Source organism: Musca autumnalis, unplaced genomic scaffold, assembly GCF_047663935.1.
Source record: "Musca autumnalis isolate F117 unplaced genomic scaffold, ASM4766393v1 scaffold_3, whole genome shotgun sequence".
Taxonomy (NCBI): Eukaryota; Metazoa; Arthropoda; class Insecta; order Diptera; family Muscidae; genus Musca; species Musca autumnalis.
In genome coordinates this window covers 93,516,799-93,588,887 of record NW_027411866.1, presented here as the reverse complement: position 1 = coordinate 93,588,887, position 72,089 = coordinate 93,516,799, and the positions used below count along the sequence as shown (strand labels likewise).

Sequence of the window (72,089 nt, the reverse complement as noted above, 5' to 3'; positions counted from 1 at the left end):
AATGCCGAGGTATTTGGCTTCCGAAGAGAGTTGAAGAATAACTCCGTCAAGCACTGGTAGGGTGAATGGTCTGACCTTCCTTTTGTTTGTAAACAGAACTAGCTCAGTCTTTGATGGGTTCACTCCTACGCCATTGTTGAGTGCCCATCTTGATAACTTGACCAGAGCTCCTTGCATAAGTTCTGATAGTGTCTGTGGAAACTTCCCGCTAAACATGATGACAACGTCATCAGCATATGCGATTGTCTTTATACGCAGCCTATCAAAATCCTTGATTATTTCGTTTATCACTAGAAGCAACAGTAGTGGTGATATGACATCACCTTGGGGTGTACCTCTGGTGACATGCTTCCGGATAGAATTTCCACCGATACTTGAATTGATTGTTCGACTGCTAAGCATGCCACCAATCCAATTGCCCAGTGTGGACGGGACACCTAGGTTTATCAGAGACTTGTGTATGGATTCGAGTCTAACGTTATTAAAGGCACCCTCTATGTCAAAGGCACCCTCCACCATATGGAGGGTATAATTAAATTTGTCATTCCGTTTGTAACACATCGAAATATTCGTCGGAGACCCTTTAAAGTATATATATTATTGATCAGCATAAAATTCTATGTCGATTTGACCATGTCCGTCTGTCCGTCCGTCTGTCTGTTGAAATCAAGATACAGCTCGCAATTTTAAAGATAGAGAGTCAAAATTTGGTACAGAAGTTTTTATTACTTGCAGGATGGTTGGTATTGAAAATGGGATATATCGGTCCACGTTTTGATATAGCCCCCATAGTACGGTACCTCCCGATTTTCGGTATTTTGAAGGTTTTAGCTTCATTATCCTACCAAAATGGATGAAATTTGGTACGTAGTCTTCTTTAGGGGTATAAAACTTTCCCCCAGAATTTTGTCGGTATCGGTTCACACCTTCATATAGCCCCCATAGAACGGTACCTCCCGATTTTCGGTATTTTGAACGTTTTAGCTTCATTATCACACCGAAATGGCTGAAATTTGGTACTTAGTCTACGTTGGTGGTATAAAACTTTCCCCCAGAACTTTGTCGGTATCGGTCCATGCCTTCATATAGCCCCCATAGAACGGTACCTCCCGATTTTCGGTATTTTGAACGTTGTGGCCTCAATATTCCACCGAAATGGCTGAAATTTGGTATTTAGACTTCGTCGGGGGTAATCAAACTTTCCCCTTTAAATTTGTCGGTATAGGTCCACGCCTTCATATAGCCCCCATTTTGAAGGTTGTGTCTTCAATATTCCACCAAAATGGCTGAAATTTGGTATTTAGTCTTCAATGTGATATAAAACTGTTCGCCAGAAATATGTCTGTACAAGTCCACGCTTTCATATTGCCACATTTCTGACTAAAATTCGTCGGTATAAGTCCACGTTTCGATATAGCCCCCATAGAACGGTACCTCCCGATTTTCGTAATACCATCCGAAATGGCTGAAATTCGTTATTTCGTCTTCCAAGAGTTATAAAATATCCCAGAAGCGTATTATCAGTATAGGTCCACGTCTTCCTATATCCCCATAGAAGCGTACTTCTTGATTTTCGGTATTTTTTAAGTTTTAGCCACATTCTCTTACCGAAATATAGGAAATTTGGTATTTAGTCTTCTTTGACCCTAAAAACTTTCCGTCAGAAATTTGTCGGTATAGATCGACGTTTTGAAATAGCCCCCATAGAATGGTGCCTCACATTGTTTTACCGAAATTGCTAAAATTAAATTTATTTCGAAAACTAAAGTTCGGGCGTGTTTCATTCGCACACATTCTTCTTTCGACATACAGAAACTGGCTGTTTGAATTGAAAATTCTTGTGTAGGCACTGGAGAATAAACGAAACTTGATTCTCTTGAAAATAATGAATACTTACTTACTTAGCTGGCCCATTACAGAACATTTGTTCCATAGGCCGAACTAAGAAACGATCTCAAATTTTCACTATTTGTTGCTTCGCACTCTGGAATACCGCGCCTTTTCATCTCTTCATCGACTTGTTTGCGCCATCTATTCCTTGGCCTGCCAATTCTGCGTGCACCGCCAAACGGTTCGTATTTATACGCCCTTTTAGCGGGTTCATCTTCGCCCATTCTTATGATATGGCCAACGCAATCGCTGCATCTCGATACGTTTAACTATATTGATGTCGTTGTATAGCAGATACAGCTCGTGGTTAATGCGACGTTGATATTCACCGCCAACACAGATTGGTCCGTAGATCTTTCGAAGAATTTTTCTCTCAAACACACCAAGCACTGCCATGTCTGCTTGCGCAAGTACCCAGGCTTCGGAGCCATACATCAGCACGGATAGTATCAGTGTTTTGTAGAGTGTTATTTTTGTTTGACCAGATGTGGCTTTGTTTTTAAACTGCTTACTTAACCCAAAGTAGCATTTGTTGGCCAATACAATTCTTCTTTTTATTTCACAACTGATGTCGTTTGTTGTGTTTACGGAGGTACCGAGGTAGACGAAGTCTTTTACTATCTCAAAATTATAGGAACCAACTTCCACAGTTTGTCCGAGCTCAATGGACGCATTGCGCGTCGACACCACAGTTTACCGCCAGACCCACTTTAGCAGATTCTCTTTCGACCTTCATAAAGGTATCAGTTACTTCTTTTACTGATCGTCCCATGATGTCTATATCATCAGCACAAGCAAGTAACATGTGGCTATTGGTGTAGATTGTGCCAATTCTTTTGACGTTTGCTTCTCGTATAACATTTTCCAGCAGGATGTTGAAGAGATCACACGAAAGGCTGTCTCATTGTCTGAAACCTCTTTTGGTACAAAACTCTTCGGAGAGGTTCTTTCCTATTTTAACTGAGTATCTCGTGTCAGTTAAAAATCAGTTTACGAAGCCGGATGAGCTTTGCGGGGATACCAAATACAGACATGGCTTGGAATACCTTTGAACGCAGCGGGCTGTCGAAGGCTGCTTTATAATCGACAAAAATGTAGTAGGTGTCGATCTGCATCTCTTGGGTTTTCTCCAGGATGCAGGGTGGACTTGCCAGGTCTAAAGCCGCATTGGTATGGTCCAATTATCTCGTTGACCATAGGCTTTAGCCGTTCGCACAATATTCCTAACACGATATTGTAAGCAATAGGGAGTAGACTTATGCACCTATAGTTAGAGCATACAGTCTTATCTCCTTTCTTGAGGACGGGGCACAGTATACTCAGGTTACAATCGCCGGGTACTCGTTCTTCCTGCCAGATGGTGCTAACTAGCTGATGAATACACCTTATCAGCGTGTCGCCTCCGGTTTTGAACAACTTGGATCCTGCTGCCTTATTATTCTTCAGCCGATTTATTGCTGTCTTTACCTCATATTGGCTGGGCGGTATACATTCAATACCATCTTCTGGGATTGGGTCTGTGGTATCTTCGTCGTCTTCGCTGCTATTGGATACCAACAGTTTAGAAAAATGTTCTTCCATATCCAGAGCACACTATCTGTATCAGTTACCAAATTACCTTGTTGGTCTCTACAGGATGATGTGCCTGTACCAAAACCATCAGTTTGATGCTTGACTCTTTGGTAGAATTTTCGGACTTCATTCTGGTTCCTGTACATCTCGATTTTTTCACACTCCCGCTTTTCCTTCTCCCTCTTTTTCCTGCGGAAAAGACGTTTCTTCTCTCTCCTTTTCTCCCGATATATCTCTCGTGCGCTACGCGTTGCTACGGATTGTAAAGTAGCCCTATATGCCGCATTTTTCTCTTCGGTAGCAGCACGACACTCCAGATCATACCATGGATTCCTGGGTGGAGGTCTCTGGTATCCAAGTATGGATTTTGCGGCTGTTTGCGCTGATATGTTATCGGGATGAGGCTAGTTGTGTGGAATATGCTGTGTCTATCTGTTGTGTTTGCAGCTTACCGTGTTGTGTCTGTTCTTACTTTGTTTGCTACGTTTAACCGGATGCGTACCTTTGCTGCAACAAGTTAGCGGTCCGAGTCTATGTTTGCTCCTCGGAACGAACGCATATCCAACTCGCTCGATGTCTTCCATCTATCACAACGTGATCAATTTGATTTCTTCTTTTCTTATCTGGAGACAGCCAGGTGCCCTTATGGATGTCGAGATGTTGAAATCTGGTGCTGCTAACTACCATGTTTTTTGCCGCTGTGAAGTCTGTCAGCCTCATACCATTGTCAGATGTTTCACTGTGGAGACTGAATTTTCCGACTGTTGGGCCAAAGATATTTTTCTTCCAATTTTGGCATTAAAATCACCAAGAATAAGTTTAATGTCATGGGCATAACAACGGACATATGTCTCTTCTAAGCGCTCATAAAATATATCTTTGGTCAGTTCGTACTTGTCTTCAGTGGGAGCATGAGCGCAAATAAAGCTGATGTTAAAGAACTTTGCTTTTATTCGAATTGTCTTTCATTCACTGGTGTGAAGCTGGTGACCAGGTGTTTTAACCTCCGACCAACTACAAATCCGCAACCAAACTCATGCTTTATGTCATGGCAGCTATAATACAGTGCGCCACGTTTAGGTGTTGTTGTGACGCCTTTCCCATTCCATCGTATTTCCTGTATGGCAGTAATGTCGGCCTTGTACTTTTCAAGTACATCTGCCAGTGCGTAAACTGCACCTTCTTTATAAAGTGTGCGAACATTCCAGGTGCAGATTCGCAGACCATGGTCCTTAAAACTTTTGCGGCGGTCGTCAACTTTTGAGGGATTTTTTTCTTTTCTTTTGTTTTTTCATAGTAGGCTGCTTTTTCTAGGGGAGGGTGACACCACGAGGAGGTCAGTGTCCACTTGAGATGAAAGAGGGACCAAGATAAAACCTGAAATTTACCATGTTAAAACCGATCAGGACCGTTTTGGTCGCGGATTTGGTGTTTTAAATGTGATTTTGTACGCAACGTATTTGTGTAATACGGACGCTCAGAGAGCGTTGTTGTGGTAGAAAGGTGAAATATTTGTGTACGTCCCGTCGTTATTTAGGTTTAGCAGTCAAACCCAACACAATAACAAATGGTCTGTTTCAGTACTGCAAGAATATACTAATTTTTTTTTTTTTTTAGAAAGTAGTAGCTTCTTGCAAGTTGTGGAACAGAGCAAAAGTGTTTGTATTTGTATGAGCAGCCCTACCCTAGGGCCATCCCTATTTATTTTGGTAAGAATCGATTCAGATTTGGATATTGCTCCCATATATACAGTATAATCTCGATAATCCGGACACCACAGGTTTCGGCGGAGTCCGAATTATCAAATTGTCCGGATTAACGAATAGTAAGGCAAATAAATTATTTTCTATGATTAAATCACTCGTGGTAGTGATATAATAATACCTTTTTAAATTGTAATTGCTAATACCGAAGACTTAAATGAAATATAGAAGTAAAAAAGTGCTCTACGTGTAAAAAATAGTGAGATTTTTATTTATTTATATCCTATACAACAAGACTAATGTGTCATAAAAGGTTTATCCTTGTACTCGATAATTTTTACTAAATGTTGCTGAAACTCTTTTTTCAGCAACTTCTCTCTCCATTATACAACTGTCAAATTTCGAAGCATTTGTAATAATTAGTACAAATTATCGAGTACACGAACAGGTATAAATTATGGTATGTTCCAGTGCTGCAAGAATCTACTAATTTTTACTATTATTTTCGATAACATAAAGGAAAAAATGTTATCGTAGTAAAAAGTAGTAGTAGTTATCAAAATTGTTTTCCTGTAGCAGGAATGAATGAACTATATTTTTTAGCATTCCAAATGTTTTTCCAGCAGAAATATGTGTGTGGTTTTGCCATGTTAAAGACAATTCCAAGGTTTTTGACTTCTTTTACCACTACCACGCTATTGTATGGTTTTTCTAAGTAATGTCATTTTGTACTAATCATTGGGTGTTCTTCATTTTGCTTATTATTCATAATGAATGGGTATAATAATCCATTAATCCATATCAATAATCCATTACTTTTCGCCGAGGAGTGAACATTATCCTATTCTGCATTAAGTGGTTTTATGCGTACAATCTAGATCGATATTATAAAACTATCCCCCATTATTATAAGTCTTCTTTTGTTATAGTTTGGATTTACCGAACAGATTTATAGCGTTCCGGTTAACTTAAAGTTAAAAGTGATGATTAAATTTCAAGGAGGAGCTTCTTAACATTAACTTTCAATGTAAAAATTATATTTTTAATGCCTCCAAATTGGTTTATTTTGCGTTTTGAAATCCATCAGATAGTAAAAGAACACATATAATAATGGCCCTATGTATTTTTAGTGCATTAAACTTTTTTTGTCTATATATACTGAATAAAGGACTAAACACTATAAAATATATTCAATTCTAATATGTGGATATTCAAAACCTATACTTCTAATTATAGTTATATTCCAGAACCTGGAACCTTATATGGTACTGCAGTACTGCTTCACATTTTGTGTCATATTTTAAATTATTCCTTATGTTGCGCGGTGGTTAGTATATTGCTTCTTCATTTCACTTGACAAAACCTGAGCATGTGTTGTGTTTGTCGATACTCTAAATATTATACGTGACATTTATATCAAAGTTTTGTAGAAAGTGTATATGAGAATTATTTACAACCAAACCATAATGCCTACTCTTATGCCAGACCATGAAAATATTCATTAACGTGGAAATGAATTTATAGGCAAGAGGTGTGAAGGGGGTGAAATTGTGTACACAAGGTTCTGTAATCTGAAATTATTCTTTGTGTTTAAATTCGTAACTTTCAAACCAATGTAAGGCAATGAAAATATCAAATATCAATGAAATTTTAGAAGAAAAGGACAAAGAGTTTTCAATGAAAATTTTCATAATCTGGCATAAGACTTCGAAAAACAAAACAATCAAGGCCTGGGTACATAAGTTGCCTAGCCTGGTTGCCTTGCTTTCCTGCTTCATTTCTGACATAACAAAAATAAAAGAATAAAGAAGGCCGAGCCAATTTCGAACTAGGTTGCCCTTTTCTTTTTTATTCTTTTATCAGAAGCAAGCAAGCCAAGGCAAGCATACGAGTCAGCTTATGTACCCAGGCTTCAGTGTTTAATCACCTATCTGTTCAAAATATGATCAGAAGATACATAAGTATAATCACTTTTCAAACACCTGAATGACCCTTTTTTGATTAAGCATTTTTCAATCTTCAGATGATCAAAATATGACAATAAATATCGATAAAATAGTCACATTTTAAACGCCTCAATGATTTATTTGTGATTGCTACACATTTGTTGTTGTATTTTAAATTGAACTCTTTTGAATCATTACAGGGAGTCACTTTCGAGTCCCTTTCTGATCATACAAGCGACTCTAAAAAGACTCCGCAATGTGATTTTTGAAAAAAAAAACTTCCAAATTTGTATAGGAAAGCAACTTATGTTGTAATAGGAAGGCTGGGTTATTTGACATTTTCTCACCTTGTGACAACTTATTATGATCTTAGTCCCAATTTACATTAGGCGAGTTTACTTGCGGCAATTGTCAGTTTGTAGGTGAGAGAGGGTGCTGAGAGGCAAAGGGTTACCATATGCCTCACCTCTCTCTCCTACAAAATGACAATTGCCGCAAGTAAACTCGCCCAATGTAAATTGGGACTTATTAGCAGGTCTTATTATTGTTTCCGAACAGTACCTTAACATAAGGTACCGTACATGTTACACAAACACTAAAATATTTATAAAGTTTATGTACACGTACACAAACTTTAAAAATCCATTTTAGCGTTTGTGTACTCGTACCAAATATTTGGTTTTGTTTGCAAGTGAAATTGCTCGAGTTTAGATTGTGCCAAAGAAATTCTCGATCAGAGTGTTTCTTTGCACACGTATCTATTTGAGCGGGCAATTGACACTTGGGTATAAAAAGTCTCTTGTTGAAAAACAAGAAACAAGGGAACTGATGAAGGGAACTGCCTTAGCCCTTGGTAAACATCTCCAATTTTTTTCCACTAATAAATTAAAGTAGTTTTAATAAAACAAAATAGAAGTCGTCATCCCAAATAAAAAACGCCAACCCTTCTTAGTCCCGGTCCACACTAGAGTGATTTCATTGAAAAAATTGCATGTAATTATGCGTCTTTAGATCGACTTCCATAGTAGAGTAAAATCATAAAATTGCTGTAGTGGGGAATTCGATTTAAGAACGCATAATTTCATGACATTTTTTAATGAAATTCACGCTAGTGTGGACCGGGACATGAAACCTTATACACTAGTTTCTTGAAATTATGAATTTTTCCCAAAAAATGCAAAGTTTCATGTCAATATTTCCTTGAAATTACTCTAGTGTGGCCCGGGACAAAGTTCGTCAAACACACATTTTTGGTACGCAATCACCATCGTAATGTAACAACCACGTACTCAACCGAAATGGTTGCGTACAGAAGAAGCGCGTACATTAAAAAACTTTTCTAAGGGATTTTTTGTTCGAGGGTGATTTTTTGGTGATTTTTTTTATAAAATTCGCATATACAGTTTTTGAATTATTTTAATATAAATGTAACATATAATAATTCAGGCTAGTGTTGATAGCTTCAACATATTCGTGCACATTCTTCTACTATTAATCACAAAATGATAACAACAGGGAAAATCATTAGGACGTTTGAAATTAGAATCCATCCATAAAAGTAAATTGTCCCTGAGTGGGGATATTTGTTCTGTGTTGTGTGTCAGTATCAAAGGCGTCAGCGCCCAAGAATTTCTTTCAAGCAAGGTAAGCAGGCGAGGCAGCTTATGTACGCAGGCCTTTTAAAGGGTTGCTATTGGGCTGTAGGTGATGGAGGTGTTTTTTTGTTTGAAGATTTTAACTTTAAGGGTACGAAGAGTATTAAAAATTGTATCATTTGTATTGTGAAAACAGGTGGTTCATTTTCAATATTTATTTTAGCAAAGTCAAGGAAGCGTCGAAGAACAGTTGCAAGTAATTGTTTTGAGTATCAACATTATTTTACACAAATAAATGTAAAACCACAATAAGAATTACTTATGAATTACCGTTGAGATACTCAAGGACTGATAACTAGCGGTGAATGCAACATCCGTTCTTTGGGACTGCTATATTTTTACCCCCAGTTTATGTATTTCGAAACGAAAATGTGTGCGCATAAAAGACACCCAAACTTTAGTTTTTGAAATATTATTTCATTTGCTTTTGCTTCAAAACAAAAAACAAATTTGAAATGCACACTCAAATTTGGTAGTTTTTCTTCCGCATTCGTTTTCTTATCGACGTACATAAACAGGCCCTTGGAGTTTGTTTACATGTAGAATTATCAGAGTTTTTGGTTTTGATAAGTTAGAAAGTCAGAACTAGGCAGAAATATTATTCCTCGCACGCCAAAACTAAAAGTGCCTGTCCATTTTTTCTGACATTATCAGAATTTTGAGTTAAAAAATTTAAACCACAATATTGGTTTTTACCTATCTTGTGTATTGTAATAAATTATTGTATAATTTACGGAAAATTTCGCGAAAACCCTTTGCAGGTAGCTTCATTTTTTAAGACAATTCATTTTTTGCAAACTATATTGCAAAAGTACCCCCGCAAATGCTATTCAGTGCATTTTTAAACGTTGAGTGAAAATAATTATAGAAATGCCAAGGCCAAACACATTGTTCTTCGTGGTATATTCAGTACAAACGAATCAAATCAAACAGTGTGTAATTTACAAAATTGTGTCAACAATGTTTTTAATTGGCATTCCGCAAATTTAGAGCGACATTTGAAAAATGTGCATCCCGATTTGTATGAGAACTATATTGATCAAAAGCGGGAAAACGTAAAAGGAAAAAGTGTCATTAATGTATTATTAAAAAAAGTGTAAATCCAAAAACATTGAAACTGCATATGGCCGAAGATAAAGCCTTTAAAGTTCTTATAGAACCTGTTTTAAGTGTACTCGGGGTAACGGTAAATGAACATAACGTAATGGAATGAATTATCGCTTTCTCAAAAAATATTAAAACGGAAATCTCAAACGATCTTAAAGGGATATTATTTTCCCTTAAGATGGATGTCGCAACAAGGTAAAAATCGTTGTTAAAACGTTGGCTATAAAGGAGCTTAGATTAAGTCACACTTCTGAATATTTAAAAACAGTAATATTGGATGTTCTAAAGGAATATGATGCTGATATACGTAATATTTTAACGATTACAACCGATAACGGATCAAATATGCTCGAAACAGTAAGAATACTGAACTCTGTAGTGGGATTCTGTAACTCATTTTTGCTGTTATCGATAATTGTCGGTAAAATTAAAATGCTTATAATTTCGATAATTAACGAAATTTTTCGGTAAGTTAACGACGAATAAAAAGTAGTCACTAGCCTCTACCGACACAAACAGTCATAATTTTGCAATTTAATTTGACCGATTTTTGTCGGTAACAGCAAATATGAGTTACAGAATCCCACTACTGATATGCAATTGTCGATAAATAATGATGCCGTGGATTTCGAAGAAGATGAAGATGATATCGATTGCCGAATAGCTATTGACACAATTGAATCAATTGATTTTAACATCTCATCGAACACAATTACTAGCATTTGTTGTGGTGCTCACACTCTCCAACTGTGTGTAAACGATGTTCTGAAACAGTCGGCAATAAAAGGCAATGTCGATAAAATACGATTCGTGGTAAAAAAAACTTAGAAGTAAAACAATTTTAAATTTTCTAAGAAGTGAACTCTACAAAAAAAAAAAACTATCATTGTTGTGCAACACGTTGGAATTCAACATATAAAATGATTGAAAGATTCCTAAAAATCAAGGAAATTATAAATAAAACTAAGCAAGGATTATCCTGATTTATTTTTTGAATCTGAAGAATGGTCTTTCGCAACTGAATTCTTGGGACTATCTAAACCTATTTACAATGCTACCATTAAGTTACAAAGCGAACAGTTGTGCTATAGCGAACTATATATTATTGTTATGGATATACCATTTCAAATTGACGCTTTACCGGATAGCAACACGAAAACCCTTCTCAAGGAATCCTTGAAGATAAGAAGGATAAACTTTTAGAAAATGAACTGTTTAACGCAGCTGTGTTCTTGGATCCACGAATCAGAGTATGCTTGACCTGCGAACAAAAACAAAGAGCGAAGAACTACATACTATCTATATATAAACGTTATATCAACAGAAGGTAAGTTTGCATAAGTAAACCAAAACAATGCATTTTTATTTACATATATCAATCATCTTTTATGTTTCAGAACACAATATAAGCCACCCAATATTAGAGGAAATCCCATCACCAAGCAGACCACATGCAGCCAAATCTTATTCCGATTATCTGCAAATTATATATCCTATAATTATAGATCTACAAAATTAAGAAGCTGATTTTGCCATTTATGAGGGACAATCAAGATTGCCACTAAATGAAAATATACATGTAATGTACAGGCAATACCGTCAATCCAAGTAAGCGCGGAACGTTTATTTTCAGCTATGAAGTACATTTTATCTGATCAGCGCAACCGCATGTCAGCAACAAATCTTGAACATATATTAATGGTAAAAGTTAATAGGGATTTCAATTATGAAAGTTGAACTTTCTCTTGTCAAATTCTAATTTCTTTAGTATTTTATTCTTTAATTTTTATAAAATAAGTAAATGTTTTCATATTTACTGGTTAAATATAAATATAGATAAATTTGTATTTTATTTATACGATATTCACTCTTATTTTTATGGTTGTATTTTTCCTCATACCATTCATATTTAATATTTCTTTATAAACATCTCTCAGGTGTACACAACGTCTATTTGTTTTTTTTTAGAGTACATAATGATGTACGCTACGTGGTTTTTTAATGTTCACGCAACCTTCATAACGTACGTATCCAACCATTTCGGTTGGATACGTGGTTGTTACTTTACAATGGTGGTTGGGTACACGTACACAAACGCTAAAAAATGTTTAAAGCAGGGGTGCTCAGAATAGTTCGTGTATTAGTAGTGGTAAGACACTCTCCCCATTACTAAAGTGTGTTCTACACGGTATGTTTTTTACATATGTGTGCATACCAACTGTCACTTTTTACAAATCTGAATTTTGTACACATGGTGTGAACCATACAGAAATTTCAATGCATCAAAGTGTTATGTGCATACATATGTATATTTTTCGAATAGAACGCGCTCTATTCTCGTCTGTACAACCAAAGGTAAACATCTGTTTTGTTTGTACGCGATATAAATAAAGAAAACGAATGAAAAATAAAATTTTGCCGTGCAGAAGGAATTACATATGGGCGAAAAAAAGTGACAGTTGCTATGCATGAATATGTAAAAAACATACCGTGTAGAAACCCCATAAGCAATGGCAAATGAGAAATAAAGAGAGAATACGTGTGGTTTGTTTTTACGCTACCGTAAGGAAGTGATCACCAATGGTTTAAAGTTTATGTACATATACGGTATCTTATCGTAGTGTAACTTTTCATGCCAGGTACGGTACAAAACCTTATGGTATGATACCATAATGTATGTTTTCGAACGCTGCATCGAAATGACTGACATTTGGTAGTTAGTCTTCGTTTCCGAACGAAGTAGCTGATATTTGGTATTAAGTTTTTGATAGTGGTATGAAACATTCCACCCGAAATGTGCCGGTATAAATCGACGTCCTCAAATAGCCTCCATAGGACCGTACCTCCCGATTTAAGGTATTTTGAAAGTTGTGACCTCAATATACCACCGATATGACTGAAATTTAGTATTTAAACTGCCATGAATATATAAAATATTGCAGAAGAGAATTATCAGTATAAGCCCTTTTTTATTTTGAAGGTTGTGTCATGAAAATCCCATCGAAACGGATGATATTTAATAGTCCATCTGAAATTTTCCGGTATTGTTCCATGTTTTTATATAGCCCCCATAGAAACGTCCCTCCCAATTTTCGGTATTTTGAAAGTTTTAGCCACATTATTCAACGGGAATAAATGAAATTTGGTATTTAGTCTTCGCTGGTGTTACGAAACTTTCCTCCAGAAATTTATCGGTACAGGTCAACGTTTTATACAGCCTCCATAGAACGGTGCTCCTGATGTTGTTAACTATCCAAATCCAGAATATCCAGGTTTAGGTCTAGTCGGTATTGCCCAATTTTATGTACTTAGCTCAGTTCGGAAAATTGTAAATATTGGTCCATGTTTTGGAAAGAGCAAAAATGTCGCCCCCATATGAGCTGTTTTGAAGGGAGTATTATCAGCCGGCGGTGATCGTTGAACACACTACAATCTGATTTGTAGTCGGACACAATAGCTCTGTGCCACCGTACTCATAATTTTTGCTGGGATGTACTACTCCTGTAATAAAACGAAGTTAAACTAATTGTTCCTATTCACTTCAATACAGTTCGTGGTGGAGGGTATAAAAAGTTCGGCCCGGCCGACATGTTTAATTTCACTTTAAAGATTAAATTTTTTTAGCTTTTAATTAGTTGTAATGTGACCAACGATTAACTACTGTCTAGCTCATTCTTATATTAAAATAATCAGTTGGCTTAGTGGAAAATATATGAAAAATTACTGCATCTTTTTGGGATGTAATTCGAATTATTTTAATTGTAATTGGAGACATCTATTTGTAATTCGAAACATTTCATTGGTAATTCGAGAATTCCATTTGTAATTCGAATTATTCCATTTGAAATTCGAATTATTCCATTCATAATTCTATTTGTAATTCTAATTATTCCATTTTTACAGTGTTTTATTTAACTTGCCTTGGTGTGTGTTTAGTTCAAATCTGGTAACTCATTTTTAACACGGTTGCAGTTGACCAATCGAAGTAAAACTTTGCACACTTCTCAGATTTGGAAGACAATACACGAATATGAAATCAAATATTGGTCCATTTTTAAACTGTTTTACAGTGTTTTTAATTTGCTTTTCAAATCTGGTAACTAATTTTTCACACAGTTGCAGTTGACCAATCGAACATTCAAATTTGCACACATTTCAGAATTGGATGACAATACATGAATATGAAATCAAAACCAATATTGGACCATTCTTACAGTGTTTTTACGGTGTCTAACTTAACCCCCTTTTCAAATCTGGTAACTGATTTTTAAAGGGGTTGCAGTTGACCAATCGAAGTAAAACTTTGCACACTTTTCAGATTTAGATGACAATACGTGAATATGAAACCAAAATCAATATGGGTCCATTTTTTCCTATAGCTCCCATATAACGGTACCACCCGATTTCCGGTATTTTGCTTTTCAAATCTTGTAACTCATTTCCCACACAGTTGCAGTTGACCAATCGAACTAAAACTTAGCAAACTTTTTAGATTTGGATGACAATACATGAATATGAAATCAAAACCAATATTGGTCCATTTTTACAGTGTTGTACAGTGTTCAATTTTACATGCTTTTCAAATCGGGTAACTCATTTTTAAGACAGTTGTAATTGACCAAGCGAACTAAAACTTTGCACACTTTTCAGATATGAATGACAATACATGAATATGAAATCAAAACCAATATTGGTCCATTTTTACACAGTTTACAGTTTTTTTTATCTAATTTGCTTTTCAAATCTGGTAACTCATTTTTCACACAGTTGTAGTTGACCAATCGAACTAAAACTTTGTACACTTTTCAGATTTGGATGACAATACTTGAATATGAAACCAAAATCAATATGGGTCCATTTTTTCCTGTAGCTCCCATCCAGCGGTACCACCCGATTCAAGGTATTTTATTGTCATTTTAAGCCCGTATTGGCTGCTTTTTGACAACTAGGTACAGAAACGTACCCATTAAAAATTATGGACATAGGTCCAGGTTTTGGTATAGCCCCCATATAGCGGTACCGCCCGATTTCAAGTGTTTTATGGATTTTATCTTCATTTTTATACCGAATTGCGTCTAACTTGCCATTTGGAGATCCCAGTGGTACAGAAATTTCTCCACCAAAAATTGTGACATAGGTCCGGTGTTGGTATAGCCCCCATATTACGGCTCCACCCGATTTCAAGTGTATTTGTCTTAATTTTTGGGCCGAAATGGCTGTAACTTTGATTTCGAGTTCCCAACTTCTCCACCAAAAATTGTGGACATAGGTCCAGGTTTTGATATAGCCCCTATAAATGGTACCACCCAATTTCAGGCATTTTAAAGTTTCTATCTACATTTTCGACCTAAATTGGTTATAGGGTTCCGTTGAAAATTGAAAGAGCATGTTGAGAGGGGAAAGTTCGGAGGAGGTAGTTCGGCGGTGGTTTTTCGGTGGTTCGGTGTAAGTTGTTAGGAGTTAAAGTGAATGTTGTTCGGAAGTTCCGAGGAGTTTGTTTGAAAGTTCGGATGAGGTTGTCCGGAGGAGATTTTTCGGAAGTTTGGATGAGGTTGTTCGGAATATCGTTGGAGGTTTTTCGAAGGGGTGGTGTTATGAAGGTGGATGTTAGGAACTTCCACCCCCTTCCGAACTTCCAAAAAACCTTCTCCGAACTTCCCCTTCTCAACTTGCCTTTTCCACATTCAGTCTAACCCCCCGTTTACACATGCAAGTGACAGTTCGAAAAATACCAATACACTCACACATATTCACTGCCACACCAACTAACAACCTCACTGCCGACAAAATATCATTGTCAGTAATCAATGTAAGTGCTTTGAAAGTAACTTCAATTTTTTTCCGAACGGTTACACATGCAAGTGTCAGTTCGAAAAAATTGAAGTTTCGACTATAATATGTATACACAACTGCCTGCAAGTTACTTGCATGTGTAATCATTGGGTAACTTGTTCACTACTACACACATCCACACACACAAGCACACAAACGGTCAAAAAATAAATACTTATTTCAAAATCTGACCCATGTACACAATTTTGGTGGGGACGTTTCTGTACAACTGGGAACTCGAAGACAAAATCCTCAAAACAACTTAAATCCGGTGGTACCGCTATATGGGTACCATCATTAAATATCATTTATAATCTCAAGTATATACAAATAAAATTGAAAATCTTAAAAAAATGTATTTACAAAAAAATTAAAAATAATTATAAAATTAATAAGTTTCAGTGTTCTATTTTTAAATGCACTAAAAACTAGAAAATAAGTATGCAATTAAAAAAATTAAGTAACAGTGTTTTATTTATAAATGCACTTAAAAGTAGAAAATAATTTTGATGATGGAATCTCTCAAATAAAACGCTTGCCGTTCAATATTATCACAAGTTTTAATTTAAATGCAAGCATTTTTTTTGAGAGATTCCATCATCAAAATTATTTTCTACTTTTAAGTGCATTTATAAATAAAACACTGTTACTTAATTTTTTTTAATTACATACTTATTAATTCGAATAAATCCATTTGTAATTAGAATAATTTTATTTGTTATTCGAGAAAACAAGATATAAAATCAATACAAAAAATATTTTGTAATTAATTTTGTTTCGAATTTCAAATAATATAATTCGAATTACAAAGGGAATAATTCGAATTACAAAAGGAATAATTCAAATTTCAAATGGAATAATGCGAATTACAAATGGAAGAATTCGAATTTCAAATGGAATAATTCGAATCACAAATAGAATAATGCGGCCCATATATTTACTGCCAAACTGCTGCTGCCGATGAACCCTTTGTGTACGTGTGAAATTGAGTAGTGTGTGGCATTCCTTCAATCCACATTCCAGAAATGATAAATTTTCCTCCAAAACACGGTTTTTAGTTGAAGTTTTCAAAAATTGTTAATACTAAGTTTATATATAACCAGATTAAAGAAACCCACTGGGTTTCAAATGTCAATAAAATTCCATTTGGGTGTGAAAGCCCTTGATGAGTATATACAGAACCCCAAAGGGCAGATCCGCCGTGAGTCGAACTTCTGAGTTATGGCGTGATGTGGGGATTATTTTCGTAGAGCACTTCGACCTTATAACTCGCTTCCTTCAACATCCTTTTCGTCCTTTATTTTAAGAGCCGCTATAAAAGTACCACAAGATGACGTTTTTCAGCTTCGAAATGTTCTACAAAAATGTCGGTCAAAAAATTTTAGGTACGGCTCTCATTGACATTTTTGCGATTTTGTCATGTTGAAGCGGATCAACTTTTATTATTAGAATTTATCTTATGTACATATTTTATTTTACTACTTTACGTATACGTTTTCACTAATTCAATGAATATTACGAAACATATGCTTAAATATTTGAATTTAACAGCTAAAAATGCAACCATGTACATATTTTGTAAATAGTACAATTAATTACATCTTTGATATTAATACCATTTTGTACAACTAATACTATTCGCGTCTCATCCTAAGCACTTAAGTTAGTCGAAATTTCAATAAAATCGCTCTCATTCTTTAGCTAGAGTTGAAGGCTTAACATCAATACCACGCTTGCCCAAGTTGATGGACCTAGATGTTTTGCTGGAAATAATAGCTAAATGGAGAGTCAAGTAACATCTTAAATGTATTTCGTTGTTTTGTTCTTCTTTATTGACGCCCAACTCGTGGCCATGTAACACGACCACTCTATCATCAACAGCCGAGGACAAACAAAAAATTTAATGCGACGCGTACATATCTGGTGAAGATCAGTTGGCACAGTTTACAAAACTTATCCAGGCAATGCGTTATGATGGAAATCCCATGCGTTTTGTACTAGGCGATCCCAGAAACATAGAGATGTCTCTGTTGTGTATCAGTTTTGAACAACATCCATCGACAATCATCCGGATTACGCAGCAAATTTGTGGATTGGCGTAAACAAGAACGTCAACTCCCTCGATCAAGCAAAGGCATTGATCAAAAACACATTTACGTACAAGCATGAATGCAAGCAGCAAAGACGACGCAGGCACATTCATCTGTATGAAAATGAGGGTTGAAAAACAACATTGTGATGATGTACTACAACAACCACACACAAAACAGCAAGAAGAAAACGCACAAGCAAGAACAACAACAACGTTCGCACCCGTCAGCTCAAAATGTGCGTAATCTGCTGATAAAATCAACGCTTGCTTAGCAGCCAGAAGATTCGCAGTTGTTATTCAAGATTCTGTTGACTGCCAACCGATGACCTTAACCTATCATAGCTTTTTCCGACGAGTTTTACCAGGTTGTTTGGAGAACCAACAATTCGTGGAGCAAAATAACTCTAGAAGGAGAATGTGAGGAGTTTACCAGCTTGTTTGGAGAACCAACAAGACTTGCGCAGCTTTACTCCAGGGGGAGATTTCGAAGACAGTCCGTTACATAGTTTGGAAATGCAACAACAACTTCCTCTACACATCATTATTGCAGTGCTATTGAGGACATACCCGATTCAACAACCCATAAAAATCATGCAGTTTACCGCAGCAGATTCAACAACTCACTGTTTCTGATGCTTAATCGGGACGATTGGAGCATCAGAAGGGGGAGACTGAAGCGGATCAACTTTTATTATTAGAATTTATCTTATGTACATATTTTATTTTACTACTTTACGTATACGTTTTCACTAATTCAATGAATATTACGAAACATATGCTTAAATATTTGAATTTAACAGCTAAAAATGCAACCATGTACATATTTTGTAAATAGTACAATTAATTACATCTTTGATATTAATACCATTTTGTACAACTAATACTATTCGCGTCTCATCCTAAGTACTTAAGTAAATCAAAATTGCAATAAAATCGCTCTCATTCTGTAGGTAGAGTTGAAGGCTTAACATCAATACCACGCTTGCCCAAGTTGATGGACCTAGATGTTTTGCTGGAAATAATAGCTAAATGGAGAGACAAGTAACAATTTTAAATTAATTTCGTTTTTTTGTTCTTCTTTAATGTTATTTTCAATAATTGTTTCTTGATTACTTCGAAAATAAACAAAATTCATCGGATTGAAAGGGTTTCATTTCCAAAATCAAAATAGTTTTGATTTCTATCCTGCAAAAAATATTCACACATACATACAGTATCGGCCAAAACTAAAGCACCCCCTCAGTAAATTTTTTTGAAATGATAATTTTTTTATGAAAACTAAATTATAAATTTATTTTTTATTTTTCTTTTTATTTATTTATATCTTTATAATTGAAAAATACAAAAATAAGGAGATCAGAATTTAATAAACAAAAGTTAAAATTCAAAAAACATTTTAGGTCGCAAATATAAGCGGACAAAACTAAAGCACCCCCCCATTTGAGGTACAGCAAAAACTATTGAAATCAATATTTCGTTGCTTATCCTCTATTCTGGATGACACAATCACATCTTTTAGGCATAAAGGATACTAAATTATTAATTATAGCAGGCGAAATAATCGGTTTTCGGAAAATTTAGCTTAAATCCTCAAAATACTGAATATCGGAAATTACCGTTATATGGGGGCTACACCTAGACGTAAACCCAGGTCCACGATTTTTGGTGGATATGTTTTGTGACCACTAAGAACCCTATGTACCAAATTACAGCTAATTTAGTAGGAAAATGTGGCTTAAATATCCGAAATACCGAAGATCGGAAGGTATCGCTATAAGGGGGCTATACCAAAACATTAGCCGATATTGTTCATATTCATCCAAAAATGATGCTACAGCATCCACTAGTCAAATACAATACCCTAAGGTTTAAAAAATAGCAAAAGAACGAATTGCAGAAGAACGATAGACGCCGGCTTATTCAGTCGACGACCAGCAAAAAACCCTTCATATCGACTAAAAATGGAGGAGCCAGACTGGCATTCGCCAAGACCCATTTGAACTGTTTTCCGATGAATCTATGTTTAATTTAAAGTATTCAGATGGTTGGACTGAATGGGCAACCGTTAAATCCTAAATATTGCAAAGACGCTGTAAAACATGGAGGCGGAAGGTTTTTTGCTGGTCGTCGACTGAATAAGCCGGCGTCTACCGTTCTTTTGCAATTCGTTCTTTTGCTAATTTTTAAACTTAAGGGATTTAGTATTCGACCAGAGAATGCTGTAGCATCATATTTGGATGAATATGAACAATATCGGCTAATGTTTTGGTATAGCCCCTTATAGCGGTACCTTCCGATCTTCGGTATTTCGGATATTTAAGCCACATTTTCCTACTAAATTAGCAGTAATTTGGTACTTAGCGTTCTTAGTAGTCACAAAACATATCCAACAAAAATCGTGGACCTGGGTTTACGTTTGGGTGTAGCCCCCATATAACGGTAACTTCCGATTTTCAGTATTTTGAGGTTTTAAGCTAAATTTTCCGAAAACCGATTATTTTTGCCTGCAATAATTAATAATTTAGTATTCTTTATGCCTAAAAGATGTGATTGTGTCATCCAGAATAGAGGATAAGCAACGAAATATTGATTTCAATAGTTTTTGCTGTACCTCAAATGGGGGGGGGGGGGGGGGGTGTTTTAGTTTTGTCCGCTTATATTTGCGACCTAAAATGTTTTTTGAATTTTAACTTTTGTTTATTAAATTCTGATCTCCTTATTTTTGTATTTTTCAATTGTAAAGATATAAATAATTAAAAAGAAAAATAAAAAATAAATTTATAATTTAGTTTTCATAAAAAAATTATCATTTCAAAAAAATTTACTGAGGGGGTGCTTTAGTTTTGGCCGATACTGTACATTGACAAATGCTTCTATATTTACTAATACTATTACAAATGCATGCCCACAGTGTATGGGCCGCATAATAGGAATTATGTACAACGAAAATGTTTCGAATTAGTCCCAATTTACATTGGGCGAGTTTACTTGCGGCAATTGTCATTTTGTAGGAGAGAGAGGTGAGGCATATGGTAACCCTTTGCCTCTCAGCACCCTCTCTCACCTACAAACTGACAATTGCCGCAAGTAAACTCGCCTAATGTAAATTTGGACTTACATCTGAAAAAGTGTAGTTGTGTTCAAGGCATATTAAATAGGTAGTGGTGTCACACCAGCAAGCTGGTGCTGTTCGAAAATTAAATGTCAAATCCCTTTGTAACATAAAGACAATTTTGATAGAACAAAATTTGTCGATACCACCAAATGTTAAATTTTCATGGTTGCGTTTTGCCTTAAAAACCTACTTTACTAGGCGTTTACACAAGACATACTGTCTTCAAATACACCTCTGATTTACTAACACATATATACATTTGTCGGTTGTCTCACTGCTGTCCATAATTGTTTTCACAGACAGTCGGGTTAACAAATTTTTGACATTTTTGTAAAAATAAGTGAGATAATAATTAAAATGTGTTGAAAACAAAAGAACATGAACAAAAACAAAATATGTGGACGAGAATCAAAAATAAATCGACGATTTTCATTCATAATTCTACAATTGTTTTTGCAGTTGTCTGGACGCCTAGGTCACACAGCATGGTAGAACAAATACAAGGTAAAGTTAATACTACAACAAATACAACTCGAACAACAACCACAAAGGAATTTGTTTTTGTTTGTAACGTTACTGCCAGTTGTATTTGTAAACAAAACAAGGAAATGTCTATAAATTATTGGAATTTAAAAAACTAATAATTTTTCACATTTGCTTCAATATTTTGGAAAACATGAATGAAAATTAGTTACATTTTCAATTTGAATGTTTCAATATCATTCCACTAAATGCATAATTTCTCGCAGAACGTAGAATTCTTGCAGAAAAGTTTGGGGTCGCTGGAAATTCATAGAAAAAGGAGAAGCTATTTCAATGTTTTGTTTTAGAAATCAAAGAAGCACATGTTTATTAGGGCTTTATTTTTTTAAATTTTAACAAAATACCTCACATATTAACAAACGTTGTATCGCCTCTACAAGCGGGGATTTACTGCGCGGCTTATCGCTCGAACTTGGAGGAGGTTACATATCATTGAATCTTTCTGGGAAATGTTTTTTTTCCGAATGATATATTTTTTTCTCAAAAAATATATGTCCCTAATGTACATCGAAATAGAAATAAATGTATAAAATGTCATATGAAATTTGACACTAACGTTACAACCCAGTTCAGTCAGCTGTGTATTGCTGCTACCTTTTCTTATTCTACCATGGTCACACAGGCAAGTTTTGCGTTTTTGACAATCAATACATGTACTCAACTGTCCTGTCATATGTAAACGCAGGGTTAAGTTAGATAAAAACCACAGGGCATCTTTAACCCTGCGTTTACATATGACAGAACAGTTGAGTTCGTGTATTTATTGTCAAAAAAACCGAAACCTGCCTTTAAGTCCTCAACTGTGGTATCTGCCGCAAATCTGGCAACAAATACCATTCTCATAGCTGGTGCTACAACAAATGGTTTTGGTGCAGATTTCGTGGTATTGCCAATAGTAGCTAATTCAGTCGTGGCTAAGGATGTTTCAGCATTTGGAGGCAATTTCTCCTTAGTGCCATGTGAAGAATGTGGAGTTCCATTAGGTTCAACACCTTCACTACGCACGGATAAAGGAGTTATCGCCTCCACCGCTGCATTCTTATCAGCACGCGAGTCTGCAGCCGACAAAAAACTGGCATAAGATCGGGTACAAACACTTTCTGTTTGACTAACAGGCACTGCTTGGGACCCAGACCCACCACCCGAAACTGTCTGCTTGCGAGACACTGTTTTAGCAGATGCCTTCTTAGCAGACCTTTTACGTTTCGGCTCAGGTACTGTCGGCGAGGACACAAATTCATCCAGATCCGGATATTTTTGGAAAAGAGAACCAAATTTTTCCAAACGAGAATGTACCGACGCAATTTCATCTTTCATAGATGTAATTTCCGATGATACGTCTTTCACAAAATTATAAAAATCAGCACTTAGTTTCCTACAATTTGGACAGCACCATCGAAGACCAAGAGAACTATCGTTAATTGAATCAACGACACTAGCTCGAACACCAACGCACTTAGCATGCCACTGATTTAAGCAGAACCAACATGTAATAAACAGTGAAGTGTCACCACCAATATTACAAAACTCGTAAGAACAAACCATTATGAATTATTAGTAAAGTAATTAAAATTATATTTTAAAGTAAGTAAAAAGATTCTGTACACATATTTTTTTAATGTTCGTGTTCGTTTGTTTTCAACACATTTCAATTATTAGCTGTGTCGTTTTACTTACAAAATGTTGCTGAAACATTTTTTCAGCAACTTTTCCTTTGTACAACTGTCAAAATCTGCAAAATTAGTAATAAATATTACTAATTATCACGTAAAAAGACACACCTATTATTTCACTAATTAAAAACATGGTACAAATACACAGGTAGCCGCATCGGCAATTGTTGGCAACATAAGATGTCAAAATTTGACATCAATTCAATGCAATTGACACATTATGTTACCATCAGCTGGCATGATAATACTACCTGTATTATTGTACCATGATTAAAAAAATTAAAGTTTGCTGGGAGACAAACGACAAATCTGTGTATGTGTTATTAACTCAGGGTTGTATTTCAAGACAAATTGTCTAGTGTAAACGCCTTGTAACTACGGTACACATTTGTTGCGTAGTAACGTTTTGTTTTGTTTGATGTATAACAATAATTTGAAAAAATAACTTACTACATACACAAACATATCCTCATGCAAAGGAAAAGAGACTACACTTCAAAAGCGAAGATTAAAATTGATCCCCATAAACACGATGAGCAACTCAGAGAGATCGAAGAGAGACACGAAGAAATTGAAGATGCAGTAGTTGCGGATGAGGAGTTTCAGGAAGCAGAGGAATGTTCTGATAAACAAATTGATGCTGGTTATTCAGAAGTCAATATGGATATAGGCCGAATTGATATATCATTTTCTGAAGCCGGCTTTGACGACTACAATGACCAACATTGTTATCCTCCATCGTATTACACGCTGTCACCAAAAGAGCGGCTATTGCTTTTGTATGCAGAAAATTTTCGACATCAATTTTTTATAACTAATTTGAATCCTCGACCTCTGGTTCTTGCCTTACCTAATGAATGTAATGTACAGGTAAATTCTTCGTATTTCTTTTTAAAACGTGTCTTCTAAAGTCATACGAAATCTTCAATTCAGAAATTTGTTTGCACAACCATGCGTCCTTCTCCATTTTTATATAAACCGTTAAGAAGTGCCGCAGGAATTGCAAGTTTTGTCGCAGACTTCATTATATATGAACCCTTCGACGATATCATACTGTTTGTAAGTATTAAGATAAATTACCCATATGATCTTTACTCTGATGCTGCTTCCAGTTTCGGATTTAAGTCGGATCGAATTCGGAACGAAAGATATATAGAGAGATTGGCATGTTTTTGAACCGATACTTGGGAGGGAAATCGAATGTTTCTGCCGACACAACGTTTCGAATCCTAACCGAAATCGGAAGTAAAACCATGGGATATTCTGAAGGGAAATAATTTGTTCGTACCGAATTCTGATATGATTTCTATACGATTTCCTAAGCAATGCGTATGGAAATCTAATAAGTTTGCCAATTATTTGTAGAGCATTCTGTACGAATTCTGGGTTAATATGGTAGGGTATGAAGATCGATGGTTTATTTTCTAATATTCCTACAGAAATTCTACTAGTACGATATTTGCAAGGTAAATTTATAGAAGGTATGTGCATGAATTACAACAACTTACATATTTACAAAAACAACATTGTTGGTATTGAAAATTAATTGTCAAAGAAAATATTGAATAATAGGGTCGTTCCAAAAATTTGCTCAGGAAAAACATAAATACATTTTGAAAATCCTCCATAATAGAACAAATTTGAATGACAATGTAAATATAAAGCATTCAGAACTGTCGTAGGTCATTTTTATTACACGTTTAGGAAGAAAAACAGTATTTTATGGTAGCAAATTTCATGAGTAGACCCTATTACATTTTGAAAACTAAATTTACAAAAAAGTAAGAATACAGCTGATTGTCACTTCTACCATGTATAAATGTACCTTGGATATTTGTATATACCCCCCATACCATTGCTATTGCAAACGATCCGTTTTCGAATGTTTTTCGATAGTTTTGCGGATATTTTGTTCGAAAACGACACTCGAGAACGAATTAAAAACGATAAATTCGTCGCTCAGTTTGTGGCAGGAAAACCTTCGAATTCGAATGTCGTTAATAATATTATTAGCGAATGAAAGATGATAGTTTTTACGATAGTGCAGAAAAAGCATTTTTGGCGGAGTTTCGATTTTATGACATGTTTAACTTTATCTGACGTCTCTTGATTTTTCTTTGTAATGTTTGCGATTCAATGCGTGTAACAGTTTACCCCCATACCATTGCTATCGCAAACGATCCGTTTTCGAATGTTTTTCGATAGTTTTGCGGATATTTTGTTCGAAAACGACACTCGAGAACGAATTAAAAACGATTCAGTTTGTGGCAGGAAAACCTTCGAATTCGAATATCGTTAATAATATTATTAGCGAATGAAAGATGATAGTTTTTACGATAGAGGCGAAAAACATTTTTTATGGAGTTTCTTGATGTTTCTGTTATGTACCTTTTCCGTTTTTATTTCTTTATGTTTGCGACTCGATATGTAACTGTTGATAAACATTGTTGTCTTGTGTTTGGCAACCTACCCATATGTTGTCTTTATCAACACTTATTGTCTATATTATACGTAGCATTTATATCGAAATTATTTGAAAAAAGCAAATGGGAATTTTTTACAAACAATATAATTTTTTTTTTGAAACAAAAAAATTTCCAATGTAAAAAATGTTTCTCGAAACAATTTTTCTTGTGAAGAAAAAACATTCGCCAAATGTTCGAAAATGATATCGCTTTTAAACTTTTGACGAACAAAAGAAAAACGTGCTTGTGTACACCCGAAAAACATTTGCCAATTCTTCGAATGTGATATCGTTTTCGATAGTTGTGCCGAACATTCGAATAATATCCGCAATTGGTATGAGGGGTATAAACATTGTTGTCTTGTATTTGTAACCGAGCTATATATTGTGTTTATCATCACTTCTTGTTAATATTATAAGTAGCATTTATATCGAAAATATTTGAAAAAAGCAAATGGGAATTTTTCACGAACTACATAAAATTATTTTTTAAAACGTAAAAAATTTCCGAAGTAAAAATGTTTCTCGAAACAATTTTTCTTGTGAAGAAAAAACATTCGCAAAATGTTCGAAAATGATATCGTTTTTAAACTTTTGACGAACAAAAGAACAACGTGCTTGTGTACTCCCGAAAAACATTTGCCAAACCATCGACAGTGATATCGTTTTCGAAAGTTGTGCCGGACATTCGAATAATATCCGCACTTGGTATGGGGGTAATCATGGCAGAACTACCAGGTAGTGGTATCACACCAGCTGATCGTATATGAAAAGTCAAATCCCTTTATAAAAAAATATTTTTGTTGTAATTTCCCCAACAACATAAAGAAAGTTTTGACATAACATATTCAAAATTTTACGATGCCACTACCTGGGTAATTGTGCCATGGGGGTAATCAAGGTATATTAAATTTGGTAGAAGTGACAATCAGACAATCACAAAAAATCATAATTTCAAAAAATCAGGAAAAGCCAATTGAAAATTCTCCTCCAACATTATTCTAATGTAGCTCGAACCAAACTGACAAACAAACGTTTACATACGGGCCATCAAATAACTTGGATCAACGTTTTAAGAACCCTAACAGAGATTTCGCTTAATTGGCACAGGACTTATTATGTTATTTAAAATGCTTTCATCTAAAATAACACCAATACCATTAAATGAATTAACACTGTCCAATTTGATAACCTCATAACTTCAACGAAAACAAAAACGATGAATTAATGTCTATGTTTTGGTACATATCCAATTTTCGGATCGATAGAAAACTTACACCCAGAAAAACGATGAAAAACGATGTTTCGATCAAAAATAATAATTATTTTAATTTTGTTGTATTTATTCATCAATAACTACCTTGCACCTTCAAAAAATTGTTCCCTTCAGATGTAATACACTTATGTATATCAGAGCTTTTTCCTCAAAACACTTCTGAAACACGCCCTTTGTTTAGTATAGTCAACAGCCCCTGTTTCGATTTTTCATTTCTCTCCTTAATATTAGCAAAACGCTTTACTTTCATCGGTTTCTTCAGTTTGTTTCGCGCAAACGACTCATAATTTCAAGGTAGTATTACTTGTGACCGTACGATCTTATGGCAAGAATTCATGATGTACCACGTCATTTCAGTCGAAGAAAACAGTGAGCAAAACCTCAACATTTGACCGAACTTGACATGTTATTTCGTTCTTGGCTCTTTCCATTAGACTATAGGCCCAATGGCAGGTTTCTGAGGCAAAAAGTCCATTTTTGAAGTCATATATTTGGATAAAATATTAACGGGATTAGATTCTTAACACTTTGAGCCACTTAGAAACAAAATCATTTCAACCTGGCAACGCTTCATGACCACATACCGGGCTCTCAAAGATATTGCATCTTCCATTGTAAAATTTTATAAAAATCAATCAAACGAATCCTGATCACTATAAACATCAGGACGAAATTTGAAAGGTCCAGCAGCTTCCATTGATTTGTTGCCTCAAAAACCAGCCATTGGGCCCATAGTGCATTGGGATGATTTTGCTTTGTTTTCAATATCATAGGCATACGCCCATGATTAGTCACCACTTATGGCCTTTTTGGGGTAACCTGGATCGTCGTTCACGATGTTCAACACCTCTTGAGCGATGTCGCATTGAACAAACATCTTTTGTTGCTCAAAATTTAGCAAAAATAGAAGAGCCCACCAAAATACGACAAACCATGGTATAAGTAAAGAGGTAGATTTAAATGAAAAAAATCTATAGAACCCTTGTTTTTCTTGAATCCCTAAAACTTCAAAATAAAAGCAAGAAGTGGTTTTGTTTACAATGCATTTTTGAGCATTTTATAAAAAACGCGAAAAATGAATGAAGAGTTAAGTTTTCTCCACATAATCGAGTTGTGAATATGATAAACTGATTGTTTCAATGCAAATCTCACCAATTTCTTCCATACAAATGGTCTAAAAACAATTTTAAAAATCATTGAATTCGACTGTTTTTTAAATTGTTTGGCATATTATTCCAACACCACACACACATACACAGTTTGTTTATATTGTTTTGAAGTTTTAGGCATACTCGAATGAAAAAAATTAAATTGACATAAAGCTTTGGCTAACCTTTCTTATTAAACCATGCGACAAACTTTTTATCTGTCAAAAATAAACCGACTAAAACGGCGTTTGCACTAGAGCCTTTTGCCTGGTTAACCTGCTTTATGAGGATTTATTTGACGTTTACGCTATGGAATTGACATTTGAAACCCAAGCCCACTGGGTTAATCCGGTTAAGTGCACGGGGTATAATGTGCCGTTTCCTCGGTACGTCATTCGCTCTCTATTCGTTGTTCGACCCTCAAATCCAAATAAAGTACTTAATTCCCCATACAAAATTTTTTTTTTTACAAAGCGAACGACGATTTTTCTACGTTATTCAAGTAGAAATACTCTCTGAAGACATATAAATATGTCCATCCCTAACAAATGAGAGAATTTATCGAAAAAATAAATTATGACATGTCTAAAATCAAAATTCATAATGTAATATTTAAACAGCGTAGAGAAAATCTGATTAGACAGAAACTCGTTTTATCACAAAATAAAACGAATTAGGCCCAGAAATGTTTGCATATTTTGAATATCGTGCATATTTTGACATATTTTTACATATTTGCATCAAATGAGCATATGCAAAACCATATGCAAGGATTTGTGGCCTGAATATTCCACTGAAATGGCTGAAATTTGGTATAAGGCTTTGTTGGGGGTATTGAACTTTACATAGAACGGTACTTTCCGATTTTTTTAAACCTATGGCTTCAATATCCCACCGAAATGGCTGAAATTTGGTATTTTGTCTTCGCTGGGGGTATAAGACTGAAATTTGTCGGTAAAGGTTCACGTCTTCATATAACCTCCATAAAACGGTACCTCCCAATTTTCGGTATTTTGAAGGTTGTGGCCTCAATATATATCACCGAAATGACTGAAATTTGATTAAGTCTTCCTTGAGGGTATAACACTTTCCACATGAAATTTGCCGGTATAGGTCCTCGTCTTCATATAGCCCCCATAGAACGGTACTAAGTCTTCCTTGGGGGTAAAAACCTTTCCACCTAAAATTTGTCTGTTTATGTTCAGGCCTCATATAGCCCCCATAGAACGGTACCTCCCAATTTTCGGTATTTTGAAGGTTGTGGCTGTGGTTATACATTTCTCTATTTTATTGCCTTGTCTGAAGAGAATTTTAAACAGACAAATTGTACACACAAACATTTTTGTACCTATTATTGAAATATTTGTTGCATAAGAAAATATGTAAAATGCATAAATTTTGCATACACATACATACACACACAAAATTTATATATTTTGCATATGCCATATGTTTCGATTTCAATTTAGCTAAAGCCAAAAATATGCCCTGTCCAAAAATTTGACATGAATCGGGCCAAAAATAGGGGTTGCATAAAATCCCGCTGTCTAGTAATATCTGTCAACTAATGAGACTGATGGCAAAAAACATGGTAGTTAGCAGTACCATATTTAACCATCTCCACATTCATAAGGACAACTGGATGCCAACAGACCAAAAAACAATAAATCAAATCAATCCCTTTTTGATAGATGGAAGACATTTATCGAGGGTGTTGGTTGTACGATCGTTCTGATGAACAAACATCGACTTGGATCATTGTTGCAGGAACGTACCTACCCGATTAAACGTAGCAAATAAAGTACGAACAGACACAAGACGGAAGTTGGGCATCGGTAAACTGCAATTACCACATAATCATATTCCACTAAACTGGCAGAATTGCTTAATCTAAGCACCCCTCGTCCCGATAATATATCAGCCCATTGGATACCAGATAGCTCCACCAAGGAATCCGTGGTATGACCAGGAGAGTCGTTCTGCTACCGAAGAGAAAAATGCGGCATATAGGGCTACTTTACAGTCGGTAGGAACGCGTAGCGCACGAGAGAGGTATCGGGTGATAAGAAGAGAGGAGAGTGTGTAAACCAGCGTCAGGCGATTAGGCGCCCGTGTGCGCTCATTTAACGTTGCTCTCTCCACACACACACACAATTCAACCCACTCACACAATGACCCCCCGTAAAGTATGCAATAGAAAAGTACGGTGCCTGACGCTGGTCTAAACACTCGAAATGTCCAGGAACCAAACTAAAGTCCGAAAATTCTACCAAAGAGTGAAAGATCAAAGTGATGGCTTTGGTACAGACACATCCTCCTGTAGGGACCATCAATGTAATTTGGTAACTGATACAGATAGTGTGTTCAGGATAATGAAAGAGCGTTTTTCCAAACTGTTGATACTAGCGAAGACGACGAAGATACCACAGATCCAATCCCAGAAGATGAGGTATAAACCGGCAGCAAGAGGCGATGGCCTATAAACCAAAGCCATCACTTACCATATGTTTGCCGATTATAGAGTAGCCTTTGACAGCCTCCTACATTTTAAGATATTAAAAGCCATGTTTGAGTTTGATATTTCCAGCAAAGCTCCGGTCCTCAGTTGAAATAGGAAAGAACCTCTCCGAACAGTTTAGTACCAAGAGAAGAGGTTTCAGACAGCCTTTTGTGTGACCTATTCAATGTTTTGCTACCAAAGGTTATACGAGATCCAAATCGCACAATGTAAACCAATAGCCACATGTTACTTGCTTATGCCGAAGACATCGACATGTCGATCAGTAAAAGAAGTAGCTGATATCTTAAAAAAAGTAGAAAGAGAATCTGCAAACGTGGGTCTGGCAGTAAATGGCGACAAAATCAAGTTTATTGTATCGATGTGTAATGCGTCTACAGAATTCGGACCAACTGTGAAAGGTGATGCCTATAATTTTTAGATAGTTAAAGACTTCGTTTATATCGGCACCGCTATAAACACCACAAAATCAGTTGTGGAATAAGAAGTTCCAAAGCGTGGGTACTTGCGCAATCAGATAAGGCAGTGCTTGGTGCATTTGAGGGGAAAATTCTTCGATTTATGATAAATTCTTGGGTTTACGATAAATTAAGTGTTTTGGTAATATGTCAGTGGAATAATTGTGCCAACTTACGCAAGCATCCTGATGCAAATGTTCTATCGTGTTGGGGTTCATGGACAACGAAAATACCGGTGGTTCCTTTGGTTCACTTCATTTTTCGTTTTAAAACGTTAAATGTGAAAAACTGGGTTTCTAAGATTTTCAAGTTTAAACGGGCATAACTTCTTTTTTCACAACGGACTTCTGTTGATCCTTTTTTCTTTTAAATGGTGCATAATATCTTTTTTGCTCAGGTTTTTCCATCCATACAAATCGCCCCGGTCTATTATGTATGTATAACTTGTAGGAAAATTAATGTTTTCAACACTGCATAAATTTTCTTTTTTTTTTGAAATTGTATATTTTTGCAGCCGAACCGATTAATATCACCAGCAACGTTACTAAAAATACGTCGAGGCAATAGCTTTGAAATGGCAGTATTACTATGCAGTATGCTCATTGGGGCTGGATTTAATGCTTATGTTGTTTCGGGTATAGCCCGAACGGAAGTTGTTGAAAATGATCAACGTATGGTACCATTTCCGGGAGACATCTATAATTTCGAAGGAGACGAACTAAAACAAGATAAACCTTTTAACGAAAATCAATTTTCTCTTGGCGGAATGCCTGATTTGGAGAGTCATTTGGAGAAGAATATAGCTGAAATTGTCAAGCAAAATGAGAATGAAAAACAAAGGCAAGAAGCTTTAAAGCGTGAGCAAGAGGTATGTGTATCTTAAACTAGTCTTGCATTCTTATTTACATTATAGCCCAGTCATAATAGGCTTGAGTATTAAGGGGAAATAGCAGAAATTCCCACAAAGCAGAATTTTGGTTATTTGGGGTCAAAGGTAATTTTTTTGAGGTCTTATTCAGTTATTATTATTATAGTATAGTTACAGTTATAGATTGTGTACAATAATGGTCTTTACGACTTTTAAGTAGGAGTCACCATTCTTGAGATATCACGATCTAAGGGTCAAATTACACCTATGCACTATACGCCCAATTCACAGTGTCCAATTTTACGAAAACCCTGGCCAAAAATCGAAAAAGAAAATGTATCAATTCAAATTAAACAAGTGGTTTTCGAGCTTGAGGTCATGTTTTTGTTTTTATTATTTCCAATATTTCGCAATTCCTTTGAATTGCATCTTCAGGGAAAATATTTATAACTTATAAAACTAGTGTCAAGTTTACTTATAACTATTACTTATAACTATGATATTGGAAATAATAAAAACAAAAACATGACCTCAAGCTCGAAAACCACTTGTTTAATTTGAATACAAATACAAAAGGTCGAACAAACAGCACTGAAGAAAATGTATCAATTTACACTAAATAGGGTCAAATATTGTTTATAGGATCCCACTGCGTGTAGTTGTGAAAAATATATACGTTTCGATTGTATCCGTCGAGGTTGTCTGTGTCATATTCTATCTTACTGTGAAGAAATATGACATAACTGCGCGACTCTTATTGATATTCCGAGATCTTTCAATTATCTGTCAATTTAAACCGGTTTACGCTGTCATTTTGGCGTCCGCGGAATTATTTATATGCTTTTATTGGTGAAAAATTATTAGAAAGTCCCGCTTTATCGACTGAAAGAAAATTCGGCGTTAATATCTCCACAATTCGCGAAAATAAAATGACTGTTCTATCCTGATGACCGAAAATAAATGCCTATTTTTCAGAGTACTATCGGAAAAATTATCAGAAAATCATTTCGCGAAAAGCTAGAAACATAATTTTTTCTATGGTTGATACGGAACATCTTAGGTTTTAAATCCCTACAAGATTAAAAACGTAGATTCATTCGCTTCGGGATAAATAAGCTAACATTAACAGATATTTGGGTGTTCTATACTACTGACGTGGAGTGTATGTATTTATAGATACCTGAACCGATCAGAACCAAATTTTCATAAACATCGAAATGAAATTTGAAAGGCCCAGCAGCTTCAGGGACTTATTGACTCAAAAACCTGTGATTGAGCCAATAGTGCTATGGAGAAATAAGCCCCGTAAATTCACTATGGGACGGACCGGTTAAAAAAACCACACAATGTATTAGGCAAGGCCTACATAAGGTCGGCCAATAAGCGCAGCTGATTATTATGTTTGATGTCATAAACATTATTGTGATTTAAAATACTAAGAAACTAAAATCACAATAATATAAAATCTATTATGTTTGTTGTCAAATGTTGTTAACAGTACTCTGAATGGCCGACCTTCTGTAGGCCTTGTGTTTGTAGTTTAAAAGAATTTAATAGTCTCGACTCCGGACAAAATTTGTTCCTACGTTATAGAAATATAACATTAAATTCGGCACACCAATATTTTTTCAAAAATCTTTATTTTAAAAGAGAACTACAAGAAAACATGTATGTATATTATACTAAGTTAGAGGAAAATTCACAGGATATTTACTATTCTCTGAAGTCTATTTTATTAATCCCTATTTTGTTGGTCCGATTGGCACTTTAGATTTTTGGGAAAACCTACTGAATACCCTGTGTCACAAAAAAATTTACCTTTCGGAATGAAAGCCCCTATTGAGTATATTAAGAACCCCAAACGAGTTATGAGTTATGCCGTAATGAATTGTTTGGTGATTGACAAAATTGCTTGATATCTCTGTTTGGAGATATTGTCTCATCATTTTGAGATGACATGTTTTCAGTTAAATAGCCTAATATTTTGTTCTTCTAGCTCAATTTCCTTCCATGTCATTTTTGTCATGAACTGAAAAAGTAACACAAGATTAAATTTTATACAAAAATGTTCTGATGTTTTTTGGGAAAGCCGAAAAGTGAGTGTGATTCTCATTTATTTGAGAATACTAGACACTTAAAGAGTTCGGTTTTTCGGCTTAAGCAATCAAATGAGATTGAATCTTCAACAATAAACAAAACCAACAAAAAGCAGCGAATGACACGCGCAAGGGAGTTTGTAAAAAAAGATTCCAACAACAATCACTCACAGGCAACTGTAATGATGTTTTTTTAACTTACAGAACTCGATGAGTTCTTAGTTGATACGTGCTGACGGTTGTTTGCAAATATTTTTGTTCTGCTGTTTTTTTTGGGAAAGCAGAAAAGTGAGTGTGATTCTCATTTATTTGAGAATACTAGACACTTAAAGAGTTCGGGTTTTCGCTAAAAAAGGCATCATTTCAAAAAGCTGAAAAGCCAATTGATTATTCCCTTCGCCGGGATGAAATCATGATATTGGTAGGGATCAGTCAAGTTTTGCAACACTGTCAGTTAATTTTGAAAAACATTACTCTCTGTAATAGAGGGTAATAAATGAAGTTAAGCCATTGGGGGAATACTCCAGCTTAAGCAATCAAATGAGATTGAATCTTCAAAAATAAACAAAATAAACAAAAACGTTCACCGAAAATTTTATGTAGGATCGGGTAAAAGTAATAAAGGACAACAAAGTTCAAAATGCATGCGCTGAATTTTAGTATAAGTGATCAATACTTGTAAATTTCTGAAAAAAGGATAAATATCAAATCAAATTTCAAGTCGATTGGAATAATATTGCCCTATATGTGAGCGTGTTTTTCTCGAAATGGTATTTAGAAATCGACCAGAAAAATATATACCAATCGGTTTATTAGTTTTCGAGCTAGATTTAGCACCGCATGAAAAATTGGTGGGCTATAAATATAAAATTTTAGTGAAAAAAGTTGACATCAACTGCACATGGGCAAAGTACCGTTACCAAGAATTAAAAATTTAATATAAATTCTTACTATTTCGTATTCTTACTATTGATTGCCACCTATTGCCACATTGGCTCTGGATTTCCGTTAATTGGACATCCCTTCCGAAGCGGATATGTGTAAAAACATTCTGCCCATCAGTGCAACCTTTTGAGATATATCGGTTCAGATATATATATATAGCCCCTATATATATATATATATATATATATATATATATATATATATATATATAGATATTTTCCCGATTTTGCTGCAACTTGCTGAATTTTGACCGAATAGCCTTCAAATTTAATATGTGTTATTTTCTTAGGCCCCTGAATAGCTTCACCGATTTTCACAAAAATCGGTTCAGATTTGGATATAGCCCCCATATATCTCTTTCCCCGATTTCGGCTCAGGTTTGAATATGGCTTCCATATATAATTTCGCCCGATGTCACACAATTACGGGTAATTACGTCATATTTTCCTAATTTAATCAATATCTCACATACATTGCGTGTTTAGTGCATCGAATACATAAAATCGGGCGAAAATATATGTGAGAGCTTTATCCAAATCTAAACCGATTTTTTGAAAATCTGTGAAACTGAAAAAGGGCTTAAGAAAACATCTCATGTTAAATTTAAATCCTATTTTCCAAAAATTTACCGGTTTAATATAGCAAATTCGGTGAAAGGTATATGGAGGCTATATCCAAATCTGTTCCGGTTTTTGCAAGATCAAATCAAAATTGGTAAAACTGAACTGTGGTCTGAGGTAACATCTATTCATAAAAAAATTGAGTGATTTATAGCAAAATCGGGGAATGATATATATGGGAGCTATGTCCAAAACTGAATCGATTTTTATGAAAATCTGTGAAACTCAGGGGCCTAAGAAAATATCATTAGCAAAATCGGGGAAACCGATATGGACCAAAGTTGAAATTTTTCATTCCTATGTTTTTATAAGTACTTGTGCAAAAATACATCAACCTAGGTCAACTCCTTCTATTTTTTCCACTTTTGTATGGAAGCGGCAACACTGTGCGTCACCACTAATTTTTTCTTAAGACGCAAATTTCTCAGGAAAGTAAATTGAGTTTTTTGGGAGAGAGCGAAGAGAAAGAGCTCCTCAATACTCTTTTCTACCCCCTATTGCTTAAAACTCAATTTACTTTCCCGAGAAATGTGTGTGTCTAAACACGGACTAAGAGACATGCATTTTTGGTTCTGGTGAAAAACGCTCGCTAACAAAAAGTTAAATTCCGATATTTAGCTCAAAGAAATTGTACACGTAGTTAGCTGAGAGTATTGTTGAAGCTTTTTTAAGATTATTTCCATATTTTGTTACAGTAATTTTGAGTTATTTAATTCAAACACAAAAGATGCCGACTACTGGTACATGCCGGACTTAGGGGCACTTAACCTATATGAGGCGCTTAGCGCCAAAACGGCCTAACCCACATGCAAAAAAAAAAAATTAAACTGACAACAATCAAACTGAAACCTTTTGAAATAAATTCTAAAAAATTCCATATTGCATTATTTTAGAAGGTAGTATTACCTAGTGTTATTCAATGATTTGATTTCTTTGGGCATGTGCCCAGCAAAAATAGTCCTCCCAAAATCATGGGTTCTGTAAGGGATTTTTGGCAGCCGTAACTACTCGCAAACCCCCTTTCTTCCCCATTATTTTTACAAGGGCATGTCGCACTCAGTTTGTAGTTATTTTATGACCACTAGAATAACTAGTTATTCTGTGGCCATTAGAAGTTGAAAAGTAAGTTGAAAAAAATTCTATTTTTAGAACAGTTAATGTAGAGATTTTTTTTAATTTCATCACACTTCTTACTTTTATTTTACTTTATTTTATTTCGCTTGCTGTGCGAGTTGAACACACGAACCCTTCTAGCCAAAGACACTACCCAGCAAACCAATCGTACCGATATCGTAACGAAATCGGAACAAATTTCGGACGTGACGTCCGATATCTGATCCGAAATCGTAACGATATCTTAACGAAAGTTGTATGAAGTGGTTGACATAATTTCGGAACGAAATGTCGGAGCGAAATCGGATCGATTTCGGTCAGAATTCGCAACGAAATCGGAAGAAAATCCTTGGGAAATTCGTAATTCGAATTTTTTCCTCCGAATTTTCGTACAGATTTCTGAACGATTTCGGAATAATGTCCTATGAAAATCTAAGGTACCTTCCGAACTTTCGTAATGATTTCTGAACGATTTTGGAATAATTTCGTATGATTATCGAAGCAAAAAATTTTTCTCTGATGCATCTTTTTATACCCTCCACCATAGTATGGAGGGTATATTAAGTTTGTTTTTCCGTTTGTAACGCATTGAAATACTCATTTGCGACCCTATAAAGTATATATATTCTTGATCAGGGTAAAATTCTGAGTCGATTTGTGCACGTCCGTCCATCCCTCCGTCTGTGGTAATCACTCTAGCATCCACAAAAATGGAGATAGAACGCTGAAATTTTGGGAAAATGCGTCTTTTGTTTGCAGGTAGGTCAAGTTCGATGATGGGCTATATCGGTCCACGTTTTGGTATAGCCCCCATATAACGGTACCCCCGATTTACGGTATTTTGATGTTTTTAGCTACATTTTCAGACCGATGTTGCTATAATTTGACATTTAGGGTTCTTAAGTGTCAATAAACTTATATAACAAAAGTTGTGGACATAGGTTCACGTTTTGGTATAGCCCCCATATAACAGTACCCCCCGATTTACGGTATTTTGCCGTTTTTAGCTACATTTTCAGACCGATTTAGCTTTAATTTGACATTCAGGGTTCTTAAGTGCCAATAAACTTATATAACAAAAGTTGTGGACATAGGTCCACGTTTTGGTATAGCCCCCATATAACGGTACCCCCCGATTTACGGTATTTTGCCGTTTTTAGCTACATTTTCAGACCGATTTAGCTATAATTTGACATTTAGGGTTCTTAAGTGTCAATAAACTTATATAACAAAACTAGTGGACGTAGATCAATGTTTTGGAATAGCCCCCATATAACGTTACCGCCCGATTTCAGGTATTTTGACGATTTAAGTCGCATTTCTAGACCGAATTAGCTATAATTTGATATTTAGGGTTCTTAGTGACCAAAAAACTTATATTCGAAATAATTATGAACGTAGGTCCATGTTTTGGTATAGCCCCATATAACGGTACCTCGGTATAACGGATTTCGGTATCCCCATATAACGGATTTACGGTATTTTGAAAATTTTACCTACAAGTTCTAACCGAATTATCTGTAATTTGAACATTTGACATTTGTAATTCTTAGTGGTCACCACACCTCTCCACCAAAAATTGTCAAGAAAGGTCGATGTATTGATAAAGCCCCCATATAAAAGTACCTCCCGATTTTCAGTAATTTGATGATTTTAGCTACAATATTAAACCGAACTAGCAGTAATTTGACATTTGAAGTCCTTAGTGGTCACAACACCTCTCCATAAAAAATTGTCAACATAGGTCCAGTAATTGGCAATTTTAGCTACAATTTTTAACCGAACTAACTGTAATTTGACATTTGAAGGTTGTAGTCGTCACCACACATCTGCATCAACAATTTTCAACATAGCCCCAATATAACGATACTTCCCGATTTTCGGTACTTTGAGGATTTTACTTAAAATGTTTAACCATGGTATAGCCCCAAAACAAACCTCTCGATTTTCCGTACCTTAGCTTTATTTTTTGGACGAACTTTCTTTAATTTGAAATTTAAGAGCCAACAAAAATTCTGCAACAAAAACTGTTCATTTAATTTCATATTTTCGTATAGCCCACATACCTCCGAACTAGCTGTTAATGACATTTGAAGTTTCCACGTTATGTACCGATTTTCGGTATTTTGAGGATTCTAGCTAAAATTTTTAACCGAATTAGGAGTTATTTGACATTAAAGGCTCCCATCAAAAACTGTCAACATAGGTCCATGTTTTATTTTAACCCCTATATAACGGTACCCCCAATTTCTCGCCCACCAAAAATTGTCAACATACATAGTTAGATATAGGCACTATAAAAAAGGGCCTCCCGAATGAAGCATTTTATGTACATTATCTGACATTTTAACGTACCACTTAAAGTTGGGGACAGGAATGAGAACTAATTATTCCATTTTAGTTCAGAATATTTTATGGTGGAGGGTATGAAAAGTTCGGCCCGGCCGAACTTAACGCTTTTTTACTTGTTTATTGATAAATTTTCTTTGTTATGTTTTTATTGGAAGATTATAATTTCAAAGATATCTTATGATTTTCACTGTTGTTATTATTTTGTAGTTATAGTAGAACAATGTAAACTTTGTGTACGAATATGTTGAGTCTATCAGCACTAGCTTGAATTATTATATGTTGCATTTATATTTAAAATATTTAAAAAAATGTATATGCGAATTTTATAACCAACCATTTTGTTTTTCGCCAACAAACTAAAATGTTGCTTGTTAGATATATACAAAAGGTGGTTGTTGTGCGAAGGGAAATTTTATTCCGACATATCGATCCGAATTCGTAACGAAATCGGAAGAAAAACTTTAGCAAATTCGAAGGGAAATTTACTTCCGACATTTTCTCCGAAATCGGAACGAAAACTGAACGAATTCCTCTACGAAAAATTGTATAGAAATCGATACGAAATCTGAACGATTTTGCTTCCGAAATTGTTCCGATATGTCGGACATCCGACATTTGGTTTGCTGGGTACATACTATGCCACGCACACGAACATTAAGGGATGCTTAAGAACTTAAATGTGCAGCGCACATGTGCACCACGAATTGTTATTTTTTAATTAAAAAAAACTCGCGTGCCGACAGTGAGCGTTGAACACACAACCCTAGGATTTATAGTCGGACACACACTCACTGTGCCACCGTCCTCATTACTTAGTGAGGAGCAAAGTAAGTAGGTTTGCCTTGTAATTTTTTAAGAAGTATCCCATTACTTTTCAGATTACTTGTAATGGGAAAAGAAGCTTGTTTACATCACTTTGTAATGGGTTACGTAATAACTACCGGATCCGAATTTTTGCTGGGTGGTTTAGGCCGCTTTGGCGCTGAGCGCCTCATATATTAGGAAATAAACTAACACATTTTATTACAGGAATTGAAACAACGTGATGCTGATAGATTCCGTTATCGTAAACCACATGCCTGGGTGGTTATATTTAGAAGTAGCACAAAGAATGACATTAGAGAAAAATATGACGAAGATAATCCAATGGAAGATATTCAAGTTGAATTTATTGAGCCTTCTACCGGGTTTTTTCTTAGTGGCAGCTGTATGGATTATGCAGTGGCTGACAGTGTATGGAACCACAACCAATATTACGTAAACAAACAGATATATGTGCGAGTTGGTGAAATACGATGGGATTTACAAAATTCTGACGACTGGGAACGTTTGCTTCCGGGAGAAAATCTAATGAAAACTGCCACTGATAATGTTAGTGATGTTACGAATGAAAAACACTTGAACACAATCCCATCGTGGGTTTCAAAGCTTCACATCGACGAAAAAGAATTTGAGGAACGATTTCCACATCTTCAGAAAACAGTATTCTACAAGAGGGTTAAACACCAACGCTTCTCACCATATTTCAACAAAGATGGAAAAATAATGCAGCTGACGCTCTTTACAGACAACACATACACAGAAACAATTCTGGATTGCGTTTATTTTGAAAATCGTGCGGATATGTTATTGCATGTGGAAAAGAATTATAAACTCTCAAGTATTAAGGAAATTTTTGGGAATGGACGCAGAGATAATTTGTTAAGTAAGTATTATTGATGTGATCTTTAAATGTATTATAACAAAAATAGACATATTTTGGTTTTATAAACCCTAATTTAAGGCACATTTATCTGGAGAGGAATTTAGGCCTTCGCCTTCTATTGATATTCAAAGATTATTTTTTTTTTAATATTGACACAGCAAGTTATAGCACCAAATATATAAAAGCAATAAAAAAGTAGCAGCTTTCTCGACAGAGACAGATTGAATGCCGGCTACACAACCAAAATCCTTTTCCTCAAAAAATTTTCAGAATTTGGACATACACAGAAAAAAAATTACTGCATTTCAGGAATAGTGTTCATAAAGTCTTGCCAAAGTTCAAATTTCTGCATTTCATGGACGCCTTTCATAAAGCAAATAAAAATACTGGTTTTTTCTGAGAGATTGAAAAAAAAATGTTGACGAGTTGTTGTTTTTGTTATTGTGCCCAACAACCGCCACACACCACCACCAACCAAACCAGAGACAAATTTTGCTACTTTTATTCATTCTTTTATTTTGTATTATTGTAACTTACCGTTTCATCTAATGATTTTCGTCTTGTGAACATAGCAGAACAATACGAACCATATGTACATACATGCTGAGTCTATCAGCACTAGGTTGAGATATTAGATGTTGCCTTTATATTAAAGAAATTAAAAATTTGTAGTTGCGAACTATACATCCCCAAACACTTTGTTTTTTTCGACACCAAACGCACTGCAGTTGATTGGTTTGTCAGTTAACTAACAACGAAATGGTTGCAACGTAGTTTAGGTATGTTGTTGTGGTTATGTGTGGGGAGTGGTTTGTTGATATAGTCCAGCGTCAAGCACCATACTTTTCTATTGCATACTTTACGGGGTGTCATTGTGTGAGTGCATGCTTTTTCAATGGGTTGAATTGTGTGTGTAGAGAGCAACGGTAAATGAGCGCACACGGGCGCCTAATCGCCTGACGCTGATATAGTCTCAATGCGATGGTGAGACGATGGTGGGGGCTGTGTTGTGGTTTGTTGATACATTGTCAATACGATGGTGAGACGAGACCATTCAAAAGAAAACAAGAACAAAGTTGAGAGCATTTACCAACCAAGAGAGGGAATATGAGAGAAAATAGTGGAATATAGGGAAAAATAAGAAAATGATTTTGTATCTCATGAAAATATTACATATTTTTGAAAAAATAGTGGCTTTTGGATGGAAATAAGAAACCGCACATGTATCTTATGTGAGGTACCTGTACAGTATGAAAAAACTACATCACGAACGAAAATATGTAAAACTTCTTGAAATATTTTTGTCTGTGTATGAACTTGGATTTGGATTAAAACTAAAAAGAGGAAGTACCTGAAGGAATGGACCGACATAGTCCATTTTGGATGTTAATCTTATTTTGAGAATAATTTCTTTCGATAGATATCGTGCCCACCAATCATTTCAATGATGGAATTGCTCACGATAAACATAATATCGCTGTAAACAGAATCACAAGTACATTCGGTAAAAATTTCCAAGGGATCCTCGAACAGACCTTAAACTGCATTTAAACAAACTTGTTGAACTTTTGTGGGGAAGTACCCTGAGGAATGGGTCGATATAGCCCATTTCCGAACTTAAAGGTTGGACAAAATATTACGAGATCCAAAGATTGGAAAGTTGTTAAACATTTGTGAGTTTTTGAACCGGAAGGAGCGGGGCGATAAGCACCATCTTTGAACTTTATATAAGATTCGCAGAAATAATACGACATTCTATTTTTGTGATAAATCGCTTTTAAATCCGCAATACTTTCAAAAACTGTTTTTCGCAATTTTTTCTATTTTTGCAGTAGCTGTTTCCGTCGTTATAGTGGATCAATGATTTATAGGATCCTGATAGATAGGCTTGTTGATCTAGGGGTGCTCTCTTGTAACCTCTCTCTCTCTAGATGAAGATCCCTTCTGAAATGCTGAGTGGGGGTTCCAATCTTACCAACCTATCGCGTTATAAGTGGTCAACAAGGTTTCTTTATCTGCACCCCAAGTGCTGCCGGCTAGGGACATGAGGACCTTTTTCTCAGCTTGTCGCAGATAGCTGTGGCATGAGATTCAATTCTCTTCTCAGCTGTGGTGGTCGTAGGTTTAGTGGTGGATATTTATTTGCATATTCCTTGCATGTGTTATAACTTCTCAGCTAACGTTTTTTTTCCGAATTCGGACAGAATATCTGAAAAAATTTCCGATTCTGATGCCGAATTCGGTACGAAAGTTGTATGAACGTGGTCATCGCATTCGGAAAAAAATCCCTTAGATTAGAAATCGGAACAAATTCGGAATGAAGATTCTTCAGAAAATGTGCAGAGATTCTTTAAAAATTATAGAAAATCGGTACAATTTCTAGGAAAATATTAGACAAATCGGAAGATATTCAGAAAATCTCGGAATATAATTGAAAATTAGAGCCCTCGGAAAAAATTGTTAGCTGGGTTATAACACACATATGCTACACGTACTCTGGACAGTTTGTTATAGTCCATATTTATATTAGGTAACTTTCCTTGCGACAATTGTCAGGTTGATGGAGAGAGAGAGAGAGAGGTGAGGCATATGGCCTCTCGACACCATCTCTCACCGACAAACTGGCAATTGCCGGAAGGAAAATTGCCTAATGTAAATATAGACATACGACCATGTGTTGTGTTGTTTACAGTGACTTGAAAAAATTACTTTGCCAAAAAAAAAAAACTTTTTCTTCCCATAATTTTTTACAACATTCGACGCGGATAATAGCATTATGAAAAACTGGTTTAATGAATTCAATCGTGACCGACACTCGCCAAAAAACGAAGATCGTGAGGGTCGTCCAAAAACGGCCGTTGTGCCAGAAAATAAATAGAATATAAGCGATCGAGGTATTTCTTCGGCAAATTCTGAGTGGTACACTACAATTTCTTTGACTGAAGTCTCCAGAGAAATTGGAAAAACGAACAAGAGAAGACGAATAATTCTGCATCATTACAATGCGAACAACACATCGCTTCAAACCAGCACCCGTTTGACCGGACAAAACTGTTCATCCTAGTTAGAGCTGCACGGGTCATCCGCCGTGCAGCCCTAACTGAGGATCCAATGACTTCATTTGATTCCAGCATAACAAGAAAACAAGTGTGCCAAGGCTATAGTCGGGTAGGACCGACTATGTGTTAACCTACACCACTACCCCTGTGCATAAGCTTTTGACTGGAAAAATTCAAAATATTAAAATTGGGATAGCTTTGCGACTTTGCTCTGAATGTCTTCATTAATACAGGTCAATTTTCTTGAAACGCATATAAGTGCATCGTCAGTACAACTCAAATAAAAAAATGGAAAAGATGTACGCCAACCATCAATAGGCTTCTTTCTCTGTGAGACCCCCATCAACCCCCCTAATTTCGTGAGGATTCGATCAAAATTCCAACCTGTAGTGTGATTGGACAAAAAAAGGAAAAAGGGATGCATTGCCGACTATTGCGATATCCCTGTTGTTTGGCCACCTATGACAACCTACTTCACATCGTAGTAAAGGTGATATTTTCTACTTTCCTTGCTAGGTTTTGCTTTCGATATAGCTCTTACAGAAGAGAGATGATATTCGCTTTGAAATAAAACGTTGGCCTTTTCTCCTAATAAGTTTTTTTCACATTCCGACCCCAGAATAATATCCGGCCATTACCAAAATCAATAGAGTTTTTCCTCTGTGGGACCCCCATTAACACCCAAAATTTCGTGACGATCCAATCAAAACTGCAACGTGTAGCGTGATTACCAAAAAATTAAAAAGTGGGATGTATTACCGACTATTGCGATATCTCCATTGTAAAGATGGGATTTTCTACTCTCGTAGTCAGAAGTTGTTTTTGGAAGGTCCGCAAGCAAAGCAGTGATATTCGTCATTATTATTAAAATCGTAAAAATGAAAAGTTGTGTTCTATTAGCGGCTATTGCGATATCGTTGTTGTTACTTCAACTCAATTGATGATGACTCATTTATTTCACAATATTGGCAAATTAGATCAATGGACTGGCAAACGGACGAACAGACGTTTATTTTAAACATGATTGAACATGCTTATGAACGGACAAACGGAATTCCAAAAAGTTCCCACGGTCAGCGGACGGACAAGCACACCACCCACGTTGGTCATGGACACGATTCAGCATGCCCACGGACAGACGGACGGACAGACGTTGATTTTAAACATGATTGAACATGCTTACGGACGGACAAACACGACCACCAACGTTGATCATGGACACGATTCAGCACGCCCACGAACAGACGGACGGACAGACGAATTCCAAGGATTTCCCAAGGTCACACATACATACGAGTACATATTTTCCCAGTTTACCACCCACGTGTTTGTTTACATAAAGTATCAAATTACATAAAATTCCAGGAATTTTGACGGCATTTTTGCTTTGGTCTATAACATATATTTATTAACTACTTTTGCACATCGTGAAATTTCTACCAGACTTAAGCTAGGGTCACACTAGGCAAATATTTGTTCCAGCGACAGGGAGAGTGTGTTTACTGAGAGCAATTGAGCATAAATGTCAATGCATTATTTACGCTCATTTGCTCTCAGTAAGCGCACACTGCCGGTCGCTAGAGCAAAAATTTGCCTAATGTGACCCTAGCTTTAGACGAATATGCAATCAATCGGTCTACTCCTTCGAGTACCTCCCACACAAAATTTCGGAAAAGTTCAGTTTAGGACCTGTTCTCGAATCGCTTTGCAACAACTTGTATTCACTGCCCCCCCTACGACGGTACAAGTTTCATCAGGAGCAAGATCATACTTCCTGAGAAAATATCCTGAAACTTGCAAAAGACCCCTATGACACCGTGGTTGGAGCGCACAATAGCTTTCGAACGGATTTGCCCATTCGGTCCAAAATTTGGCCTTCGTAATATTTTGTCCAAACAAAGTGTAAGTTAGAAGATAAGCCATGTCGGTCCACTCCTTCAGGTATCTCCCCATGATTTGGGCCATACTTTACACATCCTAATATATCTACCAGATATAGATCAAGTTTGAATATGGTCTATATTTTTCCAATCCTTCGGGTACCTCAAACACAAAATTTCGGATAAGTTGACTTTAAGACCTGCGCTCGAATCACTTTGATTCTTGTTGAAGCAGCTTGCATTCGCTGCCTCAATTACGACGGCAAAAGTTTTTTCAGGGGCAAGTCCATAGTTATTGAGAAAACAACCCGAAAGGTTTAAAAAACCCTTATGACCCCAGCAAAAAGTTTCCCTCCAAAGAGGCAGTTAAATCACATAATTTGGAAGTGCATCAAATTATACATTTTCACTCATTGTTTTTACAAGAGCGTGACCCCGGAAAGAGGCACTCCATTGCACTGCATTATAACTGACCCTTTGCCACTGCATTTAAACTGAACCTCTGGCACTGCATTTTAACTAACCCTTTGGGGTAAAATAGGATGCAGTCCAAAGCTAGACTTGTGTCGGTCATGAACGAACCGGTTCAAAGGAAAAAAGAACGAACGGATCCGTATCCAGCACATTCTTTTATATCGTTCATTTAGATCCCTGATCGTCATTGCTGCTTTACAAAATTAGCAGCAGAGCCATCACCTTTTCTTTTAGAAAGATTTAAGATCTAATTTATTGAGCCTTTCATTTACAAACGTTATAATTAGATAGAGTTTTTATGATATTATGTAAAACTTAAGACTATAATTAGTTTTACAAACAAACTCACGCAATCAACTCACAAATTTGCACACACAAAACAATCAAAGATTCAGTTAGCTACAATCGTTCAGTAAATCAATGGCTCATATGGTTCATCTAGTTCTTTTAGCTCCTCTGTTTCTTTTTGCTTCTTTCGTTCATATTCAAAGCACGTGTTTTGATACAGGCATTCTGCGGAATGAGTGCAAGCCATTACAAAATATCCCAGAACAAATAAAATGCAGTTTTTATTTGTGTAAAACAAAAATATTAAGAACTTTATTACATTAACACAAATTATGAAAATTCTCCATTGAATTCAATCGCAATCATGCGTGTTTCCTCCGCTTTCCATTTAATCCAAGCTGAACTGTGTTTGCTTCATCTGCTAAATGGGTTTGATATTGTCTTCCCATCACCAGTTAAGATTTCGACAGCACTCCCTTGGGAAATTTTCTTCTCGTGAGTTACCGAAAAAATTTTCACAAATTAAATATTTTTTATTTTATATTAACAAATTTTTGGAAATGTTAACACGCTTATCTCTTTCTGGAAAATGTATGCCGCTTGTAGGTATCTCTAACAACTGCTAATAAAATGTAGCGAACGGAGTGCCCTTTTCACGACTCCGTTTGGACTGCATCCGGATGCTGCTCGAACTGATCAACCGATTTGATACAAAATTTGGCCTTCGTCATAATTTGTCCAAAATTAGTTTTAGTTCGAAGATAGGCAATACCGGTCCGCAGCTTCCGGTACTTTCTCCAATTTTAAAAGAAGGTCACTAATATTTTGTCCAAATTTAGTTTAAATTCTAAAATGGCCCATATCGGGCCTTCTAAGGGTACCTTCTCAGCAATACTTTTGAACTTTAATCCTAATCCATATTTTTGTCGGTTCATACGCCCAAAATTTTGAAAGCCCCCTATATACATATTTATGTATTTTTGGGAATAAAGTGTTTCAAATTAAACGGGTCGGATACTTTTTTAATTGTTTTACTAACACATTACTTTTTATTTTTTTCTATTAATTTTTCGAAACTGTTTTTCAGAAATTGTTACAAGTATGGACAAATCTAAACCAAAAGAATTATACTTCTCCCCAAATGTTCGGCGAGATTCAATGGAATACCTAAGAGTGGAATCGGATCGGATAATTATAAAAAGTAAGGATCGGAGGGATTTGTGTTATTATCAGGAATTTCAATTTAAGCCGGGAGGAGATGTTCTAAAAGTAAGCATTTATAGACTAAATTTTCTTAAAATGTTTGTTTCAAAATTTTTAAGACAAGAATTAATTTGAAAAATAAAATGCATACCGCCGTTTTACTAAAGGCCTGTTTTCCAAGACGATTCGAATTCAAATTCGTTAGAACTACAACTAAACTCCTGTTGTTGTCGAGAAATTTTGTTTGATTGACAACGCAAACAAATCAAATACTTCTCAAAAAAAAAAAAAAATTAAAATAAAAATAAAAACAAGTAAGAACAGACTATAGTCGGACGGGGCCGACCATGTGATACCCTATACCACTATCCCTGTGCACTAGCTTTCCGGGCTAGCTGTTATAAGATGTGCATTAGAAATTTTACCAATTTTCACACAAAAGTTTTGATCAATTTAACCCGCTAAATATTATCCGATCATACCGTTGACTTGCACGCTACTTCTTCATCTCAAACCAAAACTACGTTTAAAATTTCGCGCCGATCGGACTATTATTGCGACCTACAGAGCGGCTACAAAATCGAGCAAAAATTTTGTTTTTGGTCCATTTCATCCCTTTAACATTTCACGATCATCGCCAAAAACTAATCAGTTCTATTCTGGTCCAAACCCGACCTCCATACTAAATTTCGTGACAATCGGTCCATAATTGCGGCCTCTAGCTTGATTACAATTTTTAATGGACGGACAGACGGACGGACGGACGGACGGACACACATCGCTAAATCGCTTTATCTCGTCGAGATATGAAGTTTGGTATACCACATGAGGGGTCTACGACGAATATTTCGCGGCGTTACATGAATTTTTGGGAAAACAAACTTATTATACCCTTTTCCACATTGTGGTATAGGGTATAATAAAGACCATAAATAGTGTGACATAATACCAAACACACATTTTTTTAAATTATTAATAGAAAATTGTACTCTATATCACACTGAATCACCTCGAATCTTGTTTAGTTGATTGTATCATATCGTCGGTGTCATGCTTAAGTGTTCCATACGCCATTTGCCTGATTCGAGAAAAACTCAAGTTAAAGTTGAAGGTCATACAGGATAAAAATGGTGCAATAATCCAATACTTTAAGAGCTCAGTTCTACTTAACTAAACTCATAGAATATATCAGTAGTTTTGACAAGTTGATGGTGGCTTAGAACGCTAAGACGCCGGCAACCTTGACACTCAGTTGTCGGAGACCCAGGTTCGAATCCCAGCCTGGCTCATGCCTTAATAAGGCAAAAATAAAAAATAATTTCAGCATGAGCCAGGCTGGGATTCGAACCTGGGTCTCCGACAACTGAGTGTCAAGGTTGCCGGCGTCTTAGCGTTCTAAGCCACCATCAACTTGTCAAAACTCTAGTAGACAATAATTGATGATCAAATCAAAAATAAAATCTTCTGATATAGAAGAGCAATTACTAATGATGTAGGAATAAAACTTACCGTAGTATTTGTGAACATTGAAAAATGGGATTACCAAGCAAGACTATAGGAAAAGTTTGGAGTTTCAATTAACTGACATAATTTCGCATATACATTTATCTAATGAAGTGCGATATATATACTAGTTTCCAAGCTTTGCCTTCGTCTGCCACAACAACAACATCCTAATACACCTGAAGATCGGATTTATCACCCGTGAAACGTAGTGTAATGGTTGGATGCGTGGGACTTCGGTAGACTCCTAATTTTTCAATGTATCTCTAAAGGCCTTACAGCTCAACTCGAAAGAGAAACACTTTTTATCAATCGTGTTCCACCTCCCTTATATGAAGTGCTACGGTGGAGTTTAAAAATCAGGACTTTAAATGAAACATTTATTTTTCTCATATAAATACAATAAGGACCATTATTATAGGTTTCCTTAACATTTATTTAAGGGATTTCCTCCACTTATCACTATTTTTTTGTGGTAAAAATTTCGATCGGACTAAACGGATTGATATTTTGCATTTCTAAGGTAACATAAAACCTTTAAACGCGATTTTCTTATAATACCATTTTTGTAGTAGGTTAGCTTCAAGTCGAATGGACGTTTTTGCGTATATTTTTGTGGACTTACATGAAAATTTTGCCTTTAAACTAGGGATTTTTGGTTTAAACGATTGATAAATTTTCGTTTTCATATAACAATACAATATTCAAAAATATTTGGATTTAGAAGCTATTATTCTTCAGTTTTTAAACCAAGTCCTTTAAAACAATTTGTTCAATACGCCACACTTTTCTGTAACTTGCCAAAAATGGGCAATTTTTTGTTCCAAAAAAAAAAAAAAAAAAAAAAAAAAAACTAAAAAGTTCAAAGTTGTTTTGTTCCATACGCCAGGCTTCATGGATATGGAACAAAACGAAAAGATTTTTTGGGTCACAAAGTGGATATGGAACATACTGGCATCTGAATATCTCAGAAACTATAAGAGATAGAGAAAACCCGACCAAAAAATCTGAAAGAGCATGGTTTAAAACCTTGCAAGGTACTTTTATCTCAAAATGTCAAAAATGGCGTATGGAACACTTAAGCATGACACCGACGATATATAGTTAATGTGAGAGAAGTCCCATGATATTAATTTATGTATATTGCAAATCGTTTCTTGCTTGTATTCTAATTAGACAGATTATACAATTTCTATAATTATATTAATTATCAACTTTTATAATAATTTTAGAAAATTATACAAAAATTTAAACGTAATTATTCTCTACCAGCTGGAAGAGATATTGCCGAGCGCACGTTCCTACTTATGCAGCAGAGAATACATTTGAAATTTCATTACTCTCCAGGTGCTCTGACAGCATCAACCTGTGAGATAACAAAGCCCCCTAAGCCAGATTATGGAAAAGAAGTAATTTACGATAAATCTATGGCTAAGACATTTAAAGTATACTGAAAAAATATATTATTATGATGTTACAATAACAAATGTTTGAATTTTAGGCTAATAGTGAAGAGCCGGAACTTTTACAGTTAGAAATGTATCGCCTCGTAATGAATCAGTTGCAAAATGAAGAGAGCGCTAAAAAGAATTTTAAGAAAATTTCAGAAGAAATATGTGCAATTTTTGACAATCGGCGGAATGAAATGGAAACCCCAGTTCTTCAATTTCGACTATTTGATTCAATGCGAAACTGCGCTGCTAGATCGAATCATTTAAAAATGGTAATAGCAAGTGCTCTACTTACGATTTTGATACTTATTTTTAATATTTCAGAGTGTAGAAGACAATAATGGAGATAATAATGTTTCCTGTCCTTGATCAAATACTTTAATTACATTTTCTATGACGGATTTGATTAAACAAACGTAAGATATTAAATTTTCAATATGTTAAATTTGCACATTGTTTCATATACAAATTTATTAATGATATTCTGTTAAAATAAAATTATTTGATTGAACATAATTGCATAAATAAGTGTTATGTGGTCGACGTGAAGTAGGATTTTAGCTTGGTATGTATCAAAGAGATACAGAGGATCAACTGATCGAACCATAAGAACTAAAAATCTCAAACTAAACATCGATTCTGATCACTCTTTTATAGAGCTATTTTAAAATATTATCAACTATCAATATTATCGGCATTTAAAAAAAGTCGAATCTACAAAATTTTACTACGGCCGAAGAACCCACTTTTTTGGGTTTCTATTAACCGAGTACAATCGCCCCGACTTGAAATTTCCCACACCCCATTGAAAGAAAATTACGTTGTGCCAATGAAATTTTTCATTGATTTTGAACCAATGTAAGACTTTATTGGTGAAGAAGTTCACTGAGTTTCATAAAATAACTTTCATTATTGTTTCATAGTATTAATGTGAAAGTTTCATAGCAATCATAGAATTATAACTTCTAACTACTTTATTGAATTAATAAAGAAGTAGCATTGCATAATTGAGGACATTTCATTGGAATAATGAAGAAACTCATTATTGTTATTTGGATCCACCCATTGGCCAAAAAATAAAAAATGAATGTCAAATTCTGGCAACTCTGACAGCTATGACATGGACCGTTTTAAAAATATATTAATTTTTGTTTCATTCGAACGCGATCTTCTTAAGAATAGCTTCAAAAGTCGGAACATTTGACTAATATTTTTTGTTGTGAGTACAACCTATATTTTAAGTGCAAGTAAATTTATTCAAAATATCGCGAAACTAATACATATAGCAAAATATTATATTGGATTTTGAAGGAGGAGGTAATAGCTTAATTTTCGTTAAAAAGTAGTGTTGTGGAATTCTAGTTAGCTGCATAATTTCTTAGTGTATTTTGTAATGCCAATTCGATCATATAATTAAATTTGACCTAAGGTTTTAGTCATGATGTCCACCAGTGCCCACCGCGGGAATAATTTTCCAAAGTAGTTCATGGGTTTAAGATTATTCAGTATTAAAATCAGCTGCCATCTAGTGACTATAAATGGTGGGCCGCTGATTGGTTGGATTTTATATTGTTTTGGAGATTGTTTTGTTTCTTCAAGCCTATTTTTGCATAATAAGATAATCTGGTCCTTTGTTCATGCCATTTTGTATTAACAGCATAAAATAATTCTTACCGTATACCCCCTCCAGAGGGGAAGTGGGGGAGGATGTTACGCTCGTGGTTTCTTAAAACACTCTTCGCAGCAGCACAAAGCTGTAACTGGCATATTGGCTTGATTTTTACACTCTAAATATTTTTGGCCACTTTCTCCATAGAAGTGGATCCACTGTGCGTTGGTTCAAAATCAATGAAACACTTTTCTTTCAGTGTCTGGGACCAGACCTTGACCTTGATTGTTTTTATTGTCTCACGTTGCATTGAGTGGGGCTTTATCTCAAAAACGAGTAGGAATTTTGCTTAACAGTCATTAGCAATGAGGTAATAGCAATATCCCTATTTACATTATTTCTGGAATTTATGACAGTAGCAGCTAAACTAATAGGGGTTGAACCAAATAACGTTTCGCAAAAATTTTCCAAATAATACGCTTTACAATTCTTAAGAACTTTCTCAAACTCTTAAATCCCTATTCCATGTGGTTTTAGCAGTATATTGTTACGAATGTTACTGATAGGTTTAAGTTAATTTAGTTGAATTTTCGTTAATTCAAAAATTTGAATTGTAACGTAGATTTTTATTACGTAGTTACTCTATTAGATTTACTACAATAGCTGTGTCTGGTTACCCTAAAATTTGTAACAATTTGTACCAATTGTTGCTGGATGTCGTCTGTTAACACAAAAAACCATCAAAAGAGAGCGATTCGAGAGAGACATTTTGACAGTTCGTTCACTAAGAGCTTGCAAATTCTTGCTGGACAAATTTCTTCTAGCAAGCACTTGCAAGCTCTTCTTCTTCCTGAAAACAATCAATCAGCCGTTTTTAGTTTTTTGTTGATTTATGTTTGTGAACATTAAAAACAATTTTATTTGGGATATAACATAGTCTAATTGTACTGTTTTATGGAGAACAAATATGTAAAGTGGAAAAATACTTTTTTGTTTCATTTTCTTTTTTATTTTTAATAAAATACAACGTGTTTGCTTCCTTTGTTGGCGGACAAATTGTTCTGTTTTGGCAAGTCAGCTGATTGCTTGCTGGTTTTTGCTGGGAAGGTGTCTGTTTACCTTTTACAATTTTCTAGCAAAAGAGAATAAAAACCCCTTACTCTCTGAGAAAGTTCTTGCTGGACAATTCTTGCTGGGAAAGTAACCAGACAGACTTAATAATTACGTGTAGAATTTTCTCATGCCTTCAAATTCGTTCTCTTCATGTTTATTTTTATGTAATTTGTTTTGCATTGTTTTTGTTGTACCCTTTCATGTTTGTTTTGATAGTTGGATGACATCATTAAGTCTGTCTGGTTACTTTCCCAGCAAGAATTGTCCAGCAAGAACTTTCTCAGAGAGTAAGGGGTTTTTATTCTCTTTTGCTAGAAAATTTTAAAAAGTAAACAGACACCTTCCCAGCAAAAACCAGCAAGCAATCAGCTGACTTGCCAAAACAGAACAATTTGTCCGCCAACAAAGGAAGCAAACACGTTGTATTTTATTAAAAATAAAAAAAGAAAATGAAACAAAAAAGTATTTTTCCACTTTACAAATTTGTTCTCCATAAAACAATACAATTAGACTATGTTATTTCCACAATAAAATTGTTTTTAATGTTCACAAACATAAATCAACAAAAAACTAAAAACAACTGATTGATTGTTTTCAGGAAGAAGAAGAGCTTGCAAGTGCTTGCTAGAAGAAATTTGTCCAGCAAGAATTTGCAAGCTCTCAGTGAAAGAACTGTCAAAATGTCTCTCTCGAATCGCTATCTTTTGCTGGTTTTTTGTGTTAACAGACGGCTTCCAGCAACAATTGGTACAAATTGTTACAAATTTTAGGGTAACCAGACACAGCTATTGCTAATCGTTCGATTCTTTTGTGTTTGTCGCCCTTCCGCCCATATACATATCGCTCATTTACTTAAAGAGTGACACATTTCAAAAAAGCCAGTTTCGAGAAAAACGGGTTTTATGTTCGCGATTGAAGTTTGACTTCCCAACTTAAAAAGATTATTACACCAAAACTAAAATATATACTTATACCATATTTTGCAAACAGCTAGCCAGATATCAGTGCTAAATTTCTGTGCAAGACCAAGCATGATTTGAGTTGTTTTAGTGCTTCATAAACTCAAAAAACTGTTGTGTTGAATTATGCGAAGCTCGTAGTAAATGAGCTGTAACTCGTTGAGTTTTAGAGGTATCAGCATAAAAATTTGACACAAAATAAAGTAGAAGTCGTAGAAAAAACAGAAATTGCTAACTCAAAAAACCCATTTTTTTGAGTTTTGCCTCTCTTTGAGTAAATGAGCGATATGTGTGTGTTGCTGTTCGCCTAGTGCAATGGTGCACAAGAAGAGAATGCTATTTTGGGTTTTTGTATGGGAAAGAGAGTTGTAGTTAACTTTTTCGTAAAGACGCGTGCATGCATGGCTGGCCTAGTGCGAGTGGGCGTCTGTGTGTTTGTTGCACGGTTGGATTCTAGATATTGCCAGATCTTCTGTCTAGAACAGTGATTTCCTATGCCCGCGGGCATACGACACACACGTACACTGTAAACACATTCGTTCGATTAACGCATTGTTTACGTTTCCACTCACACTAGCGCAAGTTATAATCTGCAAATGTGTGATTTTGGCCATCACTGGTCTAGAACATAGATGGGCAAAATAAAATTGAGAGTATGAGTGAGAGAGAGAATGAAAATGCACTGAAAGAAATTAAGTGCAAGCATTTTGTGGTCGCTGTCTTAATGCTCTGTAAACACCCCCCATACCATTGCTATCGCAAACGATCCGTTTTCGAATGTTTTTCGATAGTTTTGAGGATATTTTGTTCGAAAACGATACTCGAGAACGAATTAAAAACGATTCATTCGTCGCTCAGTTTTTGGCAGGAAAACCTTCGAATTCGAATGTCGTTAATAATATTATTAGCGAATGAAAGAGTTTTTACGATAGTGCCGAAAAAGCATTTTTGGCGGAGTTTCGATTTTATGACATGTTTAACTTTATCTGACGTCTCTTGATTTTTCTGTTATGTACCTTTTCTTCTTTGTAATGTTGGCGATTCAATGCGTGTAACAGTTTATAAACATTGTTGTCTTGTATTTGTAACCAAGCTATACCCCCCATACCAAGTGCGGATATTATTCGAATGTCCGGCACAACTTTCGAAAACGATATCACTGTCGAAAGATTGGCAAATGTTTTTCGGGTGTACACAAGCACGTTGTTCTTTTGTTCGTCAAAAGTTTAAAAACGATATCATTCTCGAACATTTTGCGAATGTTTTTTCTTCACAAGAAAAATTGTTTCGAGAAACATTTTTTACTTCGGAAATTTTTAACGTTTTAAAAAATAATTTTATGTAGTTCGTAAAAAATTCCCATTTGCTTTTTTCAAATATTTTCGATATAAATGCTACTTATAATATTAACAAGAAGTGATGATAAACACAACATATAGCTTGGTTATAAATACAAGACAACAATGTTTATTAACTGTTACACGCATTGAATCGCAAACATTACAAAAAAGAAAAGGTACATAACAGAAAAATCAAGGGACGTCACATATAAAGTTAAACATGTCATAAAATCGAAACTCCGCCAAAAATGCTTTTTCGGCACTATCGTAAAAACTATCATCTTTCATTCGCTAATAATATTATTAACGACCTTCGAATTCGAAGGTTTTCCTGCCACAAACTGAGCGACGAATGAATCGTTTTTAATTCGTTCTCGAGTGTCGTTTTCGAACAAAATATCCGCAAAACTATCGAAAAACATTCGAAAACGGATCGTTTGCGATAGCAATGGTATGGGGGATCATTTTTTCCATAACATTATGCGTATCTAATTTATAACAATATGCGCAAAAATGTTTTCTTAAGACGTGTAACACTTTTTGTAAAATAACAAAAATTTTTTTATGTTGTTATACATGGTATAACAAATACAAGGTAAAGTTAATACTACAACAAATACAACTCGAACAACAACCACAAAGGAATTTGTTTTTGTTTGTAAACCTTAGTGTCAACGTAAATGTAAACAAAACAAGGAAATGTCTATAAATTATTGGAATTTAAAAAACTAATATTTTTTCACATTTGATTGAATATTTTGGAAAACATGAATGAAAACTCGTTAGATTTTCAATTTGAATGTTTCCATATCATTCCACTAAATGCATAATTTCTCGCAGAAAGTAGAATCCTTGCAAAAATGTTTCGGGTCGCTGGTAATTCATTGAAAAAAGAGAAGATGTTTCAATCATTTGCTTTTGAAAACAAAAAAGCACATGTTTATTAGGGCTTTATTCTTTTCAAGTTTAACAAAATACCACACATATTAACAAATATTGTACCGCCTCTATAAGCGATGTTTTAGTGTGCGGCATGTCGTTCGGACCTGGAGGAGGTTACATGTCAATGATATGAAGCCGTCTTTATGGGAAATAGTAGTTTACTAACACATACATACATTTGTCGTTTGTCTCCCAGCTGTCCATCATTTTTTCAGAGAGAGCAGGCTTAACAAATTTTTGACGTTTTTGTAAAAAAGAAATGAAACGATAATTGAAATATGTTGAAAATAAAAGAATATGAACAAAAACAAAATATGTGAAGGGAAAACAAAAAGAAATCGACGATTTTCATTCATAATTTTACAACTGTTTTTGCAGTTGTCTGGACGCCTACGTCACACAGGCATGTTTTGGGTTTTTGACAATCAATACATGTACTCAACTGTCATGTGTAAACGCAGGGTAAGAATGCGTGAGGGTTGACAATCAACGCTGGCGTGTATGAAAGTCCACCATTGGTCTAGAATAGGCCTGATCACACACATACAAATACATTTTGTTATTGTGTTGGTTTTGAAACCCCCCATACCATTGCTATCGAAAACGATATCGTTTTCGAATGTTTCTCGAGAGTTTTGCGGATATTTTGTTCGAGAACGACACACGAGAATGAATTAAAAACGATTCACTCGTCGCTCAGTTTGTGGCAGGAAATCCTTCGATTTCGAATATCGTTAATAATATTATTAGCGAATGATTGACGATAGTTTTACGATAGTGGCGAAAAACATTTTTTGTGGAGTTTCTTGATGTTTCTGTTATGTACCTTTTCCGTTTTTATTTCTTTATGTTTGCGACGCGACCCCTCATACCAATTGCGGATATTATTCGAATGTTCGACACAACTTTCGAAAACGATATCACATTCGAAGAATTGGCAATTGTTTTTCGGGTGTACACAAGCACGTTGTTCTTTTGTTCGTCAAAAGTTTAAAAACGATATCGTTTTCGAACATTTGGCGAATGTTTTTTCTTCACAAGAAAAATTGTTTCGAGAAACATTTTTTACTTTGAAAATTTTTTTGTTTCAAAAAAAAAAATTACGTTGTTTGTAAAAAATTCCCATTTGCTTTTTTCAAATAATTTCGATATAAATGCTACGTATAATATAGACAATAAGTGTTGATAAAGACAACATATGGGTAGGTTGCCAAACACAAGACAACAATGTTTATCAACAGTTAAATATCGCGTCGCAAACATAAAGAAATAAAAACGGAAAAGGTACATAACAGAAACATCAAGAAACTCCACAAAAAATGTTTTTCGCCACTATCGTAAAACTATCGTCAATCATTCGCTAATAATATTATTAACGATATTCGAAATCGAAGGATTTCCTGCCACAAACTGAGCGACGAGTGAATCGTTTTTAATTCATTCTCGTGTGTCGTTCTCGAACAAAATATCCGCAAAACTCTCGAGAAACATTCGAAAACGATATCGTTTTCGATAGCAATGGTATGGGGGGGATATTTAACTGTTGATAAACATTGTTGTCTTGTGTTTGGCAACCTACCCATATGTTGTCTTTATCAACACTTATTGTCTATATTATACGTAGCATTTATATCGAAATTATTTGAAAAAAGCAAATGGGAATTTTTTACAAACAACGTAATTTTTTTTTTTGAAACAAAAAAATTTTCAAAGTAAAAAATGTTTCTCGAAACAATTTTTCTTGTGAAGAAAAAACATTCGCCAAATGTTCGAAAACGATATCGTTTTTAAACTTTTGACGAACAAAAGAACAACGTGCTTGTGTACACCCGAAAAACAATTGCCAATTCTTCGAATGTGATATCGTTTTCGAAAGTTGTGTCGAACATTCGAATAATATCCGCAATTGGTATGAGGGGAATACACAAATTTCAATGTTTTCATTTTGCCTCTGTAGACTGTAAGAAATATTGTACAAGTTTTTTTTATTTTATGTTTCAAAATTTAAAGTAGAAGAATTTTGACCAAATATGACTGTTGATGTTATAATTTGTTGCGCCAAAGTGTGCTGGCAAACCAAACACTCTAAAATAATACAAAATAGTTTTAAGATTTCCTTGTCACATGCTAATTGTAACTGTTCAAACATTATATAAGTCTCAATAAATATATCTTGAAATCTTGAATCTAATTTGCCGTAATAATTTTCGGCAAATAAAAATTCGTATTCAGTATCTTCATTCATATTTTCAGTGTACGCATATAAATTCATAGACAAAATCGAAAACAGAACCTTCCTCATTGAATGTTCAATAGAGACTGATTAGTAATTTTGAAAATATTCAAAACAGAAACAAAAGCTCTCTTTTTAAATTGTGTGTGTGAGCAAATTGACATACACCGATAGGCCAAGTGCGCACTTTGAGCAGCCTTGGTCTAGAACAATCGGGAACAAGAGGTGATTTTGATAAATACAGGGAAGTGGCGAGACAATGAGTTAGTTGTGTTTTAGACCAGTGTGAGGCATTGTGAGTATCGTGAGCGTAAATTTCCCAGCAAGAACTTCCTCAGTGAGTAAGGAGTTTTTATTCTCTTTTGCAAGAAAATTTTAAAAAGTAAACAGACACCTTCCCAGCAAAAACCAGCAAGCAATCAGCTGACTTGCCAAAACAGAACAATTTGTCCGCCAATGAAGGAACCAAAAGAAGCAAAAATGTTGTATTTTATTAAAAATAAAAAAGAAAATTACACAAAAAAGGACTTTTTCCACTTTGCAACTTTGTTCTCCAAAAAACAATACAATTAGGCTTGCTATTTCCACAATAAAATTGTTTTTAATTTTCACAAACATAAATCGACGAAAAATTAAAAACTGATGATTGATTGTTTTCAGGAAGAAGAAGAGTTGTAAGAGCTTGCTAGAAGAAATTTGTCCAGCAAGAATTTGCAAACTATCAGTAAAAGAACTGTCAAACTGTCTCTCTCGATTCGTTCTCTTTTGCTGGGCTTTTGTGTTAACAGACGACTTTCAGCAACAATTTGTATAAATTGTTACAAATTTTAGGGTAACCAGACAGACTTAAAGCATTGTAGAATCGTAATCTAAAACGAAACATGTTTTATTTGGCACAAATCGCATCGGGAAATAAAACAACGTTTACGCGGATATTACTTAAATCTAATTTCGTTACAATATAATATCATACCTTATTCAACACTTATTTCAAAAACTGTTCTCACGGACAAGAAACAACGTGATAGAGGCACTCTACAATAATGACATGTTCAGAAAAGTTGAGGCCGTAAAATCCAATCTTGATTAGACAAAACAAAACAAAACCAATTTAGGGGTTTTGTCCAAATGGGTTTCTACTTTCATAAAATACACGGCTGAAGTTGTTTGCACACGATTATCTCAAAAATGTTGCACAGTGTTATCAGCGCTCGAATTATCTACCCACCTGCAGTTCAGACTTCGATTTCAGATTTCATTAATTTCTTTAGTCACACAATAATTAAAGTTCCAATCGAAGATAAATGGAACGTAGTATGCAAAATTAAATGCAATGGTGACTCGTCCAACTTATGTCCCAAGGTATATGTTGACACAACCAAGTTAAAAAAAACAAGTGTGTAAAGGCTATAGTCGAGACGGAGCAGACTATGTGATACCCTACACCACTACCCATGTGTATACATTTTTCTCTGGTAAATACTAACGTTTTCTCCTTGCTTTTATACCAAATGACTTGGGACGAACTGAACCAAAATAATTAATAATTAATCTTATATTTGACTACTGTCTAAAATATACTTGATACTGATTGAAATCTTTGCTGGTGTCTTTAATACAACAAATAGAAGTACATATTTGTCTTTAAAATAAAAACTTCAAAATATTAAAATTGTGTAGCTTAGGGTATAAGACAGACGGCAGAGTTAATTTGAATTAAAAATTCCTTAATTTGGAATAACTTTTTACCCTGACAGACGATAGTTTCTGCATTTTTGAAACAGCTGTTTGTGTTGTTTGTTTGTACCCAGCAGACCATTTCATAAAGTTTTACAAAAGTTCTCCAAAATATGAGAAACAAATATACTTTCTACCATTGACCTTTTCACCACGATAATGCAAAAATAAATTAAATTTATTCGCGATATTTTTGAGTCCTTTTAATATTAAAAAAATTTCGCAAAACTCTAAAGGAACATTTGAAGAAGATATTATTTTCGATAGAATTGGTATGGTGCGTAATGAAATGCTTGTGAAAATAAAAATTTTAAAAATAGATTTGATAGAAGGCGCGAAAAACGATTAGCTGCTACCCAGCAAAATTTTATGGAAGTGGTTCCATGAGATGCCATGATTTCACTGGATCTTTTGAATTGGTTCAAATGAAGTCGTGAAAGATCCGATCTTTTCATCAGCATTTGAACCAATTCAAAGGAAGTCGTGGTAGATCCGACCTTTTCCTTAGCATTTGAACCCATTCCATCGATCCAATAGAGATGAATTTTGTGTTCTTATTTTTACACATGTATATATTCTTTTATTTATCTAAATATGTACGTTTAAAGCAATGTAAGATTTATTATGCTAGGAAGTCCCAATCATTGAGCTAAAAGTAGAGTCGGACTGCACTCTTTGATATAAGTCGTGTTACTTTACGTGCCTGAGGTTACCAGTTTTTACCCGCAAAGTGTTTCCTTACTTTTAAAAGCATACAATTTATATGAGAGCAGTTCACCACTTTTACCATTTTTGCAACAATTACCATTTTTAAAAGTAAAGGAACATACCAATTATAAAAGTTTCCTTGCCTGCTCTAGAGAACCCTGCTCAACAAGTCGATTTCTAGATCCCTACAAAACAACAAAAATTTCCAAAACGTTGTAAAATAAAATTCACGAAATAGTAATCTGCAGTTGGAGTCAATATCGAAATCTGCACTGTAAAATCCTTTTGTAAGATGAATCAAAACCTGTTGCGGAGGAAGTAAACTCTGTTGCGTGCATCGGCGGTGTTTAGACTGCAACAGCTGGGACGGCCGTAAGTCAAGTTTCCCACCTCAATTTACAATTTACACATCGTTCCTGAAGTCTGGAAAATAGGCCAGCTACTGAAGCCCGAAAAGGATGCCAGCAAAGGTGAATCTTACAAACCGATAGGGCAAGTACTGATGAAACATCTGCCCAGCATACAGCACAGGCCCAGACGACACACTGCTCCTTTTCAATTGCCCTACCAATCCTGCTAAGAAACTTAAGTTTGCAGCTTTGTGGTTACAAACCATATAAATAGCGAAATAGCCACATTCTAACGACTGATAGACCCAGAGTCAGATTAAGCAGAAAAATGAGAATACAAACATATTAACTACTGTTACAACAACGAGAACAAACTGCAATTATAGATGTAAACTTTATGATGATAAGTAAATTATAGTTACATATTTCATTAATTCCTTTGAATTAATAAAATAAAAAAAAATAAAAATCATTTTTCAATACAGCATTTTCCATTTTCCGGACAAGACGTGAAAATTACATGCCAAAGGGTTGGTGAAAATGACATGCCAAAGATTAGTGAAAATGCGATTCTTGGGAATTGGTTAAGATGGCATGCCAAAGGATTGGTATAGATGCCATGCCAAAGAATTGTTGAAGCTGCCATTCCATCGAGTTATTAAAGATGACATGCTTAGGATCTGAAAATGAATTGCATCTTTTGGGGGTCACGCTCTTGTAAAAAGAATGAGTGAAGATGCTGAAAAAATGACATTCCATTTCACTTGCACCCATTCTTGAATAGCATCTTTGGCATCGAACATTTTGCTGGGTATACTATTCGAGAAAGACCAATACTTATTTGAATGAAACGCGAAAATTTCTGATTTGTTTTCCTTTTTTATTTTCTTAAACATGGGAATTTGACAAAAGACAATTGATTTTCAATGCAAATTGTGTCTCAGAGCATGAATATGCTCTCTCTCCTACATGAATATGGGCTCTCTTTTACAGCATTGCCATATTGAATACCTAAATTCAGTTTAAATACGATGTACAACGTTTGGACCAAATCGGTTTCTCCCTTCGAGGGTTATCTTACGTACTACCCAGTATAGTTGGTGCCGGCAGGGTTTTTTGTAGCTTTTGGGCTATTATCTGAAGAAGTAAGGACTTGCCCCTGAATAAACATGTATCGTCGTAATGGGGAAAGTGAATACAAGTTGTTACAACAAAAACCAAAGAAATTCGAAGTTAAAATTTTGGACCGAATCGGCTGATCCGTTCGAGAGTTATCGTGCGCTCCAGCCACTACACATGGTGCCATAGTGGTATTTTGGACCTTTCGGACTATTTTCTCAGGAAGTATGGACTTTCCCCTGAGAAAACGTGTATTGTCGTAATGGAGGCAGCGCATAAAAGTTGTTAGAAGCAAAATGATTTGAGAGCATGCTTTAAACTGCGCTGTAGAGATATTACGATACGAAAAGTATGTACTAAATCGGTTCAAGAATTATAGTGCGCACAATTTTCCGAACATTTTCAAACTTTTGTGGGGCGGAACCTGAAGGAGTGGACCGATATGGCTCATCTTCGAACTTAAACTAAGTTCGGATAAAATATTACGAAGCCCAAATTTTGGACCGAATCGGGAAATCGTTCGAGAGTTATCGTGCGCTCGAGCCAGACAGACGGACAGACGGACGGACGTCTGAAACGGATTTCGTCCAAACATACTTGGGGTCTACAACCATTATTTCGATGAAAATCAAGTTGTGCGTGAACGGATAAGGCAACATCGCCATGTTAAATACAGTGAGATAGAGGCACCCTTGGACAATTCTTCCACCAACTAACATTTGATATTGCATGAACACCTGTCCGCAAAAATGGATTTTTCTCGTTAGATCCAGGAAAATTGGACAATCGCTCAGAAAAAGGCTCTTGTGGATTGGTGCAAAGAAATTGTGAATAAAAATGGTGTTTCGTCACAGACGAATCTTGTATCTAGCCCGAAACAAAACAGAAATTGACCGTTTATGTCTACGAAAGCAAGCCAACACCAACGAAAGTTGTTCATGTAAGAAGCACTTCGAAGCAAAAGGTCGCCTGTTTCTTTTGAGAAATGTATGATGGTTAATTCAGCATTGCATTAATTAAAGTAGCAACAATATTTCAAGTACTTGAACATTTATTATTTTGTTAATGAAAAGTTAAAATTATTTAAAAAAATAAAATGTCATGTTTGTCGTTACATATTCATCCATTATTTGTCCTACAGAATTTTATTTTTTTAAATAGCATGAACTTGTCCATATTTTCGGTTGGAAGAAACTAACCTTAGCCAAAAACGAGGTCTACATAATTATAAAATTAGTCTTAACAATTTTGTAGAATATCAACATTTTCCGATCAGCAATAACAACATTACCACAGTGAAATATTTTCAAAATCAATTAACGCTTCAATTAAAATTGATTTGACAAACAATGATAGTCGAACGTGCTACCATTTGGTAAGCACCGCGCAGTAACTATCGTAACAGTGGTTTAAAAGTGTTAACAACTGGAAAGAAAATATGCAAAGTTGATTTAGTAAGGTTACCCAAACAGCAAATTCAGGCCTTTGTCTTCTCTTGATGTTAAAAGTTTTTCTACAAAAAAGAATAAAGAAGTTGTAGAATTATAATTTTGGTTGAACTGAAATATTTTTTTAATTTTCTCGTTGGAGTTGAGCTTGATTATCGAACATTTTTGCAAATGAAAAACGAAAGCTGAAGATTCGAACCCACACAACCAACAGATTGGCTGACTTCCGTATTCTCAATTGCTTTGTGTTTTGTAAACTTAGTTAAAATATTTCAGTTGCACACTCATGCATTGTGCACAACCCCAGCAAACCAATCGTACCGACATCTTAGCGAAATCGGAACGAACTTCGGACGATACGTCCGATGTCTGATCCGAAATCGTAACGATATCTTAACGAAAGTTGTATGAAGTGGTTGACATAATTTCGGAACGAAATGTCGGAGCGACATCGTATCGATTTCGATCCGATTTCGTAACGAAATCTGAAGAAAATCCTTGGCAAATTCGGAAAGGAAATTTCTTTCGGTACAAAATCTGCTCCGAAAAATCGTTTAGAAATCGGAACGAAATCTGAACGACGTTGCTTCCGAAATTGTTCAGACGTGTCGGACATGTCGGATGTTTGCTGGGACAATTCAACTGTGAACATTGTTTACATTGACGATGTGGAACAGCTGACAGATGTAATTAGGGAAAATAAACTGAAGAACGCGGCCGCACAAATTTCGTTTGAACATTTTTTAAATTTATATCAATGCGTGAATGAAACCTCCAGTCAAAATTTGCTGAGTGTGATAAACACAATAAAAAGAACAAGTAAGAACGGCGTTAAGTTCGGCCGGGCCGAACTTGTTATACCCTCCACCACAAGTTGTATTGAAGTAAAATGGAATAATTAGTTTCCTTTCGTGTATGAAGAAGACTTAATACTAAATTTCAGCAATTTCGGTATAACAATGTAAGGCACCATTCTATAGGGGCTATTTCAAAACGTCGATCTATACCGACAAATTTCTGACGGAAAGTTTTTAGGCTCAAAGAAGACTAAATACCAAATTTCCTATATTTCGGTAAGAGAATGTGCTAAAACTTAAAAAATACCCAAAATGAAGAAGTACGCTTCTATGGGGATATAGGAAGACGTGGACCTATACTGATAATACTCTTCTGGAATATTTTATAACTCTTGCAAGACGAAATAACGAATTTCAGCCATTTCGGTTGGATATTGACGTCACAATCTTCAGTATTATGAAAATCGGGAGGTACCGTTGTATGGGGGCTATATCGAAACGTGGACCTATACCAACGAATTTTAGTCAGAAATGGGGCAATATGAAATCGTGGACCTGTACAGACATATTTCTGGCGAACAGTTTTATATCACATTGAAGATTAAATACCAAATTTCAGCCATTTTGGTGGAATATTGAAGACACAACCTTCAAAATACGAAAAATCGGGAGGTACCTTTCCATGGGGGCTATATGAAGGCCTGGACCTATACCGACAAATTTAAAGGGGAAGTTTGAGTACACCCAACGAAGTCTAAATACCAAATTTCAGAAATTTCGGTGGAATATTGAGGCCACAACGTTCAAAATACCGAAAATAGGGAGGTACCGTTCTATGGGGGCTACATGAAGGCATGGACCGATACCGACAAAGTTCTGGGGGAAAGTTTTATACCACCAACGTATACTAAGTACCAAATTTCAGCCATTTCAGTGTGATAATGAGTCTAAGACCTTCAAAATACCGAAAATCGGGAGGTACCGTTCTATGGGGGCTATATGAAGGTGTGGACCGATACCGACAAAATTCTAGGGGAAAGTTTTATACCCCTAAGGAAGACTAGGTACCAAATTTCAGCCATTTTGGTAGGATAATGAAGCTAAAACCTTAAAAATACCGAAAATCGGGAGGTACCGTTCTATGGGGGCTATATGAAGGTGTGGACCGATACCAACAAAAATTCTGGGGGAAAGTTTTATACCCCTAAAGAAGACTACGTACCAAATATCAGCCATTTTGGTAGGATAATGAAGCTAAAACCTTAAAAATACCGAAAATCGGGTGGTACCGTTCTATGGAGGCTATATGAAGGTGTGGACCGATACCGACAAAATTCTGGGGGAAAGTTTTATACCTCTAAGGAAGACTACGTACCAAATTTCAGCCATTTTGGTAGGATAATGAAGCTAAAACCTTAAAAATACCGAAAATCGGGAGGTACCGTTCTATGGGGGCTATATCAAAACGTGGACCGATATATCCCATTTTCAATACCAACCATCCTGCAAGTAATAAAAACTTCTGTACCAAATTTTGACTCTCTATCTTTAAAATTGCGAGCTATATCTTGATTTCAACAGACAGACAGACGGACGGACGGACAGACGGACATGGTCAAATCGACATAGAATTTTATGCTGATCAATAATATATATACTTTATAGGGTCTCCGACGAATATTTCGATGTGTTACAAACGGAATGACAAATTTAATTATACCCTCCATATGGTGGAGGGTATAAAAAGAAATGTGTTAGAATCATCTGAACATTTGCAGCGCAGAATGATTCCATAGACATGTAACTTCTGGGAAGTCATATATAATATGCCGGATGACGTATTTTACTCCCATTTTAGGATGAATATTAGTACTTTTGAGGTATATATGAGTATCATGTAAAGTTATTTTATTGTTTTTATACCCTACACCACTATGTGGGGAGGGTATTATAAGTTGGTTTTGGCCAAAAAGTTTGTAACGCATCGAAATAATGGTCGTAGACCCATACTTATATATATCAAAATGAATGTCTCGACGAGCTGAGTCGATCTGGCTATGTGTGTCCGTCCGTCAGTTCGTCCGTCCGTCCGTCTGTCCGTCTGTCCGTCTGTCCATCTAAACCTTGTAATCACGCTACAGGCCGCAATTTTGACCGGATCGTCACGAAATTTTGGATGTTGATGGGGGTCCCGGAGGGGAAGAAGCCTATTGATTTTGGTGATGGTCGGATAATATTTAGGGGTCGGAAAGGACAAAAAACTTAGGTGGATATAATGACAACGTTTTTTTTCCAAAGCCAATATCTCAGCTTCTATATGGGGTATACCAAAAGCAAAACCTGACAATGAAAGCACAAAATATCACCTTTCTAATGATGTAAAGTAGGTGCTCGTAGGTGATCAAACAACGAAGATATCGCAATAGTAGCAAATAAAACCCCAATTTTCATTTTTGCAATTTTAATTATATTGACAAATATCACAGCTTTGGTTGAAAATTTTCCAAAAGCAAAGCCTGACTATGAAAGTAGAAGATCCCGTCTTTACAATGATGCAAACTAGGTCGGCGTAGGTAACCAAATAACGGAGATATCGCAATAGTCGGTAATACATCCAATTTTTCTATTTTTTGGAAATCACGATACAGGTCGCAATATTGATCGGATCGTCACGAAAATTTCAGGGTTAATGGGGGTTTCACAGATGAAGAAGCACATTGATTTTGGTGATGGTAGGATAATATTTAGGGGTCGGATGGGCAAACACTTATATGGAGAAAAGTCAACATTTTATTTCAAAGATAATATCTCTGTTTCTTTAAGAGGTATATCAAAAGCAAAACCTGGAAAGGAAAGTAGAAAATATCACCTTTACAACGGTGTAAAGCAGGTTGTCGTAGGTGGTCAAATAGCAAAGATATGGCAATAACCGATAATGCATCCCATTTTCCGATTTTTTTGTAATCACGCTACAGGTCGCAATTTTGATCGGATGGTCAGGAAATTTTGGGGGTTAATGGGGGTCCCAAAAAGAAAGAAGCCTATTGATTTTGATGATGGTCGGATAATATTCAGGGGTCGGAATGGGCGAACACTTATTTGGAGAAAGGTCAACGTTTTATTTCAAAGCCAATATCTCTGTTTCTTTAAGAGGTATATCAAAAGCAAAATCTGGCAAGGAAAGTAGAAAATATCACCTTTACAACGATGTAAATTAGGTTGTCATAGGTGGTCAAATAGGAGAGATATGGCAATAGTCCATAATGCATCCCATTTCCGATTTTTTTGTAATCACGCCACAGGTAGCAATTTTAGTGATTAGTGGGGGTCCCACAGAGGAAGAAGCCTACTGATTTTAATGATGGTCGGATAATATTCAAGGGTCGGAATGGACAAAAACTTATTTGGAGAAAAGGTCTACGTTTTATTTCAAAGCCAATATCTCTGTTTCTTTAAGAGGTATATCAAAAGCAAAACCTGGCAAGGAAAGTAGAAAATATCACCTTTACAACGATGTTAAGTAGGTTGTCGTAGCTGCTCAAACAACAGAGATATCGCAATAGTCGGTAATGCATCCCATTTTCCGATTTGTTTGTAATCACGCTACAGGTCGCAATTTTAATCGGATCGTCACGAAAATTTCAGGGTTAATGGGGGTCTCACAGATGAAGAAGCACATTGATTTTGGTGATGGTAGGATAATATTTAGGGGTCGGAATGGGCAAACACTTATATGGAGAAAAGTCAACACTTTATTTCAAAGCCAATATCTCTGTTTCTTTAAGAGGTATATCAAAAGCAAAACCTGGAAAGGAAAGTAGAAAATATCAACTTTACAACTGTGTAAAGCAGGTTGTCGTAGGTGGTCAAATAGCAAAGATATGGCAATAACCGATAATGCATCCCATTTTCCGATTTTTTTGTAATCACGCTACAGGTCGCAATTTTGATCGGATGGTCAGGAAATTTTGGGGGTTAATGGGGGTCCCAAAAAGAAAGAAGCCTATTGATTTTGATGATGGTCGGATAATATTCAGGGGTCGGAATGGGCGAACACTTATTTGGAGAAAGGTCAACGCTTTATTTCAAAGCCAATATCTCTGTTTCTTTAAGAGGTATATCAAAAGCAAAATCTGGCAAGGAAAGTAGAAAATATCACCTTTACAACGATGTAAATTAGGTGGTCAAATAGGAGAGATATGGCAATAGTCGATAATCCATCCCATTTCCGATTTTTTTGTAATCACGCCACAGGTAGCAATTTTGATCGGATCGTCACGAAAGTTTAGTGGTTAATGGGGGTCCCACAGAGGAAGAAGCCTACTGATTTTAATGATGGTCGGATAATATTCAAGGGTCGGAATGGGCAAAAACTTATTTGGAGAAAAGGTCTACGTTTTATTTCAAAGCCAATATCTCTGTTTCTTTAAGAGGTATATCAAAAGCAAAACCTGGCAAGGAAAGTAGAAAATATCACCTTTACAACGATGTTAAGTAGGTTGTCGTAGCTGCTCAAACAACAGAGATATCGCAATAGTCGGTAATGCATCCCATTTTCCGATTTGTTTGTAATCACGCTACAGGTCGCAATTTTAATCGGATCGTCACGAATTTTTTGGGAGTTGATGCGGGTCCCACATAGAAAGAAGCCTATTGATTTTGGTGATAGCCGGATAATATTTAGGGGTCGGAATGGGAAAAACTCATTTGGAGACAAATTCAAAGTTTTATTCTTTGTGAATATATTGGCTTCTAGTAGGGGTATTCCAACGACAAAGCCTGTCAATGGAAGAGGAAAATATTACATTTACATTGGTGTAAAGCAGGTTGGCGAAGGTGGTCAAACAAGGGAGATACCACAATAGTCGGTTATGCATCCAATTCTTCCATTTTTTTGCAATCAAGCTACAGGTCGTAATTTTGATCGGATGGTCACGAAATTTTGGTTGCTTATGGGGGTCCCAGAGACAAAGAGGCATTTTATTTTTGGTGGTAGTCGGTTTATATTCCCTAAAAGAAATGTTTACCAGTGAAAAGCTTATGCACAGGGGTAGTGGTGTAGGGTATCACATGGTCGGTCCCGTCCCGACTATAGCCTTTGCTCACTTGTTTTATTTATTTTGTTTTCTGTTCTCATAAAGCTGGCCGCTTTATTTCCTTCGAACGAAAATCTGGTTCATTACGCATCCTTGTTGTGAGAAGCAATTTTTTTGCTCGAATCTCCATCTATAGTCACTGTGAATAAAAAACAAATTATTTGTTGCTTATATATAATTACCTTCGCGAATCATCCACTTTAAATTATATATTTCTTTGTTTAATTACAAAATTATCAAAATCACATGCGAATGTATCAGAAAATAAAGTGATACTTGTTTGCTTTTTAAAAATACCTGTTTTTGACGTTAAGAAACACGTATCTTTGTAGTTGTTAAGTACATAGGCGATAAGAAACAGAGAACATTGTATATTATATGTCATTTGTAAAGCAATTGACAATACGGAAGTCAGCCATTATGTGACTTGGTTTCGCTGTTGGTTTAATCATCTCATCAAACATATCGGCTGTGGCTTCTCTGTCAGCGAACTTTAATTTCTCAAATACAATATATTTTAAAACCAAAATTTATTTTGACAACAAAAGAAGACATCCGCTGGGCTTACTTGGGTCACCTTGTTATTGCATCATTCAATTAAGAACTGTTGTAGGTAATTTTTGTAACAAATGAGGATTCAATTGTGTATAGTCCAAATGTATATCCCCAGCAATAGGTTTAATGACAAAGATGTAGTTGAGTCATGAATCATATATACATACATATATTTATATATTTATGTAAAAAAATACGTAAATCGGCAGGTACTATAATATGGAGAAGTTTGGTGATCACTAGACATCGGATTTTAGCATGCTTTTCATTTCTTATCCGATTGGACTCAAATTTTGGATCTAGGCGTCTTGGGGGTCAATGTTTCGATATTTGAGGTCATATCAAAAATATGCAACAAATATGCAAAATATATGAAAAATATGAAAATAAAAAATGCTAAATATGCAATCGTTTTTTTTTTGACGAAATCTTCAATTAAATTTGGTCAAAAAGCTTCTGTATGAAAATGCTCTAAATGCCGCTTTAATATTGATGACATAGTTTTAGTTTAATGCACGAAAAATACGTAATTTTATTACATCGATCTGGATTGTACGCATACAACCACTTAATGCAGAATTGGGAAATGTTCATTCCCCGGTGAAAAGTAATGGATTATTCTTATACCCATCCATGACGAATACTAAGCAAAATGAAGTCCATCCAACGATTAGTGCACAATGACATTACTTAGAAAAACCACACAACAGCGTGGTAGTGGTAAAAGAGGTCAAAAACCTTTGAATTGTCTCTAACAAAGCAAAACCACTCACATATTTCTGCTGGAAAAGCATTTGGAATGCTAAAAATATAGTTCCAAATAGGTTTCTGCGCGACTTTTTTATATTTAAAAAGAATAAACGTTATTTTGGGGCCACCGTGGTGCAATGGTTAGCACGTCCGCCTTGCACTCAGAAGGTCTGCGGTTCGAATCCCAGGCCAAGCAACATCTCAACATTCTCAACGGTGGCAAAATTCCCCCTCAGTAATGCTGGCGACATTTCCTGAGTATTTAAGCTATGAAAAACTTCTCTACAAGTGGTGTCGTAGAACACGCCGTTCGGACTCGGCAATAAAAAGTAGATCCTATATCATTGAGCCCATAAGAATCGGCGTGCACTCATTGATGAGAGAAGTCTCCCTTGTCCCTTCAGGGATGTTGTGGGAACATATGTATGTATGTAAACGTTATTTTAGTCAATAATATTCAAAAGTTCATTCACCAACTTTAAATGTAACTTTAAATGAAAGGAGCTTACACCTGGGAAGTCTTTGCTGATTCTGCAACTACAATGTTCATAGATGGGCAAATCAAAAAAAAAAAAAAAAAAAAAAAAAAAGAAATCGCCGGAGTACTTTTAAATAAACCGCGGCGAAAGTTAACGTTTTTAGGGTTTTTAGGTTTTCACGATTTTTTGGGAAACGGCAACTCCTAACAGAATGGTATTATAAAAATGTTGTAGCAGTGAAAATTCTTCACAAGATTGTCTTTTATAATATTTTCGTAGGTTTTACCATTTTTAAGATATAGAAG

The 72,089-nt window shown here is 35.4% G+C and overlaps 1 protein-coding gene across 1 annotated transcript; it reads left to right on the top strand.

Annotated features, from left to right (window-relative positions):
- Window positions 1-23,457: 23,457 nt before the first annotated feature.
- Window positions 23,458-51,074, top strand: lobo (coiled-coil domain-containing protein lost boys). Its single transcript, XM_073978930.1, has 8 exons — window positions 23,458-23,998; window positions 24,062-24,187; window positions 31,507-31,860; window positions 40,016-40,691; window positions 47,480-47,661; window positions 50,331-50,543; window positions 50,600-50,821; window positions 50,874-51,074. Exons 1-8 carry the CDS (start codon window positions 23,600-23,602, stop codon window positions 50,916-50,918), a joined length of 2,217 nt encoding a protein of 738 aa, XP_073835031.1. The 5' UTR covers window positions 23,458-23,599; the 3' UTR covers window positions 50,919-51,074.
- The last annotated feature ends 21,015 nt before the right edge of the window (window positions 51,075-72,089 follow it).

Coding starts and splice junctions, on each gene's coding strand:
- lobo (XM_073978930.1), top strand. CDS start 23,600: ATGCAAAGGAAAAGAGACTACACTTCAAAAGCGAAGATTAAAATTGAT. Junction 24,188..31,506: donor TCGACGATATCATACTGTTT/GTAAGTATTAAG, acceptor ATATTTTTGCAG/CCGAACCGATTAATATCACC. Junction 31,861..40,015: donor CTTTAAAGCGTGAGCAAGAG/GTATGTGTATCT, acceptor ATTTTATTACAG/GAATTGAAACAACGTGATGC.